This window comes from Salmo salar, chromosome ssa21 (assembly GCF_905237065.1).
Source record: "Salmo salar chromosome ssa21, Ssal_v3.1, whole genome shotgun sequence".
NCBI classification, from domain to species: domain Eukaryota; kingdom Metazoa; phylum Chordata; class Actinopteri; order Salmoniformes; family Salmonidae; genus Salmo; species Salmo salar.
This window is the reverse complement of record NC_059462.1, coordinates 23,590,132-23,643,808: the sequence shown is the minus strand read 5'-3', so window position 1 is coordinate 23,643,808 and position 53,677 is coordinate 23,590,132. Positions and strand designations below refer to the sequence as shown.

The window sequence follows — 53,677 nt, the reverse complement described above, 5'->3', positions numbered from 1 at the left end:
GTGAAGGGAGTGAAGGAAAGGAACGGATGGGAGTCCAACTGAGTGTAACAGATTGGAATGTATAGAAAAGGAATAAAAATAGCATCAACTACAAAAAAGTAATAGAATGAAAGAGGGGACGGATGGTGTGGTAATTGCATGGCAGCCATGTATTTTTTTTATGAAGAAAGGTAGACATTAAAGCATACTGTACCTCATATTGGTGTAGGTTCCCCAGACAGCTAGAATGAAGGGTGAGAGAAGGGGAAGAGAAAAATTAACAAAGGGTGCTTATCAAAATAACCTCCCACACAATGACATTGTGTAATGTTTTTGCACTTGGCTTGTGCGTCCACAATCTCCTTTTACAATACACATATTACTATACACACAGGTCTAGAAACCATCAAAACATATAAATAAACTAGTCAAAAATGTATTTTTAAAAAGGAGGGAGAGCATAAGAGAGAGGTCTGAGTGACAAGCTAAAAGGATATCTCTGCTTATCTCTCCTCAGCCTTCCCTCTCACTAATTTTCATTCTTTCTCCTCTCTCGCTGTCCTCTCTGTGTGCGTTCTCATCAGTGAGATTCTGCACACAGCACGCACCTCACAGAGAAAGAGAGAGAGAGAGAGAGAGAGAGAGAGAGAGAGAGTGTGATTTGCTCAAATGGGCTTTTAGAGGTGGACAGGCTGTCATGTTGGCCTTTTCATAGACACAACAGATGTACTAGGCAGACTAATAGACAAACATCACATAGACCATCAGCCCTAGCTCTAAAGAGGGAGGGAGGGAGGGAGGGAGGGAGGGAGGGAGGGAGGGAGGGAGGGAGGGAGGGAGGGAGGGAGGGAGGGGTAACAAGGAAAGAAAAAAGAGGGAGGATCTGATTGGTGGTTTTCATGGTAAATGACACCAGACAACTGTCATGGCTATCTACCATGAGACTCTACATGATCTAAAAACCTGTAGCTGGGATGACATAAACCCACCATCCACCACCCACACTTTGGACATATTGTGGAATTAGAGAATAAACACACACACACACACATGCACAGTAATTCATTATTTACTCATTACATTATCAGGATACATTACCTCATTATAAGAAATAGTTATGATCAATATTCACGTGTTGGTGGAGTGTCAGTGTATGCTGGTGGTGTTTCCTTACTAGCTTATAAAATGATGGAGTCCACAGTGTTCTTGGGTACCTTCAATGTTGCAGAAATTTGATGGTACCCTTCCCCAGATCTTGACCTCGACACAATCCTGTATCGGAGCTCTATGGACAATTCCTTCGACCTCATTGCTTGGTTTTTGCTCAGACACCCACTGTCAACTGTGGGACCTTATATAGACAGGTGTGTACCTTTCAAAATCATGTCAAATCAATTGAATTTACCATGTGGACTCCAATCAAGTTGTAGAAACAGCTCAAGGATGATCAGTGGAAACGGGATGCACCGGAGCTCAATTTCAGGTCTCGAGGCAAAGGGTCTGAATTATTGATGCACCGATATGACATTTTTGGACGATATCGATATCCGATATTTTCCTTGCCAACCGATAACCGATATTTACAATTTTAGCAGCCTTTTAAGCATTCTAGTACAGTTAAATAGTTAATACACACACATGGACGCAGCGGTCTAAGGCACTGCATCTCAGTGCAAGAGGCGTCACTACCGTCCCTGGTTCGAATCCAGGCTGTATCACATCCGGCCGTGATTGGGAGTCCCATAGTGCAGTGCACAATTGGCCCAGCATCGTCCTGGCCGTCATTGTAAATAAGAATTTGTTCTTAACTGACTTGCCTAGTTAAATAAAGGTCACACACACACACACACCAAAAAGTTATTTTGGTGGCATTTACGTATGTCCCCATTACCAGTAAAACATAATTCATAAAACCGATTTCTTTCACCTACTTGCTGTGCTGTTTCGTTGTTCATTTGTTTAGTCGTTTCATTCAGGATTTCTATGGAACGCCGTTTGGGTCTTTGCGTGTTTTAAAAGATACGTCAAATAACACTATTTGACGTGTCAAATAACACAACATCTGTTTCAGTAGCTATAGTTAGCTAGCTAACTATATAGCTAGGTGTCATCATCTAAAATAGCCCTAATTTATAAGACAGTTCTTATTTGATTCATGGTGGTCGGGCCGATCTATGTGGAGCTAGCCACAATAAGGATTAGCCACAATAGTGGACTTTGTGGTTAGCCTTCAAAATAAAAGTAAAAGTACTTTTATTTTGAAGGCAAACCGCAAATTCCACTATTGTGCCTAATCCTTATTGTGTCTAGCTTCACAACACAACCCGGTGCGGTCGAGCCTCACTAGCCAGACAAAGCTAGCTGGCTGCTCATAACGTTAGCCCGAGGCCTATGCTCTGCCTGACCAGGAGGCAGAGACCATCGTCGACGCCCTGACAGAGGGGATGTTCAGCAGGTTTGGAGCTGCGGAGTCCATCCACAGCGACCAAGGCAGAAACTTTGAGTCCCGTGTGTTTGTCACCATGTGTGAGAGGCTGGGTATGCACAAGACCCGCACTACTCGTCTCCATCCACCAAGTGGTGGCCTTGTGTAGCGCTTCAACAAAACGCTTGGACAGCAGCTGGCCATTGTCTCTGCCAAACACCAGCGTGACTGGGACAAGCACCTGCCTATGGTCCTCATGGCATGCTGCTCCGCTGTCCAAGACTCCACCTCCTGCGCGCCTGCCCTCCTCATGCTGGGGAGAGAGATCCGCACCCCTGTGGAGATGGCGTTTGGTCGGCTCCTGGATAGCCCTCATGTTCTCCCGGGGCCGGAGTATGCCCGAAGACTCCGGGACCACCTGGAGACAGCCCACAACTTCGCCAGAGAGCAGCTGGTGAATGCAGGTGTGAGGCAGAAGAGGAACTATGACGTGCACACCCAGGGAAGGCACTTTGTGGCTGGGGAGCTGGTCTGGGTCTACAGCCCCCTAAGGAAAAAAGGCAGATGCCCCAAGTTGGACAGTCACTGGGTGGGGCCCTGCAGCATCCTGGAGAGGGTAGGGGAGGTTGTTTACCGGGTGCAGCTTCCTCCCAGGGGGAGAAAGGTGGCACTGCACCGGGACAGGTTAGCCCCATACAGAGGGGCCTCTTCTCCCCAAACCCCAGGGACCCCCACAATTCCCCTCTCTGGCAATGACATTCTCCAGGCACCCACCCCCAGGTGCCGCAGACAAGGCTCCCGACAGCCCACTCCCCCTGTCTCCCTCCCTGTGTTACCGCGTGGTTCCCCGGAGCCACGGACTGTATTCCCCGTTCCCGCTTCCTTGTCCCCCATATCCCTTCCTTCATCCCCTGGGTCCCAGAAGGGCAGCCCCCTGCCATGGATGGAGCCCCGTTTCACATCTGGACACTCTGCGACCATCACGGCCACGCAGGCAAAGGAGACCTCCGGGTCGCTTCAGAGACTTTGTTTGTTCCATCGGGGACAAGGGACTTTGTGGTGGGTGGGCTGTGTAGCGACCCGCACAGACAGCTGTGGGTTATGTGTTAGGCTATTAGTGGGTTGTGTTGTACTTACCAGAGTTCGCGGGGTCATGCCAATCAACCTGCTATCTGCCAATCACGGGAATGCCTGAAATGTTCTGATACCGGGCAGCCTGGTGGTTGGCGGAGTGGCGTGGAGGGGGGTTGGGCAGGGGGATGGAGCATTGGAAGTTAAGACCGGGGTTTAGCCATTGTTCTCTCTCTTACGTCTGGGCTTCACAAGAGAAGGTCACGGTTGGTTTGTAGGGTACCTTTCATTTATTTGGCGTGGGCAACGGCCAAACAGTAGCCTGTGTTAAGTTGGGTTAATAAACCGTCAATTTGTTAACTCCATCCTCGGTCTGGACAATTGTTCCTTTATGATCTAATCAGGTCATTACAGTATTCCGTATTGGCATTACCAGAGAATTTAAAACCTTTTTTGTAATAACATAATATTTGGGATTGATTTTAAGAAATTTGGATTAATTAATTAGATTAATATTATGGTGTTTCCATTCATAGAAAAATTGCCAGTTTGTAAATTCAGACTGTTTCGCTCTCGGAGCGCACACTGGACGTTCGGGCCGAGGAGTAGGGTTGATTTGAGCGTTCTGGCCTTACAACGGCAGTCAAGCACCCAAGCTAACGTTGGCTAGCTACTTCCAGACACAAATGAGACCACTCTGACCATTTTACTCACCCTAGCAGAGCTGGTAAGGCAGTTTATGTTAACCAGAGCGTTGGTGACTGTAAATGTGCTGCTGGAAACAATTTAACTACGCTTTTTTCCCGACGTTTACTGACACGACCATATTCAATGGGTGTTGAGTGCTTGTAAATTAATTATTCTGCGCTCTGGTACTCTCAGATGAGAGCGCTCTGAAATCGTGTAGATAGTAGGCTGGACACATGAAATTTTCAACAACTTTTTTTTCTGATAAAAACTAGTTCATTGCATCTGCCGTGGAGCCGTTTCATAATATAACCATATTTCCCAGCTGCTTGCCGTCATTTTGAAGTAATCGCAAAAAAAACAGGGCCCAATTTTTGTGCATTTTTCACCCTGCCAGCTCCTATTGGTTCTATTGAGCAACATGGCACCAACTCGCCTTCCGAACGTTCTATTCCTCAGCTTATTGTTCAACGTCACAATGCCCGCTTCAACATTGTTGGCAATGAGACCTGCTCACGTTGTTTTACAGTTAAACTGTAAACATCAAAAATAATATTGGAACTCTGCGGTCTTCCCATTGTTTCCTATGGGGGAAATATAGGCATGTCTGTCTATTTCGCCAAATATCTCGCAATGTGTATATTTAAAAGAAAAATCAAGTCGGGTGTAACTGGTGTGAAATGGCTAGCTAGCTAGCGGGGTGCGCGCTAATAGCGTTTCAATCGGTGCCGTCACTCCCTCTGAGACCTTAAATGGGTCTCACAGCGAGTGATGGGTAACGATGCTTCGAGGGTGGCTGCTGTCTATGTGTGCAGAGGGTCCCTGGTTCTAGCCCAGGTAGGGCCGAGGAGAGGGACGGAAGCGAAACTGTTACACGGGCACCATTTTAAATCAGGAGAATCTACACTTTGTAATTACAATTGAAGTCAGAAGTTTACATACACTTAGGTTGGAATCATTAAAACTCGTTTTTCAACCACTCCACAAATTTCTTGTTAACAAACTACAGTTTTGGCAAGTCAGTTAGGACATCTACTCTGTGCATGACACAAGTAATTTTTCCAACAATTGTTTACAGACAGATTATTTCACGTATAATCTCCGCAGCCGTCATACCGCTCAGGAAGGAGATGCGTTCTGTCTCCTAGAGATGAACGTACTTTGGTGCGAAAAGTGCAAATCAATCCCAGAACAACAGCAAAGGACCTTGTAAAGATGCTGGAGGAAACAGATACAAAGGTATCAATGGCCACAGTAAAACGAGTCCTATATCGCGCAGCAAGGAAGAAGCAACTGCTCCAAAACCGCCATAAAAAAGCCAGATTACGATTTGCAACTGCACATGGGGAAAAAGATTGTACTTTCTGGAGATATGTCCTCTGGTCTGATGAAACAAAAATAGAACTGCCATAATGACCATTGTTATGTTTGGAGGAGAAAGGGGAGGCTTGCAAGTTGAAGAACACCATCCCAACCGTGAAGCACGGGGGTGGCAGCATCATGTTGTGGGGGTGCTTTGCTGCAGGAGGGACTGGTGCACTTCACAAAATAGATGGCATCATAAGAAAAGAAAATTATGTGGATATATTGAAGCAACATCTCAAGACATCAGTCAGGAAGTTAAAGCTTGGTCGCAAATGGGTCTTCCAAATGAACAATGACCCCAAGCAAACTTCCAAAGTTGTGGCAAAATGGCTTAAGGACAACAAAGTCAAGGTATTGGAGTGGCCATCACAAAGCCCTGACCTCAATCCCATAGACAATTTGTGGGCAGATCTGAAAAAGCATGTGCGAGCAAGGAGGGCTACAACCTGACTCAGTTACACCAGCTCTGTCAGGAGGAATGTGCCAAAATCCACCCAACTTATTGTGGGAAGGTTGTGGATGGCTACCTGAAACGTTTGACCCAAATGAAACAATTTAAAGGCAGTGCTACCAAATACTAATTTAGTGTATGTAAACTTCTGACCCACTGGGAATGTGATGAAAGAAATAAAAGCTTAAATAAATCACTCTCTACTATTATTCTGACATTTCATATTCTTAAAATAAAGTGGTGATCCTAATTGACCTAAGACAGGGAATTTTTTACTAGGATTAAATGTCAGGAATTGTGAAAAACTAAGTTTAAACGTATTTGGCTAAGGTGTATGTAAACTTTCAACTTCAACTGTATGTAAGTCTGGGCAGCGAGCTCATTTGTCATCGATCGCTAGACCAGAAATAGTCAGAAGTTTTTATTTTTTCCCTACTTTTTCATTACGCAGACAAAAGCACAGTTGACAGCATCTAGGTGCGGATGTTTAGTTTCTACACAAGTTGTTTTTTTCCAGTTTCGTCCGACGAACAGATTGTAGTGGTAAAATAAAAAGGGATACATTTTTTATGGAATTCTAAGCATCACTCCAGTCAAAACAAGCTATGAACGTTCGATTCCATAAATGTTCTATGGGCTCGCGCCGTTTTTCAGCCTTGGGTGAATTTTGACTCGTTCTATTGTTCAGCCTATAGATAGCCAGAGCAAATTTACAATAGCACCCGGATGTCCATTGGGAAAGCACGACTATAGCATTTAACTAAGCTAAGAATGACGAGAATAATCAAGTCAATAAACGTTGGGTAGTTAGACAGCCTATAGTTAATATACTGGCAAGTTTGATGTGTAACTACTAACATTAGGTAGCTAGCTAACATACCGGCACATACTGCTGTAATGATATGCTATGTGGCTCGTAATGACAGCGTAGCTAACAAATTGTCAGCCAACATAACGTGTAAGGTAACTTATTTTAAAAGTCATTATTTTATTACACATGAGTAGCAAGCTACCCCTTGGTCGTTAGGGCAAATCTGGTCTGTGATAGGAGGGGGGTTCACACCTAGCTCGGCAATTAGATTATTCTTTAGTAAAGATTTAATAGTCTATTGTTCAGCTATTAGCCCTCCTCCCCAACTTGCAACAAATTGCTGTTCATCTCATTCCTTTCCCTCTTCCACGCTTCATCATTCTGCTCCTGAGTGGTTCGCTTGTGGGCATGCTGGCAGGATATGGCAGCATCTTCGGTTGTGCGTCAAGAATTCTGCATACAGTAACACATTTGTATGAAGGTGTGGTTATTCACAGGCAAATTCTTATATGCTATGGAGGTACATTTGTGTCTTTTTGTCGAGAGCAAACCCTTTTTTATTTTCAATCAAAAATAATTGTTCTGAAAGCAACTTTTTTCCGACACAAAGGAAGTCAAAGCGGACACCTACGAAGATGGCATCTCAGGTAAGCAGCACTGGGCTGTATTGACGTATCCTAAAAATGACATCTGCTGTTTAAGATTGAACAGTCATATCTCAGTTATTGTTTTCATATCTATAAATAATATGCGGTTTTCTTTACTTTCAGAGAGCGAGCTGACCAAGGGGTCGAAAATGTAGATATTGCCAGATGTTCACTGTCCGAGGAACAGGCCGTGGAAGCTGTATTGCTGGAAAAAGTGTCCATAACCAGAGGTACCTTAAATTCCGGACTATAAGCCGCAACTTCTTTCCCACGCTTTGAACGTCGCGGCTTAAACAATGACGCGGCTAATATATGGATTTTTCCCGCTTTCAAATGTTTTTTCTCCAAAAAAACACATTCTGTGACGTGCTACATTCTGTGGCATGAAGCTTTCATTAGACCAATGAAATTGCCGAACGGGTTAAGGTCAAACAACTTTTTTGTTTACTGTTTAGATTAAATCGAGCGCTCTCAAACTTCCCATCATTCTGATTACGTAGTCATTTTGTCACCCTCATCATGGCAAAGACACGGAGAAATGCATATGATGCAGCTTTCAAGTTGAAGGCGATTGATCTGGCTGTTGGAAAAGGAAATAGAGCTGCTACATGGGAGCTTGGTCTTAATGAGTCGATGATAAGACGTTGGAAACAGCAGCGTGAGGAATTGACTCAGTGCAAAATGACAACTAAAGCTTACTGCTAATTTTTTTTTTTGTTGTTACAAGCCGTGTTTCGTTAAAGCCTATTTATTTTTGTTACAAGCCGTGTTTCGTTAAAGCCTGTGTAAAGTTAATTTGTTTCAATGTACCGGTAGGCACCTGCGGCTTATAGACATGTGCGGCTTATTTATGTTCAAAATAATATATATTTTTTTTAATTCAGTGGGTGCGGCTTATATTCAGGTGCGCTTAATAGTCCGGAAATTACGTTAATTAAACTGTTCTGTGTTCTCTTTCTCTCTTCCTCTCTGCCTGTCTTGTTGTACATGGAATCTGTCTCACATGCATTAATAAAAATAAAAAAACTTAAGATGTCAGCTGGTAATTTTCATATTTACACCACATAAACACAGCCATTTTCACTGGACTATCTGTTAGCCTTGCAATAACCAAGTGGTGAGACACATCGCCCTCTATATTCAAATGTTTCAGGTACACTCTGATAGGTGTCTGCGTCACATACAGTATCTTCTATTGACATGATCTTCTATTGTTTGTCCTCATGTGTCTGTTTTTCAGCATAAAGTACTCTAGTCACAGTGTGGACACCAGGTGAGACCATACACACACAATAACAGTCTCTCTTCTTCACTTCATCCCTCTCCCCTTCTCCCTAAATCCTCTAGGTTATATCAGCTGTTTTGGTGAACCCCTCACGCATCTGAACTGACTGACACAGAGGACACAGCATGATCATAGGTGAGAGGTCACTTGGTTGGGTCAACAGGAAGTATTATTAAAGAGATGCTTTACATTGAAATACAGACAGAGATGTAGTAGTCCCAGAGTTAATGATCCAAGGTCAGTTTTGCATTTCACCTCCTGATTTAAGATGACTGACCGTGTTAGAATAAAAAAAACAAGGCTTAATCATGCTCTCTCTCGCTATCCATCTGTCACTCATCTGCAGGTATGTTTTGATGTGAGAGAGGAAGCCAGTCCCGTCATCACCACCTCACCTGCTCTTAACATAACCTTTGGCCCAACTGGGGGCCCAAGGCTGGTTAGGAGACACCACAATTGTGATGAACTGAGAGAATATTAGGGTAGGACTGTAATTCATGAATCATATGCTGTCTGCCGCTGTTCTTACCTCTTTCCCTTTCTGTCTTCTACACCTCTCTCCCCACCTCGTCTTTCTTCCTTGTTTTATAATGCACACCATATGTGCATTGAAGTACAGATTGAACTCGTATTTATAATATTACAATTATCATAATTATAATGCATTTATAACACCTGGATAATGAACTTCTTTCAACAAAGCGTCTCACATTCTCCACTGGTTGAAATTAAGTATCTCATTGAAATAGTATCCTGTGTCCTCAGATTAATGCGATGAAGGGAGTTAGATATGCATAGTTTTTTTTTCAGTAAATATGAATTACAAATCAATCATGTTTCTAGTCTATTGCATAGTTACAATATGTAATCATTGATGTCCCAGGAGTGGGAAACACTGTTGAAGTGTATAATTGTAATACATACATGCAGACACCGCATCATTCAAATAATGGAGTTTTGTGGATATGACTGAAAAATAATGTCTCAGAGATTCATACCTGAACCACACCTTTATTTGCCAAGGAAGAGTACATGATCAGTGAATATATTCAACGTACAGGCAATGTGGGAATCTCATGCGTGGTAATAACTACAGTACATGTGTACTGTATATAGGACTTGCATCCTTGGCACAATAAAGTTATTATATTCTATCCATAGGCTTCATTAATTTTTTTATTTTACCTTTATTTAACTAGGCAAGTCAGTTAAGAACAAATTCTTATTTTCAATGACAGCCTAGAAACAGTGGTTCCAATGACAAATTTTGACTCGAGCCACCCTTGCCTTGTGGCGTTCTTCAACAAAGATGGCTGACAAAACATTACGGTGGAACCAGATGTAAGTTGTTATAACGTCATAATGAGTCAAGCCAAAAAAAAAAGGAAAATGTTAGTTAATGTAGAGAAACATTTGTGCATATTTTTTTGTCATTAAATTCATTTACGAAAATTGCTATGTCAGTTTTGACATCGGTTTTGCACATCGGGGCGTTAAACTAGACAGACATCGGCCAATACCGATGTTGGCATTTTTAGCTAATATCAGGTGATTCCGATATGTTCACCGATATATCGTGCATCCCTAGTCTGAATATTTATGTAAATAAGGTGTTTGTTTTTTATTTTTAATAAATTTGCTATTATAAAAACCTGTTTTCGCTTTGTCATTACGCGGTATTGAATGTACATTTATGAGGATTTTTTCAATTGAATCCATTTTAGAATAAGGCTGTAATGTAACAAAATGTGGAAAAAGTAACAGGGTCTGAATACTTTCCAAATGCACTATATATTTTACACTGTTTGGATTTAGGTGACCTGAAAAAACACTCAGGATTTCAATAGCAGAAAAATCCCTGATCGGTCTCACCAAAGGGTTTCCCCTGGGGTCCTAATGGGCACTCCACCTGTCGCTATGGAGATCGGAGTGTGTGTGTGTGCCAAACTACTTTGATATATGGGCACACACATCCTTGCTTGCTACAGCATACCCTGCTAGTGGCCTCTGCCAGTTTGATAGCCTTGTTCATATGAACAGGGCTACTCTGTATTCAGCTCGCTTGCAGTTAGTTGACATTTCCACATGAGCCACCTGTTGCACTCAACATAGCCTTCTACTGCCTGCTGTCGACAAAAGAAGCTTGAAAAACGTATATTTTGTCTAGATGTTTTGTATGTACCGCACTTCTTTCACAGAACGTGACGGGATTTAATGGTACATCAAATATGGGAGAGCCATCTTGTAGTCTTACAGTGTCCGATTCTGAGCATCTCTCGGTGTCCATCCCAGGTGATTTTACACAAAAGTATTAACCCAGCCGAGAAAAACAGAACTGGGAGGTTAAAGGAGCCTGAAGGTTGGAGGTGGATGGCTGGAGGGAAGCTAGCGGCTAAGTAGCCTAATCTCTCGTGACAGACTTTCATAAAGACTGTCGGCAAATTGAACCTGAGATTCCGATGAGGTGAACCGTATCACAGGCACATGAACTATGCCTAAGGAATAACAACATCTATACTGATAAATTCCTTGTTTTGGGAATTTTCAAATTGTCCTTGACTGTCTAGTTTTTCTTTTGGTGATTTTAAGTTCTCAAAGATTATATTATAAAAAATATATATAGGTCCCTTATCTTTTCTACATACACTACATGGCCAAAAGTATGTGGACACCTGCTCAACCCCCCTTGTAATAACAGCCTCCACTCTTCTGGGTAGTCTTTCCACTAGATGTTGGAACATTGAGGCGGGGACTTGCTTCCATTCAGCCACAAGAGCATTAGTGAGGTCGGACACTGATGTTGGGCGATTAGGCCTGGCTCGCAGTCGGCGTTCCAATTCATCCCAAAGGTGTTCAATGGAGTTGAGGTCAGGGCTCTATGCAGGCTAGTCAAGTTCTTCCACACCGATCTCGACAAACCATTTATGTACTGCCAATGTTTGTCTATGGAGATTACATGGCTGTGTGCTTGATTTTATACACCTTTATTTCCGCCACACCCGTTGCTGTGGCGGTATTTCCGGGTGTGGCGGAAATACCTTTTATGTATTTATGCATGCATGTAAACTCAGCAAAAAAAGAAACATCCTCTCACTGTCAACTGCATTTATTTTCAGCAAACTTAACATGTGTAAATATTTGTATGAACATAACAAGATTCAACAACTGAGACATAAACTGAACAAGTTCCACAGACATGTGACTAACAGAAATGGAATAATGTGTCCCTGAACAAGGGGGGGGGTCAAAATCAAAAGTAACAGTCAGTATCTGGTGTTGCCACCAGCTGCATTAAGTACTACAGTGTATCTCCTCATGGACTGCACAAGATTTGCTAGTTCTTGCTGTCAGATGTTACCCCACTCTTCCACCAAGGCACCTGCAAGTTTCCTGACATTTCTGGGGGGAATGGCCCTAGCCCTCACCCTCCGATCCAACAGGTCCCAGACGTGCTCAATGGGATTGAGATCCGGGCTCTTCGCTTGCCATGGCAGAACACTGACATTCCTGTCTTGCAGGAACTCACGCACAGAACGAGCAGTATAGCTGATGGCATTGTCATGCTGGAGGGTCATGTCAGGATGAGCCTGCAGGAAGGGTACCACATGAGGGAGGAGATTGCCTGCAATGACAACAAGCTCAGTCCGATGCTGTGACACACCGCCCCAGACTATGACGGACCCTCCACCTCCAAATCGATCCCGCTCCAGAGTACAGGCCTCGGTGTAACGCTCATTCCTTCGACGATAAACGCAAATCTGACCATCACGCCTGGTGAGACAAAACCGCGACTCATCAGTGAAGAGCGCTTTTTACAGTCCTGTCTGGTCCAGCGACGGTGGGTTTTATTTTTACGAATTATCTTTGAAAGACAGGGTCCTGAAAAAGGGACATTTATTTTTTTGCTGAGTTTATGTATGTATGTATTGTCATGACGTTGGCCTGTGGGTAAGGTTTATGACCCCCCCATAAATACCTTTCTCCCTTCCCTCTCTCTGTGACTCTACTGAAGGACTCTTGAATAGCCTTTGTTAAACATAGAGAGTCTGGGAACATCAAACAAGTGGGGGGAAAGGAACCATATTTCAGTAATAGAACCAGTTGAAAATATGCATTGGTACTTAATGAATATGATGTCTGTTCGGTTGTCATCTGAGACATTATGACTGATGACAGGACGACATAAACTATCTGGGAAAGTCTACACATTATAGTTATCAGATTCACATGGAATTGTTGTTCGATTTAAATGCAATTTAAATGAAACTATTTGTGAAAAGATTAAACGTTATTTTAGCTTCCAAATGAGAAAATTGGGTTTTCATAAGGTTAGAGCCCTGCTCAATCAGTGGCCCGCCCCTGTGAAGAGACATGGGTTATAAACTATGAAACACACCCTTCTCTCCCTCCACTATATAAGCCCTTGATGAAAATGTAACCTCCTGTTCCGAGGACGATGGTCCATATGTTAAAAAGGACTAACATGTCAACTATAGAACTAAGCCAACCTCAGCGTGAGCTTTGGTTGTGAATGGTATGAACTTTGAACTCTTATTCACTAAAGAAGTGAGACCTCCTAGCCGTTGAGTTAGCAACAGCAGCTGTAAACGCGGGCTAGGAAAGGACGGACGACGTATCCAGTCTAACACACAACGAAGATACTACAACGTATCCAATTTACCACCAGAGACATTTTTCCGAGGACAGGAAGATCTCTGTTGGCCAACACGGCCAGCATCTACGACCAACCTACCGAAGCGCAGCTCAGAGTAAATATTTATTGCATTTTCCTTTTCCAAATGGGCGGTAATTTAGAATGCATAAGATACTGTATTTACGAAAGCTTAGCTTCTCCCTTTGTTCCTCAGTCTTCCCGCTCTTTCATTCAAGCCCAATCCCCTCTCTTTGTGTAACAAGCCATCATACAGGTTCCGTCCACCAGGGACGTTTTCTGTATGACATAATTTGCATTCTGTGTATATGTAATTCTGTGTGATTAGTTACGTATTTAGGAAATAAATAATTAACCCAATTTTGTATTGCCGATTCAACTTGTTAGCCAGGGTTCGTCAAGAATTTACAACTTTCAGATGAGACTGAAATAAGGTGACGATTAATATTGACTGCTATTGATGTAAAATATTACTAGGTCTTTCAGAGTTTATTCGGAAGATAACAGCTCTATAAACACTCTTTTGTGGTGCCCCGACTTTGTAGTTAATTACATTTACATGATTAGCTCAATCAGGTAATATTAATTACAGAGAAAGGATTTTATAGAACAGCATGTCATATCACTTAATCCGGAATAGCCAAAGACACAACAGTATGTATGTATGTACAGTACAAGTCAAAAGTTTGGACACACCTACTCATTCTCAAGGTTTTTCTATATTTTTACTATTTTCTACATTGTAGAATAATAGTGAAGACATAAAAACTATGAAATAACACATATGGAATCAGAAAACTGCGGATTGTAGGCGGGATTGGCGCAAAACTGAAAGCGTGAACCACCGTATTAAGCCATGGAAAGATGACTGGGAATATGGCCGAATATAAACAGTGTAGTTACTCCCTTCGCAAGGTATTCAAACAAGCGAAATGTCAGTAAGTGGAGTCGCAATTCAACAGCTCAGACATGAGACGTATGTGGCAGGGTCTACAGGCAATTACGAACTATAAAAAAAACAGCCACGTCACGGACACCGACATCTTGCTTCTAGACAAACTAAACACCTTCTTTGCCAGCTTTGAGGATAATACAGTGCCACCGACGCGGCCCGCTATCAAGGACTGCGGGCCCCCCCTCTCCTTTTTCCGTGGCCGACGTGAGTAAGACATTTAAACGTGTTAACCCTCGCAAGGCTGCTGGCCCAGACGGCATCCCTAGCTGCGCCCTCAGAGCATGCGCAGACCAGCTAGTTGGTGTGTTTACGGACATATTCAATCACTCCCTATCCCAGTCTACTGTCCCCACATTCTTCAAGATGGCCACCATTAGTTATCTTTTCCTTCTTGGGTACAGGAACAAATTAAATGACTAGTGCTTGAGAGATTAGTCAACGATCATATCACCTCCACCTTACCTGCCACCCTAGACCGACTTCCGTTTTCATACCACCCCTACAGGTCCACAGACGACGCAATCGCCATCAAACTGCACACTGCCCTATCCCACCTGGACAAAGAATGTAAGAATGCTATTCATTGACTACAGCGCAGCGTTCAACAACATAGTACCCTGGGTCACAACCCCATCCTAAGCAATTGGGTCCTGGACTTTCTGACGGGGCGCCCCCAGGTGGTGAAGGTAGGAAACAACATCTCCACTTTGCTGATCGTCAACACTGGGGCCCCACAATGATGTGTGCTCAGCCCCCTCCTGTACTCCCTGTTCACCCATGACTGCGTGGCCATGCATGCCTCCAACTCAATCATCAAGTTTGCAGATGACACAACAGTAGTGGGCTTGATTACCAACAACGACGAGACAGAAGGTGAGGGCACTCGGAGTGTAGTGTCAGGAAAACAACAACTCACTCAATGTCAACAAAACAAAGGAGATGATCGTGTTCTTCAGGAAACAGCAGGAGCACCCCCTATCCACATTGACGGAATAGTAGTGGAGAAGGAGGAAAGTTTCAAGTTCACATCACGGACAAACTGAAATGGTCCACCCACACAGACAGTGTTGTGAAGAAGGCGCAACAGTGCCTCTTCAACCTCAGGAGGCTGAAGAAATTTGGCTTGTCACTTAAAACCCTGACAAACTTTTACAAATGCACAATTGAGAGCATCCTGTCGGGCTGTATCACTGCCTGGTACAGCAACTGCACCGCCCTCAACAGCAAGGCTCTCCAGAGGGTGGTGCGGTCTGCACAACGCATCACTGTGGGCAAACTACCTGCTCTCCAAGACAACTACAGCACCCGAAATCACAGGAAGGCCAAAAAGACCATCAAGGACAACAACCAACCGAGCCACTGCCTGTTCACCCCTCTACCGTCCAGAAGATGAGGTCAGTACAGGTGCATCAAAGCTGGGACCGAGAGACTGAAAAACAGCTTCTATCTCAAGGCCATCAGACTGTTAAACATCAATCACTAACTCAGAGAGTTAGTGATTGAATACAGGCTAAAATCATTGGCCACTTTAATAAATGGATCACTAGTCACTTTAAATAATAAAACTTTAATAGTTGTTTACATTTCTTACATTACTCATCTCATATTTACATACTGTATCTTATACCATCTATTGCATCTTGCCTATGCCGCTCGACCATCGCTTATCCATACATTTACATTTTAGTCATTTAGTCATACATTTATATGTACTGTATATGTACTGTACATATTCTTATTACATCCCTTTAGATTTGTGTGTATTAGGTAGTTGTCGTGGAATTGTTAGATATTACTGCACTGTCAGAACTAGAAGCACAATCATTTCGCTACACTAGCATTAATATCTGCTAACCATGTGTATGTGACCAATACAATTTGATAAGGTAGTAACCCAAAAAGTTTTAAACAAATAAAAATATATTTTAGATTCTTAAAAGTAGCTACCCTTTGCCTTGATGACAGCTTTGCACACTCTTGGAATTCTCTCAACCAGCTTCCCCTGGAATGCTTTTCCAACAGTCTTGGAGTTCCCACATATGCTGAGCAATTGTTGGCGGCTTTTCCTTCACTCTGTGGTCCAACTTATCCCAAACCATCTCAATTTGATTGAGGTTGTGGAGAACAGGTCATCTGATGCAGCACTCCATCACTCTCACCTTTTGGTCAAATAGCCCTTACACAGCCTGGTAGTGTGTTGGGTCATTGTCCTGTTGAAAAACGAATGATAATCCCACTAAGCTCAAACCAGATGGGATAGCGTATCACTGCACAATGCTATGGTAGCCATGCTGGTTAAGTGTGCCTAAATTAAATCACTGACAGTGTCACCATCAAAGCACCCCAACACCATCACACCTCCTCCTCCATGCTTCACGGTGTGGAACGACACATGCGGAAAGCATCCATTCACATATTCTGCGGCTCACAAAGACACGGCGGTTGGAACCCAAAATCTCAAATTTGGTCTCATCTGACCAAAGGACAGATTTCCACCGGTTTAATGTCCACTGCTGATGTTTCTTGGCCCAAGCAAGTCTCTTCTTATTATTGGTGTCCTTCAGTAGTGGTTTCTTGGCAGCAATTCGATCATGAAGGCCTGATTCACGCAGTCTCCTCTGAACAATTTATGTTGAGAAGTATCTGTTACTTGAACTCTGTGAAGCATTTATTTGGGCTGCAATTTCTGAGGCTGGTATCGCTAATGACCTTTTCCTCTGCAGCAGAGGTAACTGTGGGTCTTCCTTTCCTGTGGCGTCCTCATGAGAGCCACTTCCGTCATAGTTTTTGCAACTGCACTTGAAGAAACTTTCAAACTTATTGACATTTCCGGATTGACTGACCTTAATGTCTTAAAGTACTGGTGGACTGTCGTTTCTCTTTGCTTATTTGACCTACTCTTGACATAATATGGACATAGCCCTATTTGGTAAAATACTATCTTCTGTATAACAATCTTACCTTGTCACAACACAACTGATTGGCTCAAACGCAATAGGCACACCTGTTAATTGAAAAGCATTCCAGGTGACTACCTCATGAAGCTGGATGAGAGAATGCCAAGAGTGTGCAAAGCTGTCATCAAGGCAAATGGTGGCTAGTCCGGGTCCTTAACGCTCTGGAGCAGGTTTTCATCAAGGAACTCTATATTTTGCTCCGTTCAACTTTCTATCGATGCTGACTAGTCTCCCAGTCCCTGCCACTGAAAAACATCCCCACAGCATGATGCTGCCACCACCATGCTTCACCGAAGGGGTGGTGCAACTTTCCTCCAGATGAGTCGCTTGGCATTCAGGCCAAAGTATTCAATCTTGGTTTCATCAGACCAGAGAATCTTGTTTCTCTTGGTCTGAGAGTCTTTAGGTGCCTTTTGGCTAACGCCAAGTGGACTGTAAGGTTCCTTTTACTGAGGAAAGTCTTCCATCTGGTCACTTTATTATAAAGGCATGATTGGTGGAGTGCTGCAGAGAGGGTTGTCCTTCTGGAAGGTTCTCCCATCTCCACAGAGGAACTCCGGAGCTCTGTCAGAGTGACCATCGGGTTCTTGGTCACCTCCCTGACCAAGACCCTTCTCCCCCGATTGCTCAGATAGAACTGGCCGCCCGGTCTAGGAAGAGTCTTGGTGGTTCCAAACTTGGAGGCAACTGTGTTCTTGGGGACCTTCAATGCTGCAGACATCTTTTGGTACCCTTCCCCAGATCTGTGCCTCGACACAATCCTGTCTCCGAGCTTTACGGACAATAAATAAATGTAATACATTTTAGAATAAGGCTGTAACATAACAAAATGTAAAAAAAGTTGAGGGGTCTGAAAACTTTCCAAATGCACTGTATGTCAACAAGCCTTCCTCCAAAGGACCATTCTATGGATTAAATGTCATGACAATCACCAAAACCATTGTCTTTTTTTGTCCTAGTTGTGTGAGGAATCACCCCTCTATCACCTGAACTTTCTGACCACTTCTACCATGGCCTAACGTGTATGGAAGGTTTCATTCAAATCAAAAAGGTTGCAGTCAGAAAGTGATTGAAATCATATCCCGCTGGGCAGACGTTTGTTTCAATGTATAGTTTTGAAAGTCTGTCATGAGAGATTAGGATACTTAGCCTCTAGCTTCCCTCCAGCCATCCCCCTCCAACCTTCAGTCTCCTTCAACTTCCCAGTTCTGTCTTCCTCGGCTGGGTTAATACTTTTGTGTAAAATCAGCTGGGATGGACACAGATATGCTCAGAATCGGACACTGTTAGACTATGGCTCTCCCATATTTGATGTGCCACTAAATTCCGTCACGGTCCGTTCTGTGAAAGATGTGAGATACATACAAAACATCTTGCCAAAATATACGTTTTTCAAGCTTCTTTTGTCGACAGCAGGCAGTAGAAGGCTATGTTGAGTGCAACAGGTGGCTCATGTGGAAATGTCAACTAACTGCAAGCGAGCTGAATACAGAGTAGCCCTGTTCATACGAACAAGGCTATCAAACTGGCACAGGCCACTAGCAAGGCATGCTATAGCAAGCAAGGATGTGTGTGCCCATATATCAAAGTAGTTTGGCACACACACACACACTCAGATATGCATAACGCCAGGAGGGGTGCCCATTAGGACCTCAGAGGAAACCACTTGGTGAGACCGATCAGGGATTTTAATGCCATTGAAATCTTTGGGCTGTGTTAAAAAAAAAATACATATACATATATACAGACACACACACACACACATACATACAGTGCCTTTGGAACGTATTCATACCCCTTTAGTATTTACACATTTTGTTACATTACAGCCTTATTCTTATTCTATTTTTTTCAGCAAAACAGGTTAAGAAATGTTTGCTAATTTATAAAAAACAGAAATACCTCAGTAGTATTCAGACCCTTTGATTTGAGACTCAAAATTTAGCTTGGTTGCATCCTGTTTCCATTGATCATCCTTGAGATGTTTCTCCAACTTGATTGGAGTCCATGAGGTCGAAGGAATTGTCTGTAAAGCTTTGAGACAGAATTGTGTTGAGGCACAAATCTGGGGAAGGGTACCAAAAAAATCATTGAAGGTCCCCCAGAACACAGTGACCTCAATCATTCTTAAATGGAACAAGTTTGGAATCACCAAGACTAGAACTGAGCCATCGGGGGAGAAGGGCCTTGGTCAGGGAGATGACCAAGAATCCGATGGTCACTCCGACAGAGCTCCAGAGTTCCTCTGTGGAGATGGATGAACCTTCCAGCCGGACAACCATCTCTGCAGGACTTGGGGGGGATTTGGCTAATTTTTCGATATATTATTGGACATAGTATACTCTATGGCAGTGGTCACCAACCTTTTCTGCAAGATCACTTTCAGAGTCAAAATGTAATCCGAGATCTACCGCTATGATTTTTTGCTTTTAAACATGACTTGTAAGCATATGCAAAATTAACCTACTAAAACAGTTCTGTAAGAATGAGGTTTGTGCAGTAGTCCTAATACATTATCACAGCATATTGGCTATGCCTGGCCTGCCAATATTTTTCTTCTCAGACCATATCATAATTCAAAACTCGACCTGTGATAACAAAATAGATCAGTTGTTGTATTACTTGCGAGGCACAGCTGAGCATAAATTGAAATAATTTGCTTTACTGGACTGATTGTAGACTACCTGCATCTGATGGTCAGTCCTGCCGGACAGAGGGGGTGAGCAGCAGAGGGTCAATCTCTCAGTCCCTGCTCTCTCCTTTCCTCCAGTGATACTGAACAGAGAGAGGGGACACTGTCTTCCACCTGATGGCGAAACTCGAGTCGCACTGCATTATTTCTGCCTCATGCACAAATTCATGTTGTTCCTACGACCAGAGAAAGTAAAATATTCCTCAATATTAAAATAGACGCGATGGCCCGCTAATAATAAAAACGCAGGCCTATCGATACGTTTGGCTACTCATTCATTGCTGCAGTGCTGGTTGTAGTGCGAATAGAAGTAGGGAGAAGCGTGTTTTATGTTTTGTAAAAGTATTGAATAATAACAGTGTTGACAGTGCTGAATAAATCATGAAAACAGCAGCTCATTGTTGTATTCTTTGACAGTCTCTCTCTGGTCATTGTTTTAAAAGTTATGAAATCTCTCGTAGGCTAGTTTCAAACTTAGAGGTGGGGTAGTGGAAGCTGTAGGCACTGTCATTTGAGCTATCCAATTGGCCAGCGCAGTATGCTCACTTGATTTAGTCCTGGTGCGCAGGGCAGATGAATCATGTGCACCCACCGCCAAAGATGCAAGACAAATAAAAAAAAAATGAAGTGCAAGACTTTATCGTTGGCTTTTCTACAGACATTTTTGGTGATTGACTAGGAATCCTTGAAGATCGACCAGTCTATTGCAATCGAACGGGCCGTGACCACTGCTTTACAGGCATATTAAAGTTCCTGAGTGGGATCTCTTTTTTATGGCCCATTTTATACAGATAAATCGTCATTATAACAAATCACAGCCCTCGACCCGTTCGATTTACTTAAATCATTGCACATCCTGCAAATCATTTTGAATCAATTGTCACATTCACTGCACAGATAGAACATTGAGACAGATATCTGTGGTGTGGGGGCTGTGCTTTGGCAAAGAGGGTGGGGTTATATCCTACCTGTTTGGCCCTGTCTAGGGGTTTCATCGGATGGGGCCACAGTTTCTCCTGACCCCTCCTGTCTCAGCCTCCAGTATTTATGCAGCAGTAGTTTATGTGTCAGGGGGCTAGTGTCAGTCTGTCACATCTGGAGTATTTCTCTTGTCTTTTCCGGTGTCCTGTGTGAATTTAAATATGCTCTCTCTAATTCTCTCTTTCTCTCTCTCTGAGGACCTGAGCCCTAGGACCATGCCTCAGGACTACCTGGCTTGATGACTCCTTGCTGTCCCCAGTCCACCTGGCCATGCTGCTGCTCCAGTTCCAACTGTTCTGCCTGCGGCTATGTAAACCTGACCTGTTCACCGGACGTGCTACCTGTCCCAGACCTGCTGTTTGCAACTCTCTAGAGACAGCAGGAGCGGTAGAGATGCTCTCAAAGATTGCTATGAAAAAGCCAACTGACACTTACTCTTGTGTTACTGACTTGTTGCACCCTCGACAACTACTATGATTATTATTATTTGACCACGCTGGTCATTTATGAACATTTGAACATCTTGGCCATGTGCTGTTATAATCTCCACCTGGCACAGCCAGAAGAGGACTGGCCACCCCTCATAGCCTGGTTCCTCTCTAGGTTTCTTCCTAGGTTTTGACCTTTCTAGGGAGTTTTTCCTAGCCACCGTGCTTCTACACCTGCATTGCTTGCTGTTTAGGGTTTTAGGCTGGGTTTCTGTACAGCACTTTGAGATATCAGCTGATGTAATAAGGGCTATATAAATACATTTGATTTGATCTCACCAGATGTATAAATTTGAAGCACCCGGTTGGCATTTCCACTCACTGACAAATATGGTTATGAGAGGGAGAGGAAGCCCAGTCGCCGGCAGTGGCCGACATTCTGCTAATTTTCTCATCGATGAAACATTTGATCTCCATATGGTTTTCTGTTTCCAAAACTAGAATCTGTAACAGAATAGACTGCGTTTTGTAGACTTTAACCTTTGCCAAAGTAAAAAAAAAAATGGTGGTGTTTAGAAGGAGTGCAAGGCAAATTGAGTTATTGCACACGCGCACCTCACAGAGTAGGCGTTCCCTAACGGAAATATGCAAAAAAAAATGCTACAACGTGACAATTGGATCTTACAAGCTCGTGCTTAGCTCTGCCCACATACTTGCTTGTTCTGCCCACTATGATTCATTTGCTCCCATTGGAAACAACAGGCTGTGGTCTATCTTGGGTTAGTTATAAAAATCTTTGTTCACTTTGTTGGTAATAATTATAAATGGCATCATAACTCAAACATTTGCTGAAATCCCACTCTGGAACTTTGACATGCACGTTGACTAGAGTATATTATTTTCAACAATATATTGAAATATTTGCCTTATCAAACATTTTATATTTTCAATAGAAGAAAATTGTTATTGAAATCGAAATACTACTCATATTACAGAGCAAGCTGTAAAGCTTCATATGACACCAATGTTTGCTTTGTAGCACAAAGCACTACAGATAAAACATTATGTAGTTAAAGAAGGACTGGGTAGGCCAAAATTTCATAAATATCCCAACTTTGATGAAGTATTTCTCAATTATGCTTTTTGATACAAATGTCAAATATATGTCAACAATCCTTCCTTCAAAAGGCCCATTCTATCAATTAAATGTTGTGAAATTCCCCAAAATCATGGTATTTTTTTGTCCAGGTTTCATGAGGAATAACCTATAGGTTCTGAAAGTTTCAGCACCTCCACTTTCAGCACCTCCAGTTTATTCCTCACGAAAAAAGAACAAATAAAACTTGTTCTCCATCTTCTTTTTAAATAGTGAGCCAACATGTTTTCAGCACTTTTATTTCCATGACTGATCAAAACTTTTTTTTTTATGCTCTCTCATCGCTCTGCAGCAGACATATAGCGAGCAATTTGTTTGGAACATAAAATTACAAAAAAATGTATTGCAGTATTGAATCACAATATATATAGAATCGTGAGAATCATGAGAATTGCAATACAAATCGTATCGGCACCTAAGTATCGTGAGGTCCCTGGCAATTCCCCACCCTACCATGAGACATCCATGTCTTCATCGGAGCAATTCCACAGTAACGGAATTACAACTTCACAAAAAACATTGATTTCAAAGTTTAACAAACCATACAAGTCTATGCACAAGTCTATGGACTACTTTTAACAATTTCCACAGAACATTTTACAAAAAAACAATTTATTGCAAGAAATTACAGTAAAATCTCCCTCAGGTTTTTATGCGACCACGTTTTTCAAAACTGTTAAAAATCTGCTCCGAATTAAGATTCAAAGATGTCTGCAGAAAGAATGGGGTGTGAGCTATGACATGACACCTTGAGTTAGAAAAAAAATCTCCTTTGGTTTTTGAACTACAGTAAGTGAAGTGGATTTACACCCTGTAACGGAATTACGGTAACGGAATATGAATGGCATTCTCCTCATGCTTCACAAGTTTGGACATCACAACAACAGCAGAGTACAGTGCAGTACAATACAGCAGAGCATAGTTCAGTACAGTGCAGTAGAGTTCAGTACAGTTCAATATACTGTACTATCCAAACTTGTAAAACATACGTCCATGATAGGTTCAGATTTGGTCCAGTACCTTAGACCGCTGTGCCACGCAGGAGCTAAATAATAAGCTTTTTGTTTGTATGGAACATTTCTGGGATCTTTTAGTGAACAGTGTGAAGTTAATTCAATACGTGTTGTACTCAGTAGAAGTGTGAATATCAGTGACAGGTTTTTTTGCGTAGCACATCCGCACAACGTTTAGAAAACGAAAACAAGCGTTAGGGGGACGGGGCGAACAGGACGCTAGGCCACTACATTTTTTTCACCAGTGGTATCGCGATACTACTCGGTATCATGATACTTGGCCTGTAGGGCCCTATAAAATCTGCAATGGGAAGAAAGATTGTTGGGGCACTTCTGGAAAAGAAACAATAAAATCTCTCTTCTAAATCTCTTGAGAGGATTGGCACGATAACAAGTACAAAACAAAGTAAGAATGCTCAGTATAAAAGGCTTGTAACGTAAGACCAGTAAAGGAGGACCCCAATTTACAACAACTTAATAATAAAAGTTGGCATTAAAAAGAGCCACTGAACATGCCGATTGGCACGTGTGTTTTTCTGTTACTCATTAGAAAAACGAAAATTTCAGTCTTGGAGGTGTGTTTCCTGACCAATTCTGCATGTTTAATGATGTTTGTCCCCCATGAGATACTATAGACTAGGAAGCCTATTACACTTACTCAAAAAATCTCCAGAATGAATCTAAGATAACTCAACAAATCTGTAAAATTTACATTTTGCCGAGGATGTTTAAGTTGCGCAATTTTACATCTAACTAAAGGTGTTTAGTGCAGTATTTCTCAAGTAAAAAAATGTGTGACGTGTTGTCTTATGTAAACAAAGTTGGAGCTGCTGGGTAGGTCTGTCTCACTGTCTATGCTATTGGATAGAGAGCAATCACCACAGCTTTTCACACCATGTTAGTGGACAAATGGACATCATGAAATCAAAACCCAACCTTCATGCATGGATGTTCCAAACTCCATTTTAGACTAAGCTGACTTTATGACCAAAATGATCCTATTTACACTTTGTAGTCAATTTTGACACTAGAATAACGGTTTGACTCATATCGATGCCACATAGGCCGTTTTCAAAGGGATTTGTTGCTTTTTAAAGGCATTATCTCTTTAAAAAGACATGCTTTGGTACTTTGGCAACTACTAAGTATTTTGTTAACTTCCCGCTTTGGGCTGGATGTATCAATGTGTAGTTCATACATGCATAATCTATGAGCAGAATTACTGTTTTACCTCAATTTGCCATGAAATCCTTAGTTATACAGTGACTGTTTTTCTGGATGCTGTGCTGCGCCATTTCTCGACATTTCCCCCCACGTGGACCAGCCCCCTAGCAATTCGAGTTCAACCAATGAGCTTCAGCCCGTTGCCATTTGAGTGTGATTTAGCAAAAGGCACATCATACACACACAGCAGAGCGAGACAGAGAGCAATGATGTGGTGCACATATTAGACGTAGTACACAATTTTCAGGGACCACTTTTGGCTCACTGAACAGAGCAGCGTGCAGTAGTCTAATGCTCTGCTCACCCCTCAAACAATCCTCCCAGTCATAGAGTTATGATAGAACAATAACCGGGCCTAGAGACTTCTGTTGACAATATTGTTATTAGTGTAAGAGAGCTCTGACTCAGCCCATTAACTGGTGACAGTGGTGGAGACACTGTTGCCCTCTGAGACCCTCCAGCAGTAGAGACTTGAAACTAGAGGTCGACCGATTTATCGGAATGGCTGATTAATTAGGGCAGATTTCAGGTTTTCATAACAATCGGAAATCGGTATTTTTGGACGCCGATTTGGCAGATTATTTTTTTTTACACCTTTATTTATCTAGGCAAGTCAGTTAAGAACACATTCACGACAGATTTTTACCTTGTCAGCTCAGGGATTCAATCTTGCAACCTTACGGTTAACTAGTCCAACGCTCTAACCACCTGCATTACATTGCACTCCATGAGGAGCCTGCCTGTTACGCGAATGCAGTAAGAAGCCAACGTAAGTTGCTAGCTAGCATTAAACTTATCTTATAAAAAACAATCAATCTATCATAATCACTAGTTAACTACACATGGTTGATGATATTACTAGTTTATCTAGCCTGTCCTGCGTTGCATATAATCGCTTAGGTACACGTTGCGCCAATGTGTACCTAACCATAAACATCAATGCCTTTCTTAAAATCAATACACAAGTATATATTTTTAAACCTGCATATTTAGTTAATATTGCCTGCTAACATGAATTTCTTTTAACTGGGGAAAATGTGTCACTTCTCTTGCAACAGAGTCACGGTATATGCAGCAGTTTGGGCCGCCTGGCTCGTTGCGAACTGTGAAGACTATTTCTTCCTAACAAAGACAGCCGACTTCGCCAAACGGGGGATGATTTAACAAAAGCGCATTTGCGAAAGAAGCACAATCATTGCACGACTGTACCTAACCATAAACATCAATACCTTTCTTAAAATCAATACACAGAAGTATATATTTTTAAACCTGCATATTTAGCTAAAAGAAATCCAGGTTAGCAGGCAATATTAACCAGATGAAATTGTGTTACTTCTCTTGAGTTCATTGCACGCAGACTCAGGGTATATGCAACAGTTTGGGCTGCCTGGCTCGTTGCTAACTAATTTGCCAGAATTTTACGTAATTATGACATAACATTGAAGGTTGTGCAATGTAACAGGAATATTTAGACTTAGGGATGCCACCCGTTAGATAAAATACGGAACGGTTCCGTATTTCACTGAAAGGAAAAACTTTTTGTTTTAGAGATGATAGTTTCCGGATTCGACCATATTAATGACCTAAGGCTCGTATTTCTGTGTGTTTATTATATTATAATTAAGTCTATGATTTGATAGAGCAGTCTGACTGAGTGGTGGTAGGCAGCAGCAGGCTCGTAAGCATTCATTCAAACAGCACTTTTGTGCGTTTTGCCAGCAGCTCTTCGCCGTGCTTCAAGCATTGCGCTGTTTATGACTTCAAGCCAATCAACTCCCAAGATTAGGCTGGTGTAACCGATGTGAAATGGCTAGCTAGTTAGCGGGGTGCACGCTAATAGCGCTTCAAACGTCACTCGCTCTGAGACTTGGAGTAGTTGTTCCTCTTGCTCTGCATGGGTAACGCTGCTTCGAGGGTGGCTGTTGTCGATGTGTTCCTGGTTCGAGCCCAGGTAGGAGCGAGGAGAGGGACGGAAGCTATACTGTTACACTGGCAATACTAAAGTGCCTATAAGAACATCCAATAGTCAAAGGTATATGAAATACAAATCGTATAGAGAGAAATAGTCCTATAATTCCTATAATAACTACAACCTAAAACTTTTTACCTGGGAATATTGAAGACTCATGTTAAAAGGAACCACCAGCTTTCATATGTTCTCATGTTCTGAGCAAGGAACTTAAACGTTAGCTTTCTTACATGGCACATATTGCACTTTTACTTTTTTCTCCAACACTTTGTTTTTGCAGTATTTAAACCAAATTGAACATGTTTCATTATTTATTTGAGGCTAAATTGATTTTATTGATTAAGTTAAAATAAGTGTTCATTCAGTATTGTTGTAATTGTCATTATTACAAATAAATGTAAAGGGGAGGGGAAAAAAATAAAAAAAAATTAAAAATCAGCCCATTAATCGGTATCGGCTGTTTTTTGGGTCCTCCAATAATCGGTATCGGTGTTGAAAAATCATAATCGGTCGACCTCTACTTGAAACCCATATTAGCCTACTCATCCCAAACAAACTCCATTGCACAGAGCCTCATAATGACAGCATTCAGACAATTAGACATGTATTGTCCTTATTATCATCATCATCATCATCCCCACCTACTGTTGGCCCATTTTGGCAAAGTAAACTAAAGTTTTGCATGCCAATAAATCCTGTTGGATTCAAGGGAGAGCTAGAGTTAGAGGAGTCAGACACAAAAGAGGTGTTGTACACCTAGCTGATCAGAGCTCAGTGTAGACCTATACTATAGTAGACACACTCTACTCACAGCCAATGTAGGCGATCAAAGCGAGGGCGATCAGCAGTTTCATCATCCTTCTGTTAAGTCCTGATATCGCCCAGATGATCCGCTTCATCATTTGCTCAACGCAACATCGAACCCGGAAGCACGCGATGCTGCCGTTTATAACATTTCAGAACCACGGACCAAAACGAGCGCCCCTTCTTGTTTCGATTATCTAATAGATGCTCTACTAAATGAACCCTTTGTAGTATATTACAAACAGGTATTAGGCCACAGTACTAGGACTGGACAGAGTTTCATACGTGGCTACCCGTCTTATACAAGCACAGCTAACGTTAGCTAACTAGGTTAGAAGCACTAGAGGTTATTCGTATTGTTGGGTCGTGGGATGAATATACTCATCAGTGCTGCAAATCCTCGTCAGCTTTACATTCAGCATGAACGTCAATTTATAGCTACAGTATATCTCTGTTTAACGTACCATTAGCTAACTAACTAGCGAGACACTCATACATTACAATTACTACCGCATACTTTTCAAACAAAAGTAACAACCTTTTGAGAATAAATATCATATTAATGTGTAACTTATCCGGATACAATTGTACGCAAGTCAGAGTTCATTTCACTCCTGGGCCGATAGCTGTCAAGGATGATCAAGTATTCCTGACCTCGATTGATCAGCCTGCCGCGATAGTGGCTATATTCAACAGCTGATTTTAGTAACTAAAGACATGTAACATTTTTTACATTTATTTGGTTTAATATGTGGGTAAGAAACATTATACATTAACAATATCCCCACCCAAAAGGTACAATTTCTCTATTTAAACAATTGTGACAGGGTATGATGAACTTTAACCCTACGTGTTACTGAATATCAATCACAGAATCATTCACCGCATGCACAGTGGCTCATTCATAAAAGGGCGCGTTCCTCTGCCCATGCGTTGCTTTTGCCTGCCAGATCTTACAACGCCTGGATAGGTATTTTACATATCAGCCAGTGGAGGCTCCTCAGAGGAAGGGGAGGACCATCATCCTAAGTAAATGTCATACAAATGTAACATATACACATTTGTCCTTTCTAGATAAAACTATACTAAAGATATAAAAATGTCACCAAATAATTTATTAAAACACACTGTTTTGCAATGAAGGTCTACACTAGCCTTAACAGCACTCTGTAGGGTAGCACCATGGTGTAGCCAGAGGACCGCTAGCTTCCGTCCTCCTCTGGGTACATTGACTTAAATGCAAAACCTCGGAGGCTCATGGTCCTCACCCCCTTCCATAGACTTACACAGTAATTATGACAACTTCCGGAGGACGTCATCCAACCTATCAGAGCTTTTGCAGCTTGAATTGACATGTTGTCCGCCCAAACAAAGGATCAGAGAATGAATCTAGTACTGAAAGCATAAACTACAGCTAGCTAGCACTGCAGTGCATACAATGTGGTAAATAGTTGACTCAAAGAGAGAGAAAAACCATAATTTAACAGTTTTGAACAAATACATTTCTTCCAAAATGAAGGAGAAGCAAGAGAGAGATAGTGAGCGAGAGATCATTTTTTTCATTTTCACTTACTTAGCTAGCAAATGCAGCTAGCTAGTTTAGCCTACTCAAACACCCTGCTCAAACAGAGGGATGCTATGTTAGCTAACTGGCTATGACTATCCAACATAACAATGGAACTCTTCCAAGTCAAGGTAAGCTATTGGTTTTACTAATTTATTGCCGCCGGGCCTGCCAGTAAGTGCTAAACTGCATACTGTACACTGTAACGTTGCTGCATGATTGTAGCTGGTTTACTAATGCTTTCGTTCTATTGGCTATGTTGACTATGACGTTACTTTAGCTAATATGGTGACAATGATGTAGGCTATGTGTAGCTGTTATAATATGGTTTGAGTTTTTATTTTTTACTTTAGTTTATTTAGTAAATATTTTTCTTAACTCTTGTTTTTCTTAAAACTGGATTGTTGGTTAATTAAGGGCTTGTAAGTAAGCATTTCATGGTAAGGTCTAAACCTGTTGTATTCGGTGCATATGACAAATAAACATTTGATTTGATGTAGTAGCCTTAACCTATCGCTGTTACATTTAACTGGGTGAATGGAATATGAATGACAGTCATCCAATATGCTGTAATAGAAATAAGGCCATGCTCATGAATATTTTGTTTTGTTTTCCGTCCTCTTAAACTGCACCGAACGTCACTGGTATCAGCTGACCACATCATGGCAATCTGGTGCTCCACGCCACAGTCGATGACCTTGCACGCAACCATTGGTGGATGCAAGCAACGTCTGAGCAGGGGCACACCACCAAAACCTCTTCACAGTTGAGTCATTTTCTACACCCATTCAGGGTGCTTCTCTGTTCCATGCTTTGTTATAAAAAATACTTTATTTCTCCTGTCTATACTGATAAGTGTCTTAGACTGTTCATTCCATATTTTGCACTTTTTTCAGTTACTTGCCCAGGCTTGTAGGCTACACTAACGATACAATACAATATACTTTATTGTCCATTTACATGGCAATTCATTTTGTGAAGTCAGCATACAAATACACAAAAAAATACAGTAAGATACATAGTGTATTTCCCTCATCAGTCTACACACAATGCCCCATAATGACAAGGCAAAAACACATTTTTAGACATTTTTGCCTTGTCCATCTATCATAGAGGTCCTGAAGCACCGCAGAGCTTGGATCCCATGTTTACGGTCCTCCTGAGGATGTCCTTGTTGGCTCTTGACAGCCCACCATAGAAAATCAGCACACTCTCTATATGACAGGTGTAGTAATTGGAGAGTATCTGGGTATTGACATTCAGTTGTCTCAGTCTGTGCAGTGGGTAGATTCGTTGTTGGCATTTTCTATTGACGTTTTGAGTCCTTTACATTTTAGTCATTTAGCATACGCTCTTATCCATAGTGACTTCGAGTACTGAGTGCATACATTTTCATTCGTACTGGGCCCCCGTGGGAATCGAACCCACAACCCTAGCGTTGCAAGTCATGCTCTACCAACTGAGCCACAAGGGACCATTAAAAGACAGTGTGCTATCCTTGATGGTTCCCAGATACTTATAACTCCCCAGTCACTCTGTTCACCACCCAGGAATAAGTGTCTTACTGGGTCTGCCTTTCCTCTGGAAATCAATAGGCAGGTTTCCACTGACCCAGGTGTATTCTACAAAAGCAATGTTGCAGAAAATCATTGCAACATGTGTAATGGAAACGGCAGATGTAGGAGACATTTTATAAAGATCTAATACATTTTTATCCGTTCGCCAGAGGTGGATTTTTATTTTTCAAATGTTCTTTATTGCAACAAATGTTGATTGAAACAGTGTTTTCAAATACATTATGATTGCCGGATGGTACACAGGGTTTCACCATCAAATTGTTTCAGATCATCGAGGACTTCGTGAGTGCAAGTTACATCATGGAACGGGTCGTGGTGATAAGCAGTGGTGTCAAGTACTTAAGTAAAAATACTTGAATGTACTTCTTAAGTAGTTTTTTGGGGTATCTGTACTTTACATTACTATTTATATTTTTGACAACTAATACTTCACTACATTCCTAAAGTAATGTACTTTTTACTCCATACATTTTCCCTGATACTAAAAGTACTTATTACGTTTTGAATGCTTAGCAGGATAGCAAAATGGTCTAATTCTCACACTAATCAAGAGAACATCTCTGGTCATCCCTACTGCCTCTGATCTGGCGGACTCACTAAATATGTGCTTCGTTTGTAAATGATGTCTGAGTGTTGGAGCATGGCTCTGGCTATCTGTACATTTAAAAAACAACAAAATGGTGCCATCTGGTTTGCTTAATATAAGGAATTTGAATTGATTTATACTTTTACTTTTGATACTTAAGTATATTTAAAACCAAAAACCATTTTTTTTAACCTTCATTTAACTAGGCTAGTCAGTTAAGAACAAATTCTTATTTACAATGATAACCTACCCCGGTCAAACCCTAACCTGGACGACGCTGGGCCAATTGTGTGCCGCCCTATGGGACTCCCAATCACGGCAAGTTGTGATACAGCCTGGAATAGAACCAGGTTCTGTAGTGACACCTTTAGCACTGAGATGCAGTGCCTTAGACCACTGCGCCATTCGGGAGCCCACTCAAGGATAATGAAAACACTTGAACCACATAATTCTTTGCAAAAAAGTTTGTATTTTATATGTGGCATCTATGGACAAAGGTCTCTCAACACACAATACTTTCCAGACTGATACCTAGTACTAGTACCTTTAAACAACATGAACCAATAAACATTCACGTGAGTGTGGTCTGGCATATAAATCAGTCAAGGATATTCATATTGTAACAAACTTTGTCACCACTGTCAAGACTCAACATATGCGAGAAGATTCATATCGACCACACGGTGGCACTATAACAGGCATGTGTTTATATTTCATCTGTTTGACTCAATTTAGCACATTCTCAGGGATACTGTATTAGTCTAGCTAACCCACTTAGGTGAATGATGCGTCTTGCCATAGAGATCTGCCATTTACAAAATTGTGGGGGACGACATGTTTACTGTTGCCTTGTTTAGTGTTGTTTCGTGCATGGTGACCACTGTTTAAAATGAGCCATTACTGGTGGTGATGTGAATGAGTGGTCCCTGTGGCAAGCAATTCAGCTGTAACATTCTGGGTCAGTTAAACTGACCATCAAAAGAAAAAGCGCTAGCTATGAAGTCAATAAAACATTGAATAGATCTTCAACCAAACAGAATGAGATTTAGAATGAGATTTCAAGAGTTTTCTAAATATCACTACTACCGGTACACAGAGGGCAGTCATGTGTTACGCAAGACTCTCGTATTTACAGAATAACACTTGATAATTGAGACATAGCTGAATGTGGAGCGGTTGGTTAGAATAGTTCAGAAGATCAATCATTCAAACCTGTCCATGTCATCCAATCTTGTACAGTAATAGATGCTCTCATTTCATTCTACATTTTCGTATTTTAAACTTGACTCATGATGAGAAGAGCCACTCAGATGGATGGTTGTGCATTGCTGTCATTGTTTTTGTTTTCATTTCATAGTATCATTTTGTTCAGTCATGTTTATTCACTAAATAGCTTCAGTGTTTCCCTTATATGCATTTAGCCATGGCTGCCACTGAATTTTTTAAATAATACTACTAACAATTGTTATTTAACGCAGGAAGACGCTCCCACCCCACCCCACACACACTCCATTCACTCCAAGTAAACAAATAGATGAACAACTTATTATTTATTTTTCAAGGAGGTGAATTTGAGGAGGAAATCTGAAGGAACAGATGAGGATGGATCGGCCACACCCTTTGAACATCACCACCCTCCAACATCACCAAGCCAGCTCTATCCTGGAACTCTTTAAGGTAATCGGAAGCACCTTAATAAGCCCACAAAACACCTAGAGGCAGGAGCTTAAAGCAGACACCAAAAGATCCGGCATGGGGTGGAACGAGATTGAAAAGACTGGTCAGAACAGACTGATGGAGAGGAGTCGTCGAGTCCCTTGGGAGCTACTGGCCTTAATAAGTCAGTAAGTAAATACATTTGGACTTTCACTGAGGCTTTTGGATTATGACAGGGATGCTTCGACAAGAGACCAGATTCCAAATTCCTGCTGATCAGCTTTGAGTGATGTACAGTTTCCCAGATGTGAGCTAACCCCTTGACCAATATTATTGCAGAAGACAGGGTTTTTCATCTGCAAATGGGATTTTACCGCTGTCTGTCAAATTACTACTAGACTTCCTCTACTGATACATTTTTGGGATTCTGGCAGCCATAGGCTCAGAGGCTAACCAGATGAAAATGGAAGTGGTGTAATAAGGGTGTTTGCTAGACCAGATACTCCTTGGCCTACATTGGGTACACTTTTGATATGCTGTATACCCCACAGAGATCCTATATGTATTCTATGATGTGCCAACTTTTTAAGATATTTATATACCAGCTGGGTTACCCACTTTTTGACCCAGGTTCTGGTTATAATGATGTCATTGCAACCAGTTTTGCCTGCTGGGTAGACCTCCTGCTGGGTAGATATTTGGGCTGCTTTCCTTCGCTTTTAAAGGCAGGACAGCTGTTCAGGATCTCACTCGAAGCTGGCACAGATGTAGCAGCACCACAATCAGAAGATATTGGAGATGAGTCACTTTCACCGTATGACCTCAGTTGGTCAAATTTTGGTTTGTTTGCTATTCTTGTGGGGTCTTCTGGTTAACTGTATAACTGCTGTCCTCCCTACACAGTTTATACCAAAAGTGAATTTTCAAACCTGAGCCAATGATAAACCTCTGATCCTTGATGTGTGGCACATGGTCAATTGATTTCAGCCATATGGCTGGGGACATTTCATATCCCCATCACTAAGAACAGTACAGTGATTTGACAGAACTGGCAGGTGATAGCTGAGTTAAAATTGATGCTGACAACGTGGAATAAGTGAGGGAACTGCAGTGTGGAAATGAGTCTGACTGTTTCAATCAGTAGTGTGGATGATCAGTGTTATAACATGATTTAAATGTAAAGGCAATTTCAATTGTTCTACAATGCAGATCTTCGGCGCTACGGATTGAATCCAGACGCTAAGGTTGTATTGATAGGCAGCCTACCTGGGGAAGCTGTCTTTGAGCCTCTTAGGCTGTGTTTACACAGCCAGCTCAATTCTGATATTTTTTTCTGCACTTTTGCCAATAATTGGGCGAAAGATCAGAATTGGGCTGCGTATGTAAACGCAGCCAGAGAGAGACAAAGAGAGAGGATGTGATGTGATTGAACGAGGGTCAGTGGAGGAAAAAGCACCCAATTTTCCTACTTGAGTGAAAGTGAAGAATCCTTAAATACGTCCACCGAGACACACACCACACACACACCTGTCTGTCCGATCCTATACTTCTCAGTTCAGCACCATTAATTAAAACAGATATTAGCTGTCAACATGTAGGTCTGAAAGGCTCATCGCTGGGTAAATCAGACAGGGAGAGAGAGAGAGAGAGAGATGGAAAGTGAATGTAATGAGCCTTACAAGATGCAGTGCTGTAAAGGCTATGCATTATAGAAGCCTCCATCACCTCTGTCTGTCTGTATTTCTGCAGCTTAACCACCCAGCTACAGTACCTCAGATCTACAAGATGTAATTTAGCACCTTGGTCACATTTTATTATGAAGAAAAACTAGCCTGTCAGCCATGCATTCATTGGCAAAAGCAGCGCCTGTTGTTTGCTATTGTTTTCAATAATTTGTACAAATTGAGCATGATGCTATTTTGATTGCGGGACAATGGGGTATTCTTTGAGCCAACAATGAAATACGTTTTCAAAGGCAGTCACACATCTCTGCCAGTTCTGGCCACCTGGGACATTTTGTGGAGAGACTTTTTTGAAGCAAATCAGAAAGAAATATATAATAGATATACACTGAGTGTACGAAACATTAAGAACACCTGCTCTTTCCATGTCATAGACTGACCAGGTGAATCCAGGTGAAAGCTATGACCCCTTATTGATGTCACTTGTTAAATCCACTTCAATCAGTGTAGATGAAGGGGAGGAGACAAGTTAAACAATTATTTTTAATGCTTGAGACAGTTGAGACATGGATCGTGTATGTGACAAGACAAAATAATTAAGTGCCTTTGAATGGGGTATGGTAGAATGTGCCAGGCACACCGTTTTGTGTCAAGAACTGCAACGCTGCTGGGTTTTCCATGCTCAATAGTTTCCTGTGTGTATCAAGAATGGTCCACTTCCCAAATGACATCCAGCCAACTTGACACAACTGTGGGAAGCATTGGAGTCAACATGGGCAAGCATCCCTGTGGAACGCTTTCAAAACCTTGCAGAGTCCATTCCCCGACAAATTGAGGCTGTTCTAAGGGTGCAACTCAATATTAGGAAAGTGTTCCCTTATGTTTGGTATACTCAGTATACACAACCCAGCTAGCACATTTGGTTCCTTGGAAGTTGTGGGAACATACGTTTTTGGTTACAGGGAGGTTCTGAGATCGTTTTACAATTGTTCCCTGAACATTTTTCTGTAAGGTTTTATTAGCTTTCTGAGAATGGGAATTATAGGTTATTTAGATTTGTTTTAATAACTTCCTTAACTTTCACTGAATGTTTCAATAAGACTTTTAAAAACACTACTAGCTTAGTTTGTGTTAACTGTTTTGAACTCCAAGCACAGATAGGACACATGGAAAATGTATTTGCTTAGGCATTAATCATGAAAACACATTTCTGTGATCTTCTGCTTTTTATCTATGGAATTAGTCCACTGCGCCATCAGGATGGAGCTAGCGCCACCAGGATGGAGTTAGAATGCCATGTTTTTTTAACATACAAAGCTGTTAATTTTAGTCTATTAAAACAGACCCCATTTCAAAGGAAAAAAGCACTCATTAAGATCAGGTGTGGTCAATTAGTAGGCACGGCAAACACACCTGAATACACTTAACAAGATAAGAGGCTAGAAAGAGGTTTGTTGACGCTGAGAATGGAATGTATGTTTTTCAATAACATTCTTAGAACGTTCTTTGAACGTTACACATTTTTTGTGTGTTTTTTTATGGAAAGTTTTCTTAATGTTCTGAGAACATGACTTTACAGTTTTTCCCAATTGTTTACACACTAAAATTGGAACTTGAAACGCAATCACCGAAACCTGAAACTCATGTATCAAATCCTTAAACCAAGTCTGCAAAATTGCAAGCACAATTCTTACTTTACATTCAGTTTCAATTCTATATCACACTTTTTGCAAAACACTACACAGAGTTCTCTACATTAGGCACAACATTCAAACTTAAAATCTCTTTAGTCCCTTTGGAAAGCAACGCCAATCACAATGACACGCGCTGTACACCAATTGGCAACACCCACTCCTCACAGGTGTAAACATTAGTTGCTGAGTTGTTCACTTAGAAATCAGAGCTTTAGCACTATAAAAGGCCATGAGCGCCTCCTGTTTTGGAGGAAAATGGAAGTCAATGGTGAAGCAAGAGCTAGAGGTGAAGGAGGATGAGGACGGACAGTTGTCTCAGATGAGATTAGGGTCACATTGGTTGACCATGTGCTCAACCATATATTGAGTATGAGGGAGGCAGGGCAGAGAGTTCAGCCCAAACTGAGCCGCTACACGGTTGCATCTATCATCCGTACATTCAGAAATGAAAACCTGTAAGTTACCTACCATCTACACTATGCTCTTTATGTATGTATACTGTAATCTGACATATCAGTAGGCCTATGTTACACAGTGATTGTTGGCCAGTAATGTAATTTCATATTGAAAGAAAATAGATTATTTTAGCTTACTGTAACCAATCATATTTGTGGATCTTCTGAACTGAGTCGGCCAGACCATGGTGGAAGACACCGGGTGTTCACACCAGAACAGGAGACCGCTATTGTGAACATGGTGGTGGCAAACCATACCATTAGACTATGAGAAATCCAGAACCACATCATTGCAGACAACACAATATTCAATAACATTCACCAGGCTTGTCTACATTGGACCGTGTATTACAGTGCAACTGAATCCGGATGAAACAGGTCTACAGGGTGCCATTTGAGCAAAACTCAGATGAGGTTAAATAACAGCGCTATGAATATGTGCAAATAAGTACTATACTGTGAATTTACTATCATATCAGCACTGTATAGACACTTTACAGTACTGTAATCCAGTGTATTGTGCCTCACCATATTGACTGCTCTCTGTCTATGTCACATTGTTTGTCTGTTTCAGAGTCTTGGAGCTGGATGCTGCTGCAATTCAGCACGTTTATATTTACATTGAGGCTGACTTCAACCTAGCCAAAAGAAGGGTATGGGGACGGAGCATTATTGGCCAGCGTGCCTTTGTGAATGTCCCTGGACAGCGTGGCGGGAATATCACCATGTGCGCAGCAGTTAGCCAGCAAGGCATCCTCCATCACCATGCCAACCTTGGTCCCTACAACACCGCCCTTCTCATCACGTTCCTGGACACGTTACATGGCATCCTCATTCCAGCCGAGCAGAGGGGTGGACCAGAGCAGCCCAGGTATGTTGTCATCTGGGACAACGTGAGTTTCCACTGGGCTGCTCTGGTCCGCAACTGGTTCATCGACCACCCACAATTTATTGTTCTATACCTCCCACCATATTCACCATTCCTAAACCCAATTGAAGAGTTGCATGGCGATGGCAGGTGTATGACCGCTATTCCCTCGCCTGGAGAAGAGGCATGCGTGCAATGGAGGATGCATGTGATGAAGTTGATGTGGGGGCTTTCGGCAGCTGGATCCGTCACTCCAGAAGATTCTTTCCCCACTGTTTAGCCAGGGAGAACATCGCTTGTGATGTAGATGAGGTGCTGTGGTCAGACCAAAATAGAGGCAGGATGCTGCCTAATGTCTTTAATTACATTTCGCATGTGTTTGTCTTTTTCTGTTTAGAGTTTTGAAAGAATGAGCCACTTAAAAAAATATATATATATTGTACAGAAAACCCTTCATCTTACTCAATGTTTCTCCTGTTGGGTATGAAAGTGTTACATACAAAACACAAGTGTTCAAAAATACTGCATTTTGGAAATAAATGTTTGTTACGGTATTGTGTTTGTTGGGATATTTATAGTGTTTTGTGTTGAGCACATCAGTGTGTTGTTGGTAGACAGATCTATTCATATGACGCGTCATTTTGATACAAAAAAAAAAACATTTGGGAAAGAAGTTTTGAATGCAGTGTTTGCTTTTGCTAGAGTTTTGGGGAAAATGGGCCAAAGATTCAGCAAACGTGTGTAAACAATTGAACTATAAATTGTTTTCTGCAGGTTTCATGCTTCCATCTGAGAACATTCCCAATGTCAAACCAGTCAGAAGGTTCCTAGAACATTCTCAAAACCTAAATTAAATGTAACCATGCTTGACCTTTTAGGAAACATTCTGTTAGAGTAATGACATACCAAGAAAATAACATTTATCAAGTTCCTTAAATGTGCTGAGAATTTTCCAAAGCCAAACAACTTTTCTGCATCATTCCCAGAACATTGTGGGAAGGTTGTATGTGTAACAATGTGCGCTGAGAGTTGGGAAGCTAGTTCAGGGAGTGAGTGTTTCAATAAACAGAACATAATACAAAACAAGAAACACTAACAGCACACAGACATGAAACACCGCCTCGGGAAGGAACCAAGGAAATCAGGGAGGTGATGGAGTCCAGGTGAGTCTGACGCGCAGGTGCACCTGACGATGGTGACAGCAGCCTGGTGACCTAGAAGCCGGAGAGGGAGCACACATGACAGTACCCCCTTCCCGACATGCCGAATAAAAATGACGATCCCGGGGATCAGGAGCGGACCGGTCACCTCTGCTAAGGCGCGGGAACCTGTCAATCTGGCTGAGGTGTGGGAGCATGGCGACCTAGAGCGCTGGAGAGGGCACACGTGACAATATGCAAAATAAAGGTAGGACAATCATGCTCTCACCAAGCTTTAAGACGCATGTTTCTCAATGTTATTTACTAGTTGCGACGTTCTCTATTCAATTGGCCAAACCTCTTAGGGAGCATCTTTTCTATGAGTTTCAATTAAAGATTTATTTTTTTTACTTATTACCTACATAAAGGGAGACACAAATGGTCTGGTGTTACATATTAATATCAGCTACTTGCTTTGTTCTCTTAGACAAACAGGTCTTGCAATCGCCAAATAGAACTTTCAGATCCTGGGTTTCCTGACGGACAGACCACAGGATGTGAGGATTGGCAACAACACCTCCTCCACACTGACTCTTCACACAGGGTCCCACAGGGGTGTGTCGTCAGCCCTCTGCTGTACTCCCTGTTCACCCACGACTGCTTGGCTTTGCACAACACCAACTATATCATCAGGTTTGCTGGCGACACCACGGTTGTAAGCCTGATAAACAACAACCACGAGAGCCTCTACATGGCTAGTCTGTCCTTATATTTAGTGTACTTTTATATACTTAATGTGATTTTATTGCCTTTTATGCTGCTGATTTTCTTGTGTGTGTAAAGTGACTTTGGGTGTCATGAAAAACACTGTTACCCCCTTTTTTTCCCCCAGTTCCCCAGGAGGCGAAGGTCGAGTAATGTGTCCTCCGAAACATGACCAGCCAAACTGTGCTTCTTAACACCCGCCTGCTTAACCCAGAAGCGAGCCGCACCAATGTGTTGAAGGAAACACCATTTAACTGATGACCGAGGTCAGCCTGCAGGCGCCCGGCCCACCACAAGGAGTCGCTAAAGCAGCTATGAGCCAAGTAAAGCCCCCCGGGATTAAACCCGGGTCTGTATTGACGTTATGTCTGTGTGTGTGTTAACTATTTAACTGTACTAGAATGCTTAAAAGGCTGCTAAAATGTTAAATATTGGTTATCGGTATTGTTTATTAGGCAAGGAAAATATCGGGTATCGGCCAAAAATGGCATATCGGTGCATCACTAGTTAGGATAGGTGATATCTGACAAACATGTACTATGTTGAAGTTTGAACATTTCAGATTAAACCTACCTAATTCTGGTCTCCCCATCGACAACCATTGGTGATCAGGCAAGAGGTGAAGCTGGAGGTAAGGTTTTTGCCAGCGCCCCATTAATGTGCATGGCAGTATAGATCAGCTCCTGGCCCCTCATCATAGATACTGGTCGGTCACACACACACACACACACACACAGAGCAATGTTTACATTATCAATAGTGGTTATGGTGTAACAAACCTGATCGCTGCATTCACATTTCTATTTCACTTCATGATATGTGAAGTGAAATAGAATGATAAATGCGGCAATCAGACTAGTTCAACCAGGCTAGGTTATGAAGGTGAATTGGGAGAAAGCTCAAAACTGTTTTGACCTTTGTCCAGGTCAAATGTCACCAACCTGAAGAGTCCTCCCTGTTCCATTTATAGAAATGTTCACAGCGAGGGCATATCTGCATGATGCTGAGGGTCCCCTTGATGGTGTTCTCTATGCCGCATGTTCAGCTACAAACTGGACATCTCTCAAACATCTACAGGAGGCAATCCTCATACACAATGTAGTTCACTGTTTGAGTCAGACATAAATTTGCTACCACCATAGCTGCATCCATTATTTAGTTTTGCCCTAGACAATACAGAATACAAACAAACTTGCAAATCTGACTTGTAGGCTAATGTTAGCTAGCTAACCTGTAGCTAGCTTGCCTGCCTCACTAGCGTTATCAAATGATAACGTTATATAACCAGCAGTATCTAGACAATACACAATAAACTTGTATGAGCTACGACCTAAGTTGTAATGAGGTAGCTAGCTATCTTGATAGTTATCTAGCTAGGTAGTTGGCTAGCTATGCTAATGTTAGCAACATTTTTATCAAATGTCGTTAGCTAAATTATACCAGTGAGGTCCTTATAATCCAGTATCTCTGGGTATACTTACCACCACCGGTTATTTCACACCAAGCTAGCGTTACTGGTGCAGACTTTGGTACCGACAACCACCTATTCCACATACTAGGGTCCTTCTGCAGGGCATACAAACCCTAGTTGGCTGTGCATCCTGCTGGAAGCATGCATTGTCGAACCAGAGCCAGAGGCATGGTCAATTTGTTTAATTAAATATAAAGCGAGACCTTCAAGCATTTAACGAACGTGATTCTGTGAAGCGCAGAAGCAATTTGTATGAACACCTTCATGTAATTCTGTCTGAAAACAAGGACGAAGAGATGTAAATGTGCATTCATTATGGTTATGAGTTCTACTCTGATTAATTAGCCCTTCAGAAGATTAGGGGAATTTGTAGACTGCAAAATTGTTGGATTGTAATTTCAGATGTGTATTTGGTAAAGTACAAGCTTGTACGCAGCTATGTTCTCCAGTGATTGTGCATAACTGAATTAAAATCGAATTAAACCTAACCTCATGCATTTCCTGTGTGACTTTACATATAATTGAACGAGAAAACCAAGAGTAAGTGGTGTAAAATTAAATACATAACCTTAGAACCTGTTATTTGGACATTAGCAAACATAAATGGCACAATGAGTCATACAGGAATGACACTTTACATAGTGGCATTTCCGTACACACCAAACGCAGATGACTCCTTAAGGACATAGGACTCTTTGATCAAAGGGTTTTCAATCTGCCGCTTCCTTGTACTCCAGGAACATCATCTACCTCCAACCTCTTGACCCGTTTCAGCTTTCAGAATGGAGAGAGTGTTCTTTGAAGGACCTTTGTAAAAGGTGAGGTGAGGGCGAGGAAAGGGGAGGGCCACCGACAAAATTATCTAGACATCCATGCTGTTTCCTGAAAGGCCAGAGACAGAAATAGATGGGAGAGAGAGAGTGTGTGGTGGAAACTGAGCTGCACTACCTAACCTCCTGCCAAATGTATGGCCATGTTAGTGACACATATTTCCCTCAGATCACACAGACCCACAAAGAATTCAAAAACAAACCCAATTTTGACAAACTCCCGTATCGATTGGGTGAAATACCACAGTGTGCCATCACAGCCTCAAGATTTGTGACCTGTTGCCACAAGGGCAACCAGTGAAGAACAAACACCATTGTAAATACATATTTATGTTAATTTATTTTCCCTTTTGTACTTTAACTTTTTGCACATAATATGACATTTCAAATGTCTTTATTCTTTTGGAACTTTGTGAGTGTAATGTTTAGTGTTCATTTTTTATTGTTTATCTATTTCACTTGCTTTGACAATGTAAACATATGTTTCCCATGCCGAGAGAGAGAGAGAGAGAGATTGAGAGTGTGAGCGAGAGTGCGCCTGTTCATCAAATGAGCACAGATTTTTCCTGGAAAATAGCAAATCCTGTGTGTTAGATGTTTCAGAGGGATTTTCTGCAGTTGGATAACCTCTTCCAGGGATTGTATTTAGTGCAGGTAACATCCCCTCCATCCCATCTCACTAACCAAACCATCTGCAAATCCAACTCTCTTAGAGTCACTCAAGGGGCAGATTATCTCTGTTGGATTATATTTACATCTTAATCGTTTAGCAGATGCTCTTATCCAGAGGAATTTACATTAGAGAGTGCATACATTTTTTTCATACTGGTTACCTGTGGGAATCAAATCCACAAACCTGGCATTGCAAGCTCCGTTCTCTACCAACTGAGTCACATGGGATCATTCTACTTACAGCATTAGGTAGGAGTTTCAGAGTTTGGAACACAACTACTGGCATCATACACACATTTTACATTGCTGTCTCTCTTAGTCATTGTTCAGTACTTTAAAACACCCAAAAGGCCACCATGGTCTAAAGGCCACCTGTTCCTATTTATAACAGCTGCCAAATGTGCAGAGGAAGCAGAAATGATTTGGGACTTCGACATTTTCTTTTTTGTTGCTGTTTTTGAAAACCAAATGGATGATAGCAAGAATACAGCAACCCAGAAAGCAGATCTGCAATACCATCACCAAAAATATTAAACAAGTGTGTAGCAGATATCTAGCATCTAACACATAAACACAAACACACACATTTATCTCAAATGACACTCCAACATTTGTTATGCATGTACATTTGAATACAAAATCCATACTGAAACAACAATGAACTGACATGATGTAATCTATCTCTAATTATGTCTAATCTGAACAATCACATTGCTGCAGGGATTACAGCATAATCCAAATCCACAGCATCCTGATCACCCACAGGCCTAGTGGTGTTAGGAGCTGTTCCATTTGTCGGAGTTATCCATGTTGGTCCAGTGTTGGTCCAGTGATACTTATGGTGATTGACCTCAGTGTCCGCATCACTGTCAAGCTGTGGCTGGCTAGAGCTCCACTACCTTTGTTGCTTCAGCTGCGTTCAAGCTTCCACAGGCACATCTGCCCAGAGAGGATGCTCACACATTGAATACACACACCAATTTGTCAAAAGCAGAGTTCTAGGTTCCCGCAACAAACACAACCATAGAGACAGGTAATTACAATCAACATGGACTTACATTTTGCTGTAAAAAACTCTCTATGAACGTCGCAGGGGTTCAGTGCCTTATATTGCCAGAATGCCCCATCTGTCTGCTCTCTGCTACCACTCTGTCAGTGGAGCTGACTTGAAGACCTCCTCCATTCCTGCCATTATTGAAAGAGATCGTGATACCTCACATCTCAAAAGAGGGCTACTTAATGTTAGATCCCTCACTTCAAAGGCAGTTATAGTCAATGAACTAATCACTGATCATAATCTTGATGTGATTGGCCTGACTGAAACATGGCTTAAGCCTGATGAATTTACTGTGTTAAATGAGGCCTCATCTCCTGGTTACACTAGTGAACATATCCCCCGTGCATCCCGCAAAGGCAGAGGTGTTGCTAACATTTACGATAGCAAATTTCAATTTACAAAAAAAAAAAAAACGTTTTCGTCTTTTGAGCTTCTAGTCATGAAATCTATGCAGCCTACTCAATCACTTTTTATAGCTACTGTTTACAGGCCTCCTGGGCCATATACAGCGTTCCTCACGGAGTTCCCTGAATTCCTATCAGACATTGTAGTCATAGCAGATAATATTCACATTTTTGGTGACTTTAATATTCACATGGAAAAGTCCACAGACCCACTCCAAAAGGCTTTCGGAGCCATCATCGACTCATTGGGTTTTGTCCAACATGTCTCTGGACCTACTCACTGCCACAGTCATACTCTGGACCTAGTTTTGTCCCATGGAATAAATATTGTGGATCTTAATGTTTTTCCTCATAATCCTGGACTATCGGACCACCATTTTATTACGTTTGCAATCGCAACAAATAATCTGCCCAGACCCCAACCAAGGAGCATCAAAAGTTGTGCTATAAATTCTCAGACAACCCAAAGATTCCTTGATGCCTTTCCAGACTCCCTCTGCCTACCCAAGGACGTCAGAGGACAAAAATCAGTTAACCACCTAACTGGGGAACTCAATTTAACCTTGCGCAATACCCTAGATGCAGTTGCACCCCTAAAAACTAAAAACATTTGTCATAAGAAACTAGCTCCCTGGTATACAGAAAATACACGAGCTCTGAAGCAAGCTTCCAGAAAATTGGAACGGAAATGGCGCTACACCAAACTGGAAGTCTTCCGACTAGCTTGGAAAGACAGTACCGTGCAGTATCGAAGAGCCTTCACTGCTGCTCAATCATCCTATTTTTCCAACTTAATTGAGGAAAATAAAAACAATCCAAAATGTATTTTTGATACTGTCGCAAAGCTAACTAAAAAGCAGCATTCCCCAAGAGAGGATGGCTTTCACTTCAGCAGTAATAAATTCATGAACTTCTTTGAGGAAAAGATCATGATCATTAGAAACCAAATTACGGACTCCTCTTTAAATCTGTGTATTCCTCCAAAGCTCAGTTGTCCTGAGTCTGCACAACTCTGCCAGGACCTAGGATCAAGGGAGACACTCAAGCGTTTTAGTACTATATCTCTTGACACAATGATGAAAATAATCATGGCCTCTAAACCTTCAAGCTGCATACTGGACCCTATACCAACTAAACTACTGAAAGAGCTGCTTCCTGTGCTTGGCCCTCCTATGTTGAACATAATAAACGGCTCTCTATCCACCGGATGTGTACCAAACTCACTAAAAGTGGCAGTAATGAAGCCTCTCTTGAAAAAGCCAAACCTTGACCCAGAAAATATAAAAAAAATATTGGCCTATATCGAATCTTCCATTGCTCTCAAATTTTTTCGAAAAAGCTGTTGTGCAGCAACTCACTGCCTTCCTGAAGACAAACAATGTATACGAAATACATCAGTCTGGTTTTAGACCCCATCATAGCACTGAGACTGCACTTGTGAAGGTGGTAAATGACCTTTTAATGGCGTCAGACCGAGGCTCTGCATCTGTCCTTGTGCTCCTAGACCTTAGTGCTGCTTTTGATACCATCGATCCCCACATTCTTTTGGAGAGATTGGAAACCCAAATTGGTCTACACGGACAAGTTCTGGCCTGGTTTAGATCTTATCTGTCGGAAATATATCAGTTTGTCTCTGTGAATGGTTTGTCTTCAGACAAATCAACTGTACATTTCGGTGTTCCTCAAGGTTCCGTTTTAGGACCACTATTGTTTTCACTATATAATTTACCTCTTGGGGATGTAATTCAAAAACATAATGTTAACTTTCACTGCTATGCGGATGACACACAGCTGTACATTTCAATGAAGCATGGTGAAGCCCCAAAATTGCCCTCGCTAGAAGCCTGTGTTTCAGACATAAGGAAGTGGATGGCTGCAAACGTTCTACTTTTAAACTCAGACAAAACAGAGATGCTTGTTCTAGGTCCCAAGAAACAACTGTTGAATCTGACAATTAATCTGGATGGTTGTACAGTCGTCTCAAATAAAACTGTGAAGGACCTCGGCGTTACTCTGGACCCTGATCTTTCTTTTGACTAACATATCAAGACTGTTTCAAGGACAGCTTTTTTACATCTACATAACATTGCAAATATCAGAAACTTTCTGTCCAAAAATGATGCAGAAAAATTAATCTGTGCTTTTGTTACTTCTAGGTTAGACTACTGCAATGCTCTACTTTCCGGCTACCTGGATAAAGCACTAAATAAACTTCAGTTAGTGCTAAATACGGCTGCTAGAATCTTGACTAGAACCAACATTTTTTATCATATTACTCAAGTGCTACCCTCCCTACACTGGCTTCCTGTTATGGCAAGGGCTAATTTCAAGGTTTTACTGCTAAACTACAAAGCATTACATGGGCTTGCTCCTACCTATCTTTCCGATTTGGTCCTGCCGTACATACCTACACGTACGCTACGGTCACAAGACGCAGGCCTCCTTACTGTCCCTAGAATTTCTAAGCAAACAGCTGGAGGCAGGGCTTTCTCCTATAGAGCTCCATTTTTATGGAATGGTCTGCCTACCCATGTCAGAGACACAGACTCGGTCTCAACCTTTAAGTCTTTACTGAAGACCCATCTCTTCAGTAGGTCATATGATTGAGTGTAGTCTGGCCCAGGAGTGTGAAGGTGAATGGAAAGGCTCTGGAGCAACGAACCGCCCTTGCTGTCTCTGCCTGGCCGGTTCCTCTCTCTCCACTGGGATTCTCTGCCTCTAACCCTGTTACAAGGGCTGAGTCACTGGCTTACTGGTGCTCTTCCATGCCGTCCTAGGAGGGTTGCGTCACTTGAGTGGGTTGAGTCACTGACGTAGTCTTCCTGTCTGTCAGCTGATGTAAGAAGGGCTAGATAGATCTATTTGATTTGATTTGAAGTGTCAGGTTTCACACCCCACATTTGCATAGGAAGTGACGTGTCGCATTATCTGGCCTATCTAGACAAATAATTGATTTGCGCTCCCTCAGATCGATGGAGCCCAGCCTGGGAGATGGCATATGAAAGGGGGCAGTCTAGTGATTTCAGCAATCATGGTCACATGTCGTTGTGATATTCTCAGCCCGAATAAACACTTTCTGTTTGTCATAGATGGACAAGATTAATATCAAAACTAATTTTACTTGTCAGATGCGCCGAATACAAGAGTAGACCTTACTGTGGAATGCTTACTTACAAGCCCTTAACCAACAATGCAGTTCAATAAATAGAGTTAAGAAAATATTTACTATCTGACAGTGAGTCAGCTTCATGCAATCTCTTAGATCAGAGTCCCTCCATTTTATTCCCTCCATTTGATGGGTTTCAAATTTTAATGTCACGTGCACAAGTACAGTGAAATGCCTTTCTTGAAAGCTCTAAACCCAACAATGCAGTAATCAATATCAATATTAGTACAAAAAATATCATATGGTAGAACAAAAAACGCATGAGAAATAAAAATAAAAATAAGAAGAACACTAGAAAGTAAAAAGCTACAGTATGTACAGGGTCAGTTCCAATACCATATTTACAATGTGCAGGGATACTGGAGTGATAGAGTTAAATATGTATAGAGATAGTGTAAAAATAACACAAGAGTCAACTCAGTCTGTGTAGCCATTTTGTTAGCTATTTAGCAGCCTTATGGCTTGGGGATAGAAACTGTTCAGGAGCTTGTTGGTGTCAGACTTGATGCACCGGTACCGTTGCCGTGCGGAAGCAGAGAGTGGTCTATGGGTGGCTGGAGTCTTTAACGATTTTCCGGGCCTTCCTTTCACACCTCCTGATATAAAGGTCATGGATGGCAGGGTGCTCACCTGGTTCTCCTTCTGGGACAGGTGTTCCAGGGGTGGTCCGACTCCCCACAGTAGGAGCAGAGACCCTGTTGACAGCAGCGTTGACATTCCTCGGAGGGAAGGTGCTTCGTGCCCACCTCCATGGGCTCAGTCACACTGGAGGTTCCTGGGAGAGACCCGAACCACCGGGATGGGCGACGACAGGCATCCAGGCAGATGGCCATGGCGATGAGCTGGTCCAGCGTGAGGTCCTCATCGTGATAGGTCAGCTATGTCTGGATGTCCGCCTGTAGCCCGCTGTGGAAAACTGTCAACAGGGCCTAGTCGTTCCAGCCAGTGGACGCAGCCACCGTCCGGAAATCCAGAGCGTCCTCAGACGCTGTCCTGGACCCCCGGCATAGACGGAGGAGACGCTCACCTCCCTCTCGGCCCTCTGTAGGTTGATTGAAAACGGCACAGAAGAGTTGGGTGAAGCGCTCATAGGACTGCACTTCTGGACCGTTCCTCTCCAGATGGCATGCGCCCACTCCAGAGCCCGACCTGTCAACACCAAGGTCACCTTGTCAGGAGAAACCCCCTACAGTGACCTGGGGTGCCGTCAAACCGCTCCGGGGGAGGCAGGTGGACATTGCTGATCGGACCGGGTGATGTAGATGAAAACAATAAACACTACCCAACAAGCCGTGAAGCTAAAGGCTATGTGCCATAAACAAAGTAAACTTCCCACAACACAAGGAGGGAAAAGGGCTACCTAAGTATGGTTCCCAATCAGAGACAACGATAGACAGCTATCCCTGATTGAGAACCATACCCGGCCAAAACATAGAAAATAAAGAACACAGAAAAAGGAACATAGAATTCCCACCCTAGTCACACCCTGGCCTACCCAAAATAGAGAATAAAAAACCTCTCTATGGCCAGGGCATGACAGTACCGCTCAGGAAGGAGACGCGTTCTGTCTCCTAGAGATGAACGTACTTTGGTGTGAAAAGTGCAAATCAATCCCAGAACAACAGCAAAGGACCTTGTGAAGATGCTGGAGGAAACAAATATAGAAGTATGAATGTCCACAGTAAAACGAGTCCTATATCGTCATAACCTGAAAGGACACTCAGCAAGGAAGAAGCCACTGCTCCAAAACCGCCATAAAAAAGCCAGACTACGGTTTGTAACTGCACATGGGGACAAAGATCGTACTTTTTGGAGAAATGTCCTCTGGTCTGATGAAACAAAAATAGAACCGTTTGGCCATAATGATCATCGTTATGTTTGGAAGAAAAAGGGGGAGGCTTGCAAGCCAAAGAACACCATCCCAACCGTGAAGCGTGGGGGTGGCAACATCATGTTGTGGGGGTGCTTTGCTGCAGGAGGGACTGGTGCACTTCACAAAATAGATGGCATCATGAGGGAGGAAACTTATGTGGATATATTGAAGCAACATCTCAAGACATCAGTCAGGAAGTTAAAGCTTGGTCGCAAATGGGTCTTCCAAATGGACAATGACCCCAAGCATACTTCCAAAGTTGTGGCAAAATGGCTTAAGGACAACAAAGTCAAGGTATTGGAGTGGCCATCACAAAGCCTTGATCTCAATCCTATAGAAAATGTGTGGGCAGAACTGAAAAAGCGTGTGCAAGCAAGGAGGCCTACACACCTGACTCAGTTACACCAGCTCTGTCAGGAAGAATGGGCCAAAATTCACCCAACTTATTGTGGGAAGCTAAGTTAAACAATTAAAGGCAATGCTACTAAATACTAATTGAGTATATGTAAACACATTCCCAGTGGGTCAGAAGTTTACACACACTCTATTAGTATTTGGTAGCATTGCCTTTAAATTGTTTAACTTGGGTCAAACTTTTCGGGTAGCCTTCCACAAGCTTCTCACAATAAGTTGGGTGAATTTTGGCCCATTCCTCCTGACAGAGCTGGTGTAACTATGTAAACTTCTGACCCACTGGGAATGTGATGAAAGAAATAAAAGCTGAAATAAATCATTCTCTCTACTATTATTCTTACATTTCACATTCTTAAAATAAAGTGGTGATCCTAACTGACCTAAGACAGGGAATTTTTACTTAAATGTCAGGAATTGTGAAAAACGGAGTTTAAATGGATTTGGCTAAGGTTCATGTAAACTTCCGACTTCAACTGTATTCAGTGATAGAGTGGGGATTGGAATCAGGTGTGTAGAATGATGACGAGACAAGTCTGGGGTTGATGAGTGGAGGGTGTTTACAGGCAGCAGGTTAGGCAGCAGCTAGAAGGCCGGCGACGCCAAACATCTGAGCTGGACAGGTGGGGGAGCCAAAGCGAAGGTTGGTGTGACATGGGTTGATAGGCCCCTGTCCAGAAAAAGGGGGTTGTGCTGATGTCTATGTCGCTCAGAGGAGGCTTGGCAGGAGGCTTCAGTTTTATGAAATGGGGCCTAATTTGTAGTCACTAAATATGACCATATTTATTTCACAGTTATATGAAAGGTGAAATCTTATAATAAGTCAATTATAATTTCATTGTTAGCATATTTAGTATATTTGTTAATAATTTCAGTCATTTCAAGCCCTGTTCCCTCACTTTTGTTGAATATAAAGAAAAAAATATTTCCATATTTTCATAATACTTCAAAAGTGAGTACACCTCAGCAATGTCTTACTTTTTTTTACCAGAAAGGTGAGTTCCAGTGTCACAGTTGTCGTAAGGAGGAGCGGACCAAAGTGCAGCGTCTGTGTCGTTCCACATTTTATTTACACTGTGAAACTATGCAATACATAAATAAACTGAATGACAAAAACAACAAACCGTGACACAGAGGTGAAACATACACTGACTCAAAGATAATCTCCCACAAACCCAGGTGGAAAAAAACCCAATTAGAGACAACGAGGACCAGCTGCCTCTAATTGGAGATCACCCCAAACAAAGCCCAACATAGACATACAAAACTAGAACAACCCAACATAGAAATACAAAACTAGAACATAACATAGAAAAACTAAACTAGAAAACCCCCCTGTCACGCCCTGACCTACTCTACCATAGAACATAACAGTTTACTATGGTCAGGACGTGACATCCAGAGCTTTCTAGAATTATGCAGCATTACTAGTTATTGTTCATGGTTATCGCCTGAAAAATAATTACTTTTGAGTATGTCTGTTAAGTGGAAATCTACAATTTGCCATAAGGTTCAATCCACCCAATCAAAAGATCAGAGAATGAGTCTAGCACTGAAAGTTTGTGAATGCAGCGAGCTAGTTTATCCTACTCAAACACCCGGCTCAAACAAAGAAGGATGCTATGTTAGCTAGCTGGCTATGTCTATCCAACACTGGAAGTCTTCCAAGTAAAGGCAAGCTTTTGGTTGTATTCATTTATTGCCAAGGGGCCTGCCGGTGTAACTGCTAAACTGCTTGCTGACTGTACAATGTACTGCATGATTGTAGCGGGTTTACAAACACGTTAGTTCTAGTAGCTATGTTGACTATGACGTTAGCTAATATGGTGACAACGATGTAGGCTGTGTGTAGTGGTTAGTGGTTATGATATGAAGGTTTGGCATGGAAAGGTTTTTTCGCCTGTTCACAGACAGCTGATTTGTTTTGCACTGAAGTCCTCAAGCAAAGGGAAAAGGTGAGAGGAGGAGTGTAGATGCAAGAAGGAATTATGAGATCATGCAGTTTGTATGTGTCTGCTATGAAAGTGAACTGTGTTTGCGTGTGCACCTAATAGAAATAAGGCAATGCTCATAAAAAATAATCGTCCTCCCTCATCTGAAATGGCACCGACCGCCACTAGTTGGTTTTGTGAGCATCATGCTAGTCTCCTCTCCCTCGGTAGTCTGACTCAGTAGTTGATGGCTGGTTCAGTAGTCGTTGGCTAGCACAGTAGTTGATAGCTGGCTGCTGGGCTCTCCCTCACTCCAAGCCGGGCCTGCCTGTTGTAGCATCAATAGCCTGTCGCAGCTGCGTCAGTCTAAAGCTGCGTCAGTCTAGTCTAAAGCAGGCCAGTTTTATTGCTTCTTTAATCAGCATAACAGTTTTCAGCTGTGCTAACATCATTGCAAAAGGGTTTTCTAATGATCAATTAGCCTTTTAAAATTATAAACTTGGATTAGCTAACACAACGTGCCATTGGAATACAGGAGTGATGGTTGCTGATAATGGGCCTCTGTACGCCTATGTAGATATTCCATTAAAAATCTGCCATTTCCAGCTAGAATAGTCATTTACAACATTAACAATGTCGACACTGTATTTCTGATCAATTTGATGTTATTTTAATGGACAAAAATGTTTGCTTTTCTTTCAAAAACAAGGACATTTCTAAGTGACCCCAAACTTTTGAACGGTAGTGTATGTCTTTACATCAGCTGTTGAATGGACAGTACATACCCCATTCATGACCCATCTCCAGCATTTATTGTAGGACATTGATTCTGCTCTTTCCTTATTTTGATTGAAGGCTTCTGAATACTAGTGAGTAAGGACTCTGTGTGCGCACATACTATTCTTCGAGACCCACACCCATTCAGACCAAGGTCTCTTTTGCATGGGAGCCCTGCATATCAACAATTACACAATCAGCAGCATACTGTAGGAGCACAGGAAATATACCCCCCAAAAAATACAACATGCAAAACACAATCATGAAAAACAATCACATTCCTCAGTAAAGAAGTCCTCAACCAACAATATGAATTGCCCAAAGGGCACTATTGCATCTGTAGGGTCCAAAGGCCACCTGTTCCTACTTACAACAACTGCCAAATGTGCAGTGGAAGGGAAAATAATGTAGGGCTTTGAAAACAGCTTGATGATGAGAACAATACTGCAGCTCAGAAAGCAGACGTACAGTACCATCACCAAAAATATGAAATAAGCACCTAGTCTATCACACAGAAACACAAACAAACAGATACACACACCCATACACATTATCACACAACACACATCATGTCTTTACATCAGCTGTTCATTTGGACAGTACATGACCCATCACCAGCATTCATCCCAGGACATTGATTTTGCTCTTCTCCTATTTTCAGTGAAGACTTTGTGCCCCCTGCACACCCACACTTACGTGCGTGCACATACTTAGAGACACACACACCGGCATCCACACACCGTTTCACCCCTACACTTCAGTACAGTATTTGATTAGGATCTGGGGAGTGCATAACAACACCCATTGTATGTGTCTCGCACTCTCTCCTAACCCTTGATGTACGGAATTCATTTACACAGTATTTTGGGACATTTTCCTCACACTCAATGGAATGACACAAGGTGAAAACAGAAAAGAGCTCTCAACACTCTTCAGCCACACGTGTTAGGTTCTGTAGTCTTCTACTGGGGATAGGTCATAAATAGACCTTCAGGGTCCAAGGACAATAAACATTCATGCTGTGCACACACTCACACACACCTCTGCATTGTGGGAACATAATTGTAGCAGCATGTTATAATGATTGGATAGGGCTATTATCACAAACTTCTCAAAAAGCACTCGGGCTGTGATAATTTTTCTTGCACATCTATATGGAACGTTTGATGGGCTGTCTTCAGCATCACACAATGTTGTGAAATGTTCAAATAAAAGTATACAATTAGCAGCTCTATTCATGCCATTTCTATCTGCATTGGTTGCATCCTCCTCAACACAACCAAGGATAAAACAAAAATAGCTGCAAGTTGAAATTACTGTAGTGTGTGTGTGTGTGTGTGTGTGTGTGTGTGTGTGTGTGTGTGTGTGTGTTTAACTACAAGAAAACAAACTAAAATTTGACCAACTGGGGATATTTTGTTAGTCCCCACGAGGTCAAATGCTATTTCTAGGGGATTTATGGTTAAGGTTAGAATTAGTGTTTTAGGTTTAGAATTACGTTAATGGTTAGGCTTAGGAGCTAGGTTT

The 53,677-nt window shown here is 42.0% G+C and overlaps 1 long non-coding RNA gene across 1 annotated transcript; it reads right to left on the bottom strand.

The window, feature by feature from the left end:
- Window positions 1–37,968: 37,968 nt before the first annotated feature.
- On the bottom strand, window positions 37,969–40,624 carry LOC106581980 (uncharacterized). Its single transcript, XR_001323219.2, has 3 exons — window positions 40,500–40,624; window positions 40,132–40,261; window positions 37,969–39,025 (listed from the first exon to the last, which is right to left on the bottom strand). It is a non-coding gene; the product is annotated as an uncharacterized lncRNA (long non-coding RNA).
- Window positions 40,625–53,677: the final 13,053 nt, after the last annotated feature.